The 72,089-nt window shown below is 34.0% G+C and overlaps 5 protein-coding genes across 8 annotated transcripts; 1 reads left to right on the top strand and 4 right to left on the bottom strand.

The window, feature by feature from the left end:
* Window positions 1–1,129: 1,129 nt before the first annotated feature.
* Window positions 1,130–6,002, bottom strand: LOC120190158. The gene is made up of 11 exons (XM_039193284.1): window positions 5,854–6,002; window positions 5,241–5,700; window positions 4,529–5,150; window positions 4,283–4,442; window positions 3,767–4,168; window positions 3,304–3,655; window positions 3,144–3,252; window positions 2,966–3,078; window positions 2,093–2,839; window positions 1,623–1,993; window positions 1,130–1,394 (listed from the first exon to the last, which is right to left on the bottom strand). Exons 1-11 carry the CDS (start codon window positions 6,000–6,002, stop codon window positions 1,130–1,132), a joined length of 3,750 nt encoding a protein of 1,249 aa, XP_039049215.1.
* A 26,601-nt stretch (window positions 6,003–32,603) lies between these two features.
* LOC120190023 (UDP-arabinopyranose mutase 1-like) lies at window positions 32,604–34,423 on the top strand. The gene is made up of 4 exons (XM_039193149.1): window positions 32,604–33,032; window positions 33,449–33,699; window positions 33,778–33,946; window positions 34,053–34,423. The coding sequence occupies exons 1-4, from the start codon at window positions 32,691–32,693 to the stop codon at window positions 34,383–34,385; spliced, it is 1,095 nt and encodes a 364-aa protein (XP_039049080.1). The 5' UTR covers window positions 32,604–32,690; the 3' UTR covers window positions 34,386–34,423.
* A 183-nt stretch (window positions 34,424–34,606) lies between these two features.
* Window positions 34,607–45,965, bottom strand: LOC120190022 (probable tRNA (guanine(26)-N(2))-dimethyltransferase 2). The gene is made up of 14 exons (XM_039193148.1): window positions 45,961–45,965; window positions 40,865–40,875; window positions 38,889–39,021; window positions 38,167–38,466; window positions 37,977–38,064; window positions 37,697–37,818; window positions 37,300–37,439; window positions 37,143–37,215; window positions 36,813–36,901; window positions 36,619–36,724; window positions 35,971–36,183; window positions 35,486–35,680; window positions 35,247–35,324; window positions 34,607–35,088 (listed from the first exon to the last, which is right to left on the bottom strand). The coding sequence occupies exons 3-14, from the start codon at window positions 38,982–38,984 to the stop codon at window positions 34,840–34,842; spliced, it is 1,749 nt and encodes a 582-aa protein (XP_039049079.1). The 5' UTR covers window positions 38,985–39,021; window positions 40,865–40,875; window positions 45,961–45,965; the 3' UTR covers window positions 34,607–34,839.
* LOC120190024 (E3 ubiquitin-protein ligase At3g02290-like) lies at window positions 41,157–47,644 on the bottom strand. 2 transcript variants are annotated; one of them, XM_039193151.1, is made up of 5 exons: window positions 47,414–47,640; window positions 46,256–46,623; window positions 44,909–45,329; window positions 42,476–42,585; window positions 41,157–41,241 (listed from the first exon to the last, which is right to left on the bottom strand). In XM_039193151.1, the coding sequence occupies exons 2-5, from the start codon at window positions 46,373–46,375 to the stop codon at window positions 41,215–41,217; spliced, it is 678 nt and encodes a 225-aa protein (XP_039049082.1). In that variant the 5' UTR covers window positions 46,376–46,623; window positions 47,414–47,640; the 3' UTR covers window positions 41,157–41,214. The 2 variants fall into 2 exon arrangements, with proteins under 2 accessions (XP_039049082.1, XP_039049083.1); XM_039193152.1 differs by lacking the exon at window positions 42,476–42,585 and having other exon boundaries at window positions 47,414–47,644.
* Window positions 47,645–60,215: 12,571 nt separating this feature from the next.
* LOC120190045 (transcription factor BIM2-like) lies at window positions 60,216–62,941 on the bottom strand. 3 transcript variants are annotated; one of them, XM_039193171.1, is made up of 7 exons: window positions 62,771–62,941; window positions 62,597–62,702; window positions 62,039–62,108; window positions 61,817–61,912; window positions 61,065–61,486; window positions 60,750–60,879; window positions 60,216–60,582 (listed from the first exon to the last, which is right to left on the bottom strand). In XM_039193171.1, exons 1-7 carry the CDS (start codon window positions 62,838–62,840, stop codon window positions 60,472–60,474), a joined length of 1,005 nt encoding a protein of 334 aa, XP_039049102.1. In that variant the 5' UTR covers window positions 62,841–62,941; the 3' UTR covers window positions 60,216–60,471. The 3 variants fall into 3 exon arrangements, with proteins under 3 accessions (XP_039049102.1, XP_039049103.1, XP_039049104.1); XM_039193172.1 differs by having other exon boundaries at window positions 61,065–61,483; XM_039193173.1 differs by having other exon boundaries at window positions 62,786–62,934.
* Between the last annotated feature and the right edge of the window lie 9,148 nt (window positions 62,942–72,089).

Genomic DNA, 72,089 nt, shown 5'->3' with positions numbered 1-72,089 from the left:
GGATTTTCATAAATTAGATTTATAGGATTTATAGGGTAGCATATCTTTTGATTTTTAATGCCAAACTGTAAATAAATTTCATTTTCACAAAATGCTCTTTAACTATTTTCTTATACCAGTAGCAAATTTCATTCAGATTCATTTATATTTAATATAAATTATATTTAAAAGTATTTTTATTATTTAATTGAATAATTATTTTAATATATTATAAAATATTTTAATTCTTAACCTTTTATTTTAAGATAATTTTTTTATAAAATTATTAATTAACAAATAATAAATGTTTGAAAATAGACTGAAAATTTGACATGATACATTTACATAAAAAATATAACATAATAGAATATAACGTCAATAATAAATTAATATTACATTCAATCACAATATAACATATTTCATATTTTAATTAGCTTATTTAAACACATTTCTAAAAAATATACCAAAAAGGGTTCTTCATCTCAACATGCATGGATGGAAAATTCACCTGTAGACCACTAGACCAAATCATTTGTTTTATTTTGTTTATGAAAGAAATTTTATCTAATGTATAATGTTATTCGAAATTAATCAAAAAATTTCTTCCATTAACAAAAATTTCATCTCAATATTATCTCACATGATATATTTAATAATATTTTTAATAATATAATATGATATTATTATTATAATAATATACTCAATTATATTATAATAATATATATGATACTATTATATTTTTATTTTAATAATATATAATAAATTATTAGTAAAATTTATATTATTTATTAATTTCTTAAAAATAATATTATTGAATTACTAATAGTGAATAATATTACATATGTATCTAATATTAATATAGTAGTCTAATAATATTTTAATAAAAACCCTTAAAATATATTTATTAATCATTTTAAAAATATAATATAATATTTTTATTTTAATAGGTATTTAAAATAATTTATAACATTTTTTTGGATAATTCCATTTCATTACCCAAGAAAGCAGGAGACCTGCTACAAATTACAGCATACATAAAGCAATAGATCGCATGATAAACAGTAATTAACGCAACATGAAAACAGGAAATGAACTAGCTAAGAAATGCAGAACTAAGCTTAACAAATAGGAAACCAGAAAAGAAGCACATCTAAGAGATGCCCCAGCTTGCACAAAGAGTAGCGTTCCTTGAATCGGCTCTGTTAATAGGCTTGCCAGCCAACTGGATGCGAACTCTCTCCTTAATATCCTGCAAAACCGCTTCCACTGACCTAAAGCTGCTCCCAAATAATCTGTTGTTTCTTTCCTTCCATGTATAGTAAATGTTACTGGTCCAAGCGAGCTTAAGAACTTTCACAATGAGCGGTTTTCCCTTAAGAAAATGGATCGCCCAAGCGAGTTCACCATCCCAATTACTAACCACACGAAACAACCCACACAAAGTAAGAATAGACCCCCACAAACTCTTAGCAAAGCTACATTAAAAAAATAAGTGCTCCCTAGATTCTACCTCACGACCACACAACAAACAATTAATATCATCAATACTAAGACCGAGCTTTTGAAGTCTAATTCGAGTAAGGAGTCTATTTAAAATGACCATCCAAACAATAATTCTCTGCTTGGGAATACGCCCCGAAAACCATACAAGATGCTGCCAACGAACATTTGCTTCCTTAATACGCATGTTATCCCAGATACGTCTCGCACTAAGGTCAAGAGTTGGATCAGCCAGAAGATGAATAATAGATGGCCTAGCTTTCAAGAGGCGTTTGAAGCTCCAGCTAACATTATTGGGGATATCCAACTGCCAGAAATCACTGTCTCTAATCACATAAGCACGCAGCCAAGCCACCCAAAGAGAACCTTCATTTGCCAACAATTTCCTGACTAGTAGCACAATACATGCCTTGTTCCAACCGCCTATGTCTTGCACACCCAAGCCCCCCTCGGACTTCAACAAACAGACTTTCCTCCAATAAACACGGGCACCCCTCGCATACGAGTCAGACCCCTTCCAAAAGAACCTAGAACATAGCTGCTCGATAGTTCTAATAATCTCTTTTGGAAGAATTAATTATCGACACCAAAAATTAGCCATACTGAATAAAACAGCACAGATCAGTTGCAATCTACCAGCAAAGCTGAGGTGTTTGTTGGCCCAAAGATTCAGTTTAGCTTTGATCTTATCAATGAGACTTCGACAGTCCTTCACAGTTAATTTTCTTGACACCAGTGGCACACCCAAGTATCTCACCGGGAGACTACCCAATTTAAAGCCAGTAATATTCCTGATGGAAACACATTGCTGGGCAGAAATTCCAACAGGAAATAGTTCACACTTACTAGCATTAAGCCTCAGGCCCGACATAGTGTAAAAAACGTCCAGGACAGCTTGTACCCCAATAATAGAGTCCATGGATCCTTTGTAAAAGACAAGTAAATCGTCCGCAAAGCAAAGGTGGGTAAGCCCAATTTTTTTGCACTTAGGATGGTAGTTAAAGACACCCTTAGCAGCGGCCAAATTCAGAAGTTTGGATAAGACATTCATTGCCAGTACAAAGATGTATGGTGAAAGGGGGTCCCCCTGCCGAACACCCCGAGCACCCTTAAAGTATCCAACAAGGCAGCCATTAAGAACAATGGAGTAGCTAGGATTCGTGATAAAGTTCCAAATCCAACCAATGAATTTCTCTGGCAAGCCCAAAGCATGCAAGATAGTCCCCACAAACTCCCAGTCTAAAGAGTCAAAAGCCTTTTGCAAGTCGATCTTAAGAGCACATCTAGGCGAGATATTTTTTCTAAAATAGCCCCTAACAAGCTCTTGAGCTAAAAGCGTATTATCTATAATACTTCTCCCCTTCACAAAAGTATATTGATTCATTGTGATCATACTAGGGAAAACTACAGATAATCGGTTCACCAAAATTCTAGTAGCGGTTTTATATATAACCGAGCAGCAAGAAATGGGCCTATAATCTTTTACCTTATTCGGGTTGGGGACTTTAGGGACTAAAACCACAGCAGTAGCATTAAAAGATGGGAGCATAAAGGAGTTATCGAAGCAGTACCTGATAGCTGCCAATAAGTCATTCCCAACTATAGGCCAAGCAACCTTAAAGAAGTAAGAATTAAAGCCATCTAGACCAGGGGACTTGTTGTACCCTTGCCCCCTTTAATCTCAGCATCGGACACATCTTTGATCAATATATCGGCAGAATCCCTTGGTAATGTATAATCAAGAAGGCTCCTAATGACGTTAATATTGTAGCTCTGGACATCAAGGTCAACAACCCCTAATTGATCCTTAAAGAATTAAATTACTTCATTTGACATGCCTTCGAATGAGTCCAATTTAACCCCATCCTGGTTATACAGAGCATGAATGGTAGTGCAAGTTCTTTTGTTAGCCACTACTGAGTGAAAGAAATGGGTGCCTTGGTCACCATCTCTGATCCAAACAACTTTAGTCTTCTGTTTATTGAATAGTAGCTCCACCTGTTCAAGGGAATGAAACTCCCTTCCTGCCTCCAATTCGTCTTTAATAAAACTTCCAGCAGGAGCAGCACATAAGTTTGAAAGTTGAATATTTTGAAGCTCATCTCTCTTCCTTTGAACTTGCCCAGAAATAACGCGAAAATGAGACATGTTGAGTTCCTTAAGGGAGCGTTTTAATCTTTTCAACTTCAAGAATAATGCATGAGCAAGGTTTTCAGTGGTCGGGGACTACCATGAATTTTTTACAATAGACATAAAGTCAGGATGTGTTGTCCAGAAGTTAAAAAACTTGAATGGCTTTGGCTTATCAATGGGAGCATCCTTCTGAAACCAGACTAGAGCTGGGCAGTGATCTGAGTCGCCAGGGGCATGAAATTTCACCATCGAAGAAGGAAAAGCCACAAACCAACTAGGATTAATAAGCACACGGTCTAACTTACGAGCCAGGTAAGTATCCTGTTGTTTGTTTGACCAGGTGAATAAAGGGTCAGTATACTGGTGGTCAAAGATTCCCAATTCCTCAACACATCTCTGGAAATCAGAAATATCAGAAACAGTAGCAGAGTTTACTGCATTCGAGCTTTCCTCCATGTTTAAGATGACATTGAAGTCATCACCGATCAACCAAGCATCACTTCCCACTACACTAGCCGTAGTGCTTAGCTGATTCCAGAGCTGTCTACGGGAAAAACTATCATTTGAGCCATACACCGCAGATAAAAAGAAAACCTTATCACCGAAAGTACTCTTAGTGTTGATACTTTGGTCAAAGATAGAACTAATGGAACAACTCAAGTGATTTTACCAGAGCACCCAAATTCGGCCATTATCAGAATAACTATAATTGCAGAAGAATCCCCAATCAACAAACTTCTTAGAAAGAATACCTCCAGAGTTACTTTCCTTTACTCTAGTTTCAAGAAGGCATAATATGTTAATTTGGCACTTAACAGCCCATTTCAACACTGCACTTTGTTTTAGGGGACTGTTAAAACCCCTAATATTCCAAAAGCAGACTAACATGACAAAATGGTGGAGGAAGAAGCACTACCTCTATCCTCAGTATGTTTTACCTTATCAGCATGTTCTTTCTTCTTTGACTTCAACTCTTGGATGATTGCTGATACACCCAAAGCAGTACCCTTATGCTTCTTGCCAAAGTTACCAGAAGGCACATTCATCAAATTTTCAGGGTCTATGGAATTAAGAACATCAAATTTATTCTTAGAACCACCCCCTACGAATTTTCCATCCTTAGCTGGCCTATCTCTGCCCCTCTTTATAGGAGGAATATGAACATGCTCACCTTTAGATAGTTTAGAACCCAAATCAGCTACATCATCACTCCCAACAATAGCCACATCCGAACTCTTGGAATGAACTCCATTAGCCACCGTGACAGTAACCGAGTTTGTGCCAATTACATTAGACAAATTACTATCAGCAGCAACAACTAGATTATCTGCACTATCAGTAGGCACAGCTGACTTTAAGACAATACCAGAATTCTCAGAACTAGCAGTATGAACAACCGAGTTGTTACCAGCAATAATAGCCTGGCTATCACTATTAGTAGGCCCAACTGGCTTCAAAGAGGTCCCAGAACTAACCACACTAGCCACCGTGTGAACAACCGGGTTACTTCCAGCAATACCCGATTGGCAATCCACATTCTAGTTATGTTCCATATCGGGACCAGACACACCAATAGAATTCTCAGCACATAAAGTACTTGGAACCCCTCCAATATTATCAAAACTAACCACCTTAGCTGTTGGCACAGAAGTTTTGGCTCTCCAGACCCGATCTACTTTCTTACCTTGGGGACAAAACTTCACAGCGTGCCCAAATCGGTCACAATCTATACAAGAACTGGGTAACCAAGGTACAAAAACCCCGATTCTAGCCAATGACTCATCGTAAAGAACCATATCAATAAAATCAGGGATCTGAGTTCTAGCAGAAATCTCTATACAGACACGAGCGTACTCAAGACGCTCCCGACTGGCAGTTATCGAATCCATATAAAGAGGTCTATCGATCGCACTCGCGATATAGCTGAGCCTTTTCTTCGAAAATAATTCCAAAGGCACATTATATAGTTGAATCCAAACATGCATATAGGTCAAATCAAAATGCAGTTCTTTCAGATTGGGTTCCCATCTCCAAAGGAAAACCAACTTATGTTGAACATTCCATGGACCGTTATATAAAACCCAGTCCCTAGCGGAAGAATTAACAAATGAAAAAACGAATAAATTCGAACTAGCTAGGCTTACCTTCACCGGCGAGTCCTTGCCCCACATCAGATTAACAACTTTCTAAAGAAAAGTAAAATTAGGAGCCTGCCCAACAAATTGACCAACTAAGGAGAACCTCCATTCCAAAATACCTTCCTCAAACACAACACGAGGCGGCTTAACCATACAAGAACCCTCAACCACCGAAGGAGGAAAGAAATCTAACTCTTGATCAATCCCAGCCGCGAAAAGCTTTCTCCAGTCGACACTACCCTCACCAGCCATAAGCGAATAAAACCCCTCAAGAAAGTCCAGAGAAAACAAGAAAATGAGCAAGAAACGTAGAAAAAACAGCTTCGTCTTCACCCGCTGTTAGCCCAGCTAACATGCACCGAGAGAAAACAATGTACTTCTTCACACTATAACATTTTTATTTTAATAGAATATATTAGTATTAATATTTTTATTTATAAAATTATAGAAATAATATTTTAACAATAATATTGACATAAATAATATTAAATAAATTATTCTAATATTTTTAAAATAACAATATTAAGTTTTTATAATAAATAATATTATTTATTATATTTCATAATTGTAATAAATAATTTCTAGAAAAATTATCAACTAGTGAAAAATGGTTTACACAACATCTACCAAACACCATAAAACATTTTCTGAAAAATATTTTCCAAAAAATGTAATTCATTTTGTAGAAAATATTTTTCAAAATATATTTTCACCATAAGAAAACTCAGAAAAGAAAATTAATAAGGGTGGTGGGATCAGGGCCAGGCTTGTAAAGACAAATGTGAGTTGAATTCAATGCATAAAAATGGTAACGAGTTTAGGGACTGGGTCATGATATTTGAAACTTAAAATTACAGACTATATGTGGGTTTCAATTTGATTTTGTGGTGGCTGCTTATGTTTTTTTATAAGGCCGGGCCCTTCGCCTTGAGCAATTGGGGTGTAGAAACAAATCTTAGATTTAACCGTGTTGGAGGGAGGATTTGGTTTTTGCTTGACATCATGGGTTGTTAAATTTATCTTGTGGTGGTGGGAAGATTTAGAAATTGATGTCTTTAAGAGATTGAAGGAAGCTTAGATCTCGATTAAGGGGAATCAAGAGTTCAAATATCGGATTACGCGCAAACTTCAACTCAGATAACAGTTAAATGAAACCCTAACAGGTACTTTAACTCATCAGTGTGAATATCATTAGTGATGGTTATAAAATTTATTTTGAACAATTCTTATTTAAAAGAGGAAGAAGAGAATTTTACTCCAAATAGATATTTAACAGTAACTTAAAAGAGAAAAAATGTTCACTAAAACCTTTTAATCACTTATCTTTAAGATCGTTGACATGACTATAAAATTATTTTATGTTATTTGATTGCTTGATAATTCTTTTAAAAGATAGGGTATTATATAGTCACTATAATTTGGGGGGGGGGTTAATGATAGTAATGACAAGGGAGACTTATGACGATAATTATAGACTTATAGTACGAGGTCTGTTAACTTTATACCTAAGGTGATTTGACCAAACTGACACATATTTAACGATTATTTATCTTTTTAGCACCGTTTAAAATATATATTTCCTGAAGTGGCACCCTTTCGGCTGAGCTGGCGAAAGGCGCGTCCCCGGGGATGCGCTTTACCCGTGTTTTCGCTGAGTTGGATGCCACGTGTAGAAGGCGCATCCCCGGGGACGCGCCTTCACTGACTCGACTGCCACGTGTGGAAAGCGCATCCCCGGGGACGTGCCTTCCATTAAATGCCATAAATGCCCCCATCCGTTTTCCCTAACTACCCCTCCTCCTCCCCTATATAAACCCCATCAACCCTCCCTTATTCTTCACACCAAAATCATATTCTCCTCTCTTATATAACTCAAATTCTCCAACTATTTGAGTTTTAAATTTGTTATTAGTGGTAAGAAATTTATTTTTATGTTAGTATTTTTTAAAATAGTTATTATATTTTATATTAATATATTTATGTAAATATTATTTTTTTATTAAAATAATATTTATATAATTATTATTTATTTAGAATTATTAATTTTTTGTGTGCTAATTATATTGTTTTGTCTATAGTTATAATGGAAAACGAAATGCTGTTGCGATTGGATATTGATCATATCTCCAGACATTTTAGCGATATGGTAATATTTTTTATAATTAATGTTAATATTTAAATTTATTTTTATTTTAAAGTTATTATGAATTTATATTAATTTTTATTTTTTATAATGTATATTATTTAGGATACTGATCTTATTTTAGAGACTTTTATTAAAAATCCACGTATACCGACACCGGAACGTATTTTGCCATATTTGGCTTCTGTCGGGTTCGGGTATATTGCAACAATTATTGGCGGTTGCAAACTCGAACCTGTCCTAATTTCTGTACTGATTGAGAGGTGGAGGCCCGAGACACACACACTTTTCACCTTCCATGTGGAGAGGCAACAATTACATTGGAGGATGTCTCTATGTATCTGGGGCTTCCCGTCGACGGAAATATGATGTGTGGTATGGCGGATGGTGATTGGCAGTCAATGTGCATTGATTATCTTGGAGCTGCTCCGCCAGAGTTTAATGGAGGTAGAATAGTTTTATCTTGGTTGAAAGCTAATTTTGAGGTTTTAAATGAAAATGCTTCAGAGGATCAAGCAAAGGCATGTGCTCGGGCATATATTCTACGAATAATTGGAGGAATATTGATGTCCGACAAATCTCGCAACCAGGTGCATTGTATGTGGTTACGGCATCTGATCGATTTTGATGAAGTTGGAAGATATAGTTGGGGCGCTACAGTTTTGGTATTTCTCTTTAGAGAAATGTGTCGGGCGAAGAATTATAAGAAAACTGTTATCGGTGGATGTCTCCTGCTTCTACAATCATGGGCGTGGTTCCACATGCCTTTCTTATGCCCAATCGTGAATGAACCATACGTATTCCCCTTATTGTTGAGGTAATTTTTGAACTAAATTTTGATTTAAATATTTTCAATTAAATAGGGTGATATTTAGTTTATATTATATTTCATAGGTGGTCGATGAAAAGAAAGGACCATAAAAGTATACCTACTGGGTTAGAGGAAATTCGTTTACTTATTGATACGAAAGCTGGGTTTGAGGTATGTTTTTAAATTTGTTTAATTATTAATATTTTAATTTAAAATGCTAGATATAATTAGAATATTTTATTTATTTGAATTGTATATTTATATTTCAGTTTCAGTGGATACCTTATGCGAGCGATGAAGTGAAAGCTTGCATCCCACCCCACCTTAGTGGGTCATTAGAGGTATGGATATCAGTTATACCTCTTATATGTTATGCTATTATTGAGTGGCATCTAGTTGATCGCGTGCTCCGTCAGTATGGTTGTACACAATATATTCCTGGAGCACCTAGGAATTTAGACGACGTGCATAACATAGATAGACGAGGAAAGAAAGATGTTAACTGGGTGGTGAGACACAGAGATTGGATTACGCTTTGGGAGAACCGATATACACTATTGGCCCCTCGACAATATTACGCTGAAACTGGTCATATGGTTACGGATAACTATATGGACTGGTTTAATGAAAATGGGAAGCCGTTTCTACTTTCGGCGGAAGCACGAGGGGTTAACATTCCTAGGCGCCGAGAAAGACGTCAACCGTCTCAATATCATCGTCCCCCGACGCGTGGACGGAGAGAAGGCGCTACCGGTTCTGCATCAGTCCCACCACAACATCCTTATCCGTCGATGCCGTAGGGGTACATGCCAAGCCCACCAGTTCATATGCCATCTTCGCAGGGTTACATTCCGAGCCTACAGGGTTACATTCCGAGCCCGCAGGGTTACATTCCTAGCCCGCCAGGTTACATGCCTAGCTCGTAGGGTTTTATACCATATGGAGGTGCATATACGACTATGTTTAATGATCCAGCAAATGGTTCATATGCATCTTATTTGGGTGGTGGTGCTTCTCCGCAGACACCTCAATCTCCATTTGGATCACAGACGTCGATGCCAATGTTTCCACAGTTTTCACAGTTCCCAGGGAGCGGTGGGATTGTTACTAGTACTCCTCCAGGGTCGTTATTTTATACATGCCCTTCAGCCCCTTCAGCGTCATCTACACCAAATGAAGAAAATGCTGATGATGATGATAGTGAAGATGAGGAGACTGAAGAACAAGTTCCACGAAGAAATCCTCCACGAAATAGACAACCACCGCCATGTGGAACTTATTCGAGAAGACGACATCGGTGAACCAGTTGTATTTTAATGTTATTTAAATAGTTATATTTCAGAATTTTATGTAATTTGGTTATGTTATTTAAATGTTTCATGGTTGTTACATACATATTTTTAATGTTATTTTTTATTCACATTTAATATTAAATGTTTGATAAATGTTTTTAAAATACAAATTATATTATTCAAAATTTAAAATAAAAATAAAAATAATATTATTCGAAATTTAAAATTAAAATATAATTATAGTATTTGAAACTTAACATTAAATTTCAACTTAATATTCCAATTGTATTCGAAATTAAAAGTTATATTCCAATTATAGTTCACAATACTTAAATTGAAATTAAATTTATCCATACATATGATTTTATCATTAACATATATATTAAAACGTATACATTAAAATCAACTTATCACTTCACATTTATTCGTAAAAACATCTCGATGCTCATTCCATACAATTTCAATGTCACAATCAACTTATCACTTCACATTTATTCAATTTATCCATAACATTTTATCTAATTTATTCAAACTTCACATAACGTTTTAATTTAAGTTATGAACTTAAATTAATCTATATGTATAATTTATTCTTAACTTGCTAAACTTTCAAAAGAAGTTAAATTTTGGTTATAATTTACCTGATTTCACAATCCATCTAGTGTCCCCGAGGGACATGAGTGACATAATAGGGCAATGATAACATATTCTCTGACAAAATAATGGAAGGCGTGCCCCCGGGAACGCGCCTTCAAGTCCCCTGAGAAATAATAGGTACTGATATGAATAGTGTCCCCGAGGGACATGAGTGACATAATAGGGCAATGATAACATATTCTCTGACAAAATAATGGAAGGCGCGCCCCCGGGAACGCGCCTTTAAGTCACCTGAGAAATAATAGGTACTGATATGAATAGTGTCCCCGAGGGACATGAGTGACATAATAGGGCAATGATAACATATTCTCTGACAAAATAATGGAAGGATCGCCCCCGGGAACGCGCCTTCAAGTCCCCTGAGAAATAATATGTACTGATATGAATAGTGTCCCCGAGGGATATAAGTGACATAATAGGGCAATGATAACATATTCTCTGACAAAATAATGGAAGGCGCCCCCCCCCCGGGAATGCACCTTCAAGTCCCTTGAGAAATAATAGGTACTGATATGAATAGTGTCCCTGTAACACCCCCAACCCGTATCCGACCCGGATCCGAGTCCGAAGTGCCACATGGACTTTTCAAAAACCTTTACTTGTATAAAATAGTGAGTAATTTAAAACTTATTATTACATATAACTTATTCAAAACCTTTATCGAACTATTCAGAGCTTACACAATATATTATCTTGAATACATGCCAACTAGAACTTTATGTATTCAAATACATATTATTTATATTTCTTCTGATCTGACTTTTGGTAAGAAGAACTGACCTGTCTTGCTCCACGTTGCTCTTTACTCTTCTCACTTCTGTAACCTACGTGTGAAACAATCACACGCTAAGTCGTTGACTTAGTGAGGCATATAAACATATAATACAACTATAATTCATATCAAATGCATGAGCAATTAGTATTACAATCATATCATATAAAAGCACATATATATAATTTCTGCAACATGTACACACATGCACATATATCATTATCAACATGTTTAACATTTCTCATTCACTATCATTAATCTTTATAATTTAACACTCTTATATAAACATTTGTCTTTACCATATCATGCATTAACCAAGCAATACACCATTATGTAAATCCTGTAATCTATTCCATATAACAAGTCACATATACATATCACATCTAGTATATTTGTTTAATCTCTTTATTAACCCATGTACACTATTGAGAACTTAAGGTATGTGAGTACATTGAGGTTGTGCACACATATACTGTCACCACAGCTCGATCAATGTCCCGCAGGACCATCCAGAGGTCATAAAGATCCTTGGTAACTATCTAGAGGTAATAAAGATCCTCGGTAACTGTCCATAGGTCCCAAAGAACCTAGGTAAACTATCCATATGTTCCTTAGAACATAGGTATACTGTCCATATGTCTCGAAAGACATAGGTAGTTCTTTGACTCTTGGCATGCCAACTATACCTACAGTTCTCATAACTCATAACATGGGCATTATCATTATGAATACATTTCTCATCACTTGTTCTTTCTCTTCTGTCACATACCACATTTATGTGTAAACATATATCTCATATCGTATCACATATTAACATAAACATGTAATCCACTTTCACATATCACTTAACATATTTTCTAATATGATCACATAACTCATATTATCTATCTCATTTCATATTCTCATGTATCTACTTAATTCAGTTTCACATAGCTTGTCACATAGGCATGTATTCTCATATATTATAATTTCATATAGTTCAATATCACATATCACATATACATGTAATCATGTACTCATACACACATAAGCATCATATCATTCACAAATCAAATAACATTTTAGGAGTCACTTCTTACCATAGTAACTCCATCACTAGCTCATCACAAGCCAATGTTTATTCGATAACATAAGTACAATTAAATTGCACTCACCTGGCCTCACTAGTCAATATCGATCTGTTATCTTTCCTTGATCGATCTTACTTGATAAGTTCTGGAACTTGTTTAGGCTCTGTATCTACATAATAATTCATTGATACTAATCAGTATACTAATTAATATATTCTAAACTATCATTTCTTGGGCTAAAAGAAGAGTCATTTTTATCTTTTAATGAAGGTATGCATCGATGCACTACACCATGCATTGATGCATAAATCCTATTCGATGTTTGTATTTAATGGGGATGCATCGATGCACTCCTTATGCATCGATGCATAAATCCTATTCGATGTTTTCTTTTTAAATTAATGCATCGATGCACTGCATGTGCATCGATGCACCTTAAACAATTTATGGGATTTATCATCGATGCATCGGTGCACAATGAATGTGCATCGATGCACATTGCCCAGAACTGACATTTTAGCATGTAAATCATCAACTCTTCCCTTAATTCTTCTATTTTAAGCCTCTCTTATGACATTAAACTCAACTACCATTACTTGAACCAACTTATATCCATGTAAATCATCTTTAACCTCAAAATCCTATCTTCCTTATGAGATTCAAGAATCATACCAAATTTTCTATATGTTCTAAATCCAATTCTATCACTCCAAATCTCTTAATTTAACCATTGACAAGTCAAATTTAACTTCCAATTTAAGAAATGAACTCTACTTCAAGATTTCACTTTTCTACTTCTTTTCTTTAATTCTTCATATACTCCTCATCTTAATGTTTTAAGATAATCTAAGCTTTCCTTAAGCTTAGTTATTATCTAAGGATCAATAAGAAACCTTAAATTCATCAAGAATTTGATCCACAAGAAAACTCACCTTTAGCTTGGCTCTCCCACGTATGAAGAAGAAGAATGGAGAAGAGAACTCTGGATGTTTCTCATTTCCCACGTTTATATCACCTTTAAAAGAAAGATAAAAAATCTTTCTGGTCAAATGACCATTTAACCCTTAACTTCTTTTAATAATTACTAAATAACCTTCATCATATATATTCAATAATCATTGAACTATTTCATTCTTATACTTTAGTCACCAAATTCTAAAACTTTACAATTTGGTCACTAACTCGGTATTGCGGATGTTACAAATCTCCCCTCCTTTTTAAGAAAATTCGTCCTCAAATTTTCACTGGACATCTTGATAGAAACATATCTTCTAAAGTTCTCATGTTGCTTCATTTAATTAATCTTTCTTGTCATCATCAGAAACTTACTTTTCAATCCTTTAGCTTTTCAATTACCTTTTTCCTTTATATATATATATATATATATATATATATATATATATATATATATATATATATATATATATATATATATTCATATAATGTCACTTATCATTTAAACAACAACTAGTAACTTCAATCCATTTTCATCAATCAACAACCTAAATCCATCTCTAACCATATTCGTTTTCCATTATCATTTAACCAAAACACGACCTTAAATCTTCTTTAAATATGATTCAACATACCCTTTTAAAGAATCTATTCACATAACCTTACACACTTTTCTTACTTCTATATCAAAATTATCATCTACATTCCATATAACCTTTATCGTATTTGATCCTTTAACTCAATCCCTTTTCATTTCTTTATTCCATTCTTCCTTTATTTATTCCTTATACACAAATCATATCTTTCCTTTCATGTTAACATACTCTTGTCTTATCACCTATATTCATCTATGTGTAACAATCTTCATTGCATCCTCATAACTTTGATATCCCTATTTCTTATACCGAACTTTATTCTTTATCATCTCTTGTATTTGTATTTTCTGTTTTAAAGCCACTTTTTAAAACATACCAATGCTTATCTCTTTGCCTACATCATATCTGTATGATCAAGATACATAACCACATCCAGATTCATATCATATTTGATTAACTCCACTTTATCTTTCCTCCAATCTTATAACTCTAGCACCTTTACCCTGACAGCTAGATAATAACTTTTATTCAATCTAGGGCACAAGCCCTATTATACCAATCATATACATCCTTTCCAATCTAAATTATCTCAAAATTCGCTTACTCAACTTATCAATTTCACCTTTATTCTCATACATCCTGAAATTTTTTTTGCTCAAACTCAACATTCTGACTTCCTGTGTCCTATAATCTGATCATCGATATACACATTCTCAAACTCTTCTTATCAATCCTCAGCTTTACTCAAATATACAAATTCTTACTTCCTTTTCCTTTACTATACCACATTACTATGATCCAAATATGCAACTATATCCAGATCCATTTCAGATTTGGTTATCATATCCTGAAAATATCTTATAATCTTATAATTCCAGTACATTTTTATCACATACTCTGGTTAGCCAACGCTAACTCTTTCCATCTTAACTGCAAACCCTTATCATAAACATACTCTTGTTTATGCTCAATACTATCACTTCGTCAAACTCATAAGCTCTGACTTTATACATCTTATACACTTGTCACTGATGCACTTATCCTTGAGTTCTTCTATAAGTACTCACCACGTCATTAGATCTTTTTAACATTCTTATGGTGACACTTGTTCACCATATTCTATCTTATCCACATACTAACAAAACTAATCCATATCGCTTTTCCGATTCAAAATAATAAAGATCTTCTTTCACTATTCTAATATGATTTCAACTTTATGAAATCAACCTTTAATCTTATAAAACACTTTCTGAGGTTTCTGCTCTTCATCCTGCCTGGCCAGGGCAAGTGAATTGCTATCACCATCAGATTTGTCAGCTATCGATTCACTTCGACAATTTCTATAATCAATTTCTACTATATTATACAAATCTTGTTCTATTGGCAAGACAACATACTCCTTACCCTATCAGATCAGAAATTTTCACTCTGTGTTGGCATGTACACATTTTATGACACTTTGAACTTTAGTTTATGCCGAGAATCGGCTAAACCGTAGCTCTGATACCATTAAATGTAACACCCCCAACCCGTATCCGACCCGGATCCGAGTCCGAAGTGCCACATGGACTTTTCAAAAACCTTTACTTGTATAAAATAGTGAGTAATTTAAAACTTATTATTACATATAACTTATTCAAAACCTTTATCGAACTATTCAGAGCTTACACAATATATTATCTTGAATACATGCCAACTAGAACTTTATGTATTCAAATACATATTATTTATCTTTCTTCTGATCTAACTTTTGGTAAGAAGAACTGACTTGTCTTGCTCCACGTTGCTCTTTACTTTTCTCACTTCTGTAACCTACATGTGAAACAATCACACGCTAAGTCGTTGACTTAGTGAGGCATATAAAACATATAATACAACTATAATTCATATCAAATGCATGAGCAATTAGTATTACAATCATATCATATAAAAGCACATATATATAATTTCTACAACATGTACACACATGCACATATATCATTATCAACACGTTTAACATTTCTCATTCACTATCATTAATCTTTATAATTTAACACTCTTATATAAACATTTGTCTTTACCATATCATGCATTAACCAAGCAATACACCATTATGTAAATCCTGTAATCTATTTCATATAACAAGTCACATATACATATCACATTTAGTATATTTGTTTAATCTCTTTATTAACCCATGTACACTATTGAGAACTTAAGGTATGTGAGTACATTAAGGTTGTGCACACATATGCTATCACCACAGCTCGATCAATGTCCCGCATGACCTATCCAGAGGTCATAAAGATCCTCGGTAACTATCCAGAGGTAATAAAGATCCTCGGTAACTGTCCATAGGTCCCAAAGAACCTAGGTAAACTATCCATATGTTCCTTAGAACATAGGTATACTGTCCATATGTCTCGAAAGACATAGGTAGTTCTTTGACTCTTGGCATGCCAACTATACCTACAGTTCTCATAACTCATAACATGGGCATTATCATTATGAATACATTTCTCATCACTTGTTCTTTCTCTTCTGTCACATACCACATGTATGTGTAAACATATATCTCATATCGTATCACATATTCACATAAACATGTAATCCACTTTCACATATCACTTAACATATTTTCTAATATGATCACATAACTCATATTATCTATCTCATGTCATATTCTCATGTATCTACTTAATTCAGTTTCACATAGCTTGTCACATAGGCATGTATTCTCATATATTATAATTTCATATAGTTCAATATCACATATCACATATACATGTAATCATGTACTCATACACACATAAGCATCATATCATTCACAAATCAAATAACATTTTAGGAGTCACTTCTTACCATAGTAACTCCATCACTGGCTCATCACAAGCCAATGTTTATTCGATAACATAAGTACAATTAAATTGCACTCACCTGGCCTCAATAGTCAATATCGATATGTTATCTTTCCTTGATTGATCTTACTTGATAAGTTCCAAAACTTGTTTAGGCTCTGTATCTACATAATAATTCATTGATACTAATCAGTATATTGATTAATATATTCTAAACTATCATTTCTTGGGCTAAAAGAAGAGTCATTTTTATCTTTTAATGAAGGTATGCATCGATGCACTACACCATGCATCGATGCATAAATCCTATTCGATGTTTGTATTTAATGGGGATGCATCGATGCACTCCTTATGCATGATGCATAAATCCTATTCGATGTTTTCTTTTTAAATTAATGCATCGATGCACTGCATGTGCATCGATGCACCTTAAACAATTTCTGGGATTTATCATCGATGCATCGGTGCACAATGAATGTGCATCGATGCACATTGCCCAGAACTGACATTTTAGCACGTAAATCATCAACTCTTCCCTTAATTCTTCTATTTTAAGCCCCTCTTATGACATTAAACTCAACTACCATTACTTGAACCAACTTATATCCATGTAAATCATCTTTAACCTCAAAATCTTATCTTCCTTATGAGATTCAAGAATCATACCAAATTTTCTATATGCTCTAAATCCAATTCTATCACTCCAAATCTCTTAATTTAACCATTGACAAGTCAAATTTAACTTCCAATTTAAGAAATGAACTCTACTTCAAGATTTCACTTTTCTACTTCCTTTCTTTAATTCTTTATATACTCCCCATCTTATGGTTTTAAGATAATCTAAGCTTTCCTTAAGCTTAGTTATTATCTAAGGATCAATAAGCAACCTTAAATTTATCAAGAATTTGATCCACAAGAAAACTCACCTTTAGCTTGGCTCTCCCACGTATGAAGAAGAAGAAAGAAGAAGAGAACTCTGGATGTTTCTCATTTCCCACATTTATATCACCTTTAAAAGAAAGATAAAAAATATTTCTGGTCAAATGACCATTTAACCCTTAACTTCTTTTAATAATTACTAAATAACCTTCATCATATATATTCAATAATCATTGAACTATTTCATTCTTATACTTTAGTCACTAAATTCTGAAACTTTACAATTTGGTCACTAACCCGGTATTGCGGATGTTACAGTCCCCGAGGGACATGAGTGACATAATAGTGCAATGATAACATATTTTCTGACAAAATAATGTAAGGCGCGCCCCCGGGAACGCGCCTTCAAGTCCCCTGAGAAATAATAGGTACTGATATGAATAGTATCCCCGAGGGACATGAGTGACATAATAGGGCAATGATAACATAGTCTCTGACAAAATAATGGAAGGCGCGCCCCCGAGAACACGCCTTCAAGTCCCCTGAGAAATAATAGGTACTGATAGGAATAGTGTCCCTGAGGGACATGAGTGACATAATAGGGCAATGATAACATATTCTCTGACAAAATAATGGAAGGCGCGCCCCCGGGAACGCGCCTTCAAGTCCCCTGAGAAATAATAGGAACTGATATGAATAGTGTCCCCGAGGGACATGAGTGATATAATAGGGCAATGATAACATATTCTCTGAAAAAATAATGGAAGGCGCGACCCCGGGAACGCGCCTTCATGTGAATAGTACTCGATTATAGACACTATTATATGCAACGTATTATAAACTTTCAAAACAAACTTCAGTTCACAAGCTTTCAAATTCTCAAATTCCCAAACTCTAAATTCTCAAATTCTCTGAAAATGAGTCGTCTTTTTGCTGTTGTTTTGTATGATGGAGAAATTAAGGAAGCTGAAGAGGGGGTTATTTTTGAGTCAGATCATTATATCCCCTTAACCTTGAAGAGAAACATCACAATTGAGGAGTTAATCACAAAAATTTTGTTAAGGATTCGTGTAGCAGGCCAGAGAAGACTATCTTCACTTCAGTACAGATTTCCTACTGAACTTTTTCCGCTCACGTATACATCATTTCAGCTTTCAAACGATGATGATGTTTCTATGATGGTTGATGCTCATATGGGGAGTTCACAATCTCTTATTGAAATGTATGCCACTTTTATTGAGGTTCGTGCAACTCGTGGTCTCTCATATTCCTCTCACTTTGGCATTGCATATCAAGTTGATCAAGTTGATAGCCCGACACAACTGATCTGTAATGATCTCACATCATTAATGGCGGATCCAACGCCAGATACCATGCCATTAAGTTCAATTGGAAGGCATTCATCTGCAACTGCTTATGATCTCAACCCACGTGGCTTCACCAATAATCCATAAGGCAACATCTATTCTACTTCAAGGGGCAGACATTCATCTGCCAATGTTTTCGACTTACATATGGAAATGCCAACGAGACGGCAGTCTATTCATATCCCACATGATACAATGGCCTCAAGTTCAAGGGGAGGACACGCAAGCGGGAACTTATTTGACCTCAACATTGGATTATCAGAGGAACCCTCATCTCCACCAGAAGAACCTCTTCGGGAGCCAAGTGCAGATGGTGCTGAAACGGGATTATTCGTTGAACCTGACTCACCACAGTTTAACGTATATTCTGATGATGACGTTCTGATAAATACAACACCAGCCGAACTTCCTGCACATATGTATGAGGCTGATTATGATGCAATGTAGCCTGAATTTCCAGATCTTCCTGATGTTGGCAACTATGGACTTCAATCATTAGTCAATGACGGTAATTTACATATTGGAATGGAGTTCACATCGAATGAGGAAGCAATGATGGCAATAAAGAGTTACAATATTCGTAACTCAGTTAAGTCCCGAGTTGATCAATCTAACACGGAGAAATATGTTTGCTACTGCGTCCAACGTGACAACGGATGTCAATGGATGGTCTGTGTATCAAAGAGGAAGAGGAAGAACAACTTATGGGAACTAACCAGATACAACGGTCCTCATACATGTTGTGCATAGGTATAAACCAGGATCCCAACTTGGACTCCAACATTATTTGCCAAGCAATCATGCCCATTGTGAAGCAAAGCTCTCATATAGCTGTTGCAGTGTTGATTTCTGCTATACAGTCACAATATGGGTACATTGTCTCATATAAAAAAGCGTGGTTGGCAAAACAGAATGCCATTTGCAAACTTCATGGCGAATGGGATTCCTCTTACAACGAGCTGCCCAGTTGGTTTCATGTTGTGCAAAGACTTAATCCCGAGACAATTGTTGAGTTCGAAACTCAACATCATTACGTGAATGATCGAATGGTTCGCGATCGCTGCCAATTTTACCGTGTCTTTTGGACTTACCCTCAGTGTATTAATGCAGTCAAGTACTGTAAACCAGTTGTCCAAATTGATGGTACTTTCTTGTATGGGAATACAAGCAAGTTTATTATTGGCTGTGGTCCAAGATGGAAACCGCAATATTCTTCCTGTTGCGTTTGCCCTCGTTCAAGGAGAAGACACTGAGTCTTGGGCTTTTTTCCTTAAAAATTTGCGTTTACATGTTGTCACCAGGGAACGAGTATGCATTATTTCAGACCGAGGAGCCAGGATAAAAGTAGCAATGGACTCTTTGGGTACAATGTATAGACCTCCACATGTTCAACATCGTTATTGTGTCCGTCATATTGCTGCAAACTATTACAGAAAATACAAGAAGAACGATGAACGTCAGTTAGTTGTGCGGATGGGTATGTTACTTTTTCCCAATTTTTCTATCAATTTCTTATTACTTATTTATACTTCATATTAACTATTACATATTCCTAATGGCTTAGGTTACGAACTCTTACCTCAAAGGTTTGAGTCGATGCTACAAGAGCTGTTTGGCAAAAATAAGAAGGGGTGCGAGTACATTATGGACATCAGCAAAGAAATGTGGACAAATGCATATGATGGGGGGTATCGCTATGGTCATATGACAACAATTCGGGAGAAGTCAACAGAACAAAAACGATGTGGCATTGTAGAAACATCGGGCACAATAGAAAAAAATGTCCAGCTCTGTTATCATCATATAACCGTTAACTCTTATGTAATTAATATTGTATTTAAATGAATGTTTTTTTCTAATAATTTAATGTTATTGCATTTATATAATTTGTCAATGTATGTACACCTAAATAATTTTTTTTAACTTTTAAATACATAAATATTTTTAATATATTTATTTAATATAATAATTAATATTATTAGTTATAATTTTTTAAAATATAATAATAATTCCACCTTCTAAGTAGAGAAAATATTAAATTAAACAAATTAAAAGTTATTAAAAATTATGTATACGATGACACATTTCATGTTCTGATTGGAGGATTAAATTTATTAAATTAAATTTTCAATAAGATTAATTTCATAAAATATGTAAGTCTTGAAGATTAAATATGTAATTATACTAATTTATTAACTTATGCATCAATATTTTCGTTAAATATTGATAAGAGATGACTAGATTGATAACATTTAAATAATTAACTGATAAAATTAATAGATCGATAATCAAAATCAAAAATAATAATATAACCATATGTGTTATATTATAATTTCATACATTTTTCCTATAACTACAATAAAATCAAAACTGGTTTTCATATATTGTTCTATCATATTAATGTAGATAATTCACTCCACCTTTAACACACATTAACAAAATACATTTGATAATTCTTACATTATAATCGAAACACTTTACATAATATATTACTAATTTATAATAATAAAAAAAAATATTTATTATTAAATAAAATACGTGGCAGTCGAGCTGACGAAAGGCGCGTCCCCGGGGATGCGCCTTCCACACGTGGCATCCAACTCAGCGAAAACACGGGTAAAGCACGTCCCCGGGGACGCGCCTTTCGCCAGCTCAGCCGAAAGGGTGTCACTTCGGGAAATATATATTAAACGGTGCTAAAAAGGTAAATATTCGTTAAATATGTGTCCGTTTGGACAAATCGTCTATGCCTAATACTTTAGTTGTTTATGGTTGGGGGAAGATCCTCTGAAGATTGTAGAGACTATTAATCGAAAGAAATCTTAATCAATATCTTATTATTAATAAGCTCTTATCTTTACTTATTTAATTATATATATATAATTTTATTCTAATAATTGTTCGAGTATTGCATTGCATTAATAGTTTAGTTCATTATTATGTGAAATCATTAGTCTATCTCCTTTTTAATAAGTTCTCTATAAATTTGATTCTTAAATTTAATTTTATTATAACTATTATTTAAGAGTGATATTGTATGTTTATTGGCATCAAAGAAATAGAGTAACAAAAAGTGAAAAATGAACAGAAGAATGTTAATAATCTTGTTTTCCTTTTTAACGCCAAATATTTTTTTTTTAAAACGAGACAACCTATTATTTTGAAGGTATTAAGTTTGAACATAGTGAGAGTACTTCAACATTCTTCATGCGTAACCCATTCCTAAACTCGACTTTAATCTCGGTGTTAGACACATACCATTATTCAATGGCAAATTTAGAAAAGTTTTATAGTCAAGGCCAATATAAACATAATAAAAAAATCTAAAATAATTCATATGTATTTTTAATTTAAAAATGCAATACAATATATATATATATATATATATATATATGGATTAAATATAGAAAAAATATATTAATTGAACCAATATAATTTTCTTAACATAATTTATGCATATATTTTTTTTATTTAGGGTAAACTTGGTCATCCATCTATTACTTAATTCATGTTTTCGTCAATTAACTATTGTTTTTTAAAATCATACATAAAATTGCGTTTTGGTTTTGTTTTGATCATCTACCGTTCAAAAATTAACAATTATATTAACATAACATCTTTTTAATTATTTTCACTACTGATGTGACATTATCTTATGATAAAACGTCAACATCACCGCTAATTTTTTAAATATGAGTGACAAAATATAACCAAAACGTAACATTAAGTGTGATTTAAAATAAATAATAGTTTAATGACTAAAACATAAACTAAATAATAAGTGGGTGATTAAATGAATAATTTATCCTTTTTGTGCATGGGGTGGGCCATGGCCTAGATATGCCCCTGACACTATTTATAGATATTTGATGGTACCTAGTACAAAATAATTGGTGTAGACTCTAATCCCGTGACAAACTTTTTAAATACTCAACATATTTGAACCACATAAATATAACTCCAACAAGTATCATGATAAAACAAAAGATATATATTTTGGTACCAAAGTGAAATTTATGTTTATTTCTTTAAGATGCCCACAAATTGTTTGATTATTTCCTTAATTATTATTTAAGTAATTCCGGTGGTGGTGGTGGTGGGGGGCTAGCATTGTTATTTTCATCCTTCCCTAATTTGTTTCAATAAACACAAGTTAACAACGCTAGGATTTTTTTGTTCCTTTTTAGAAATTGTGAAGAATACGTTTTATAAGACCAAGTCATAGGATTTATGGGTATTTTCCAACTTTGTTTAAGGGGAAAGTGCCTAATTTTTGACAGATCCGTTGACTAGGGAACATTGCTTTACCGCTTAACTAAGCTTTCATTGAATGGGGATTTCTTTTGTACACCTACTTCACATGGGAGGTTTATGCCTACATGGGTGCGTGGAGTTTACAATCTACTCAACAAGCATGCATCCCAAGGACACACAATTTCCTTCACCATCTTTATTGCTACAATATTTTACTTAAACATACAAATAATATTACTTTTTCCAATTAAAATTATGGTCAAACAAAAAAATTAAGAAAACTTTGCTCAAACTCTACTTTCCACTAAACCTAACCCCCAACTTCTCTTCTCTTACTCCAAATCCAAAATTAATCTCTCATCTTTCGCTATATAAAACTAAGAGCTAAGTAGAATCCTAACTTATAGTTTTATTTTTTAACTTTTTTATTTGGGTAATAAAACTTACAAAAATAATCTTATTTATTTAAATCACACAATATAAATTCCTAAAGTGATCTTAATGATTAAAGAGAATTTATTTTCTCTTGATAGCTCAGATTTAAACAATGTAATTTGCAAGTGTACGTGAATTTGGATTTAAATCTTTTTTAAAAAATCATATAACACAAATGCTTGATGGAATGTTATTTTATAATTTGACATTAAATTTTAATTTAATAATCGAAGAAGAGTGGTGTTGAAACTGGACAAAGGAATATTTTAAACAAAACTAAAAGTTTAAATTTAAATATTATGAATATAATAAGTAGACTGAAAGAATTATTTAATAATTATTTTTATTAAATTTAAATTAATTAATTAATAAACTAAATAATAATAATTATTATATATTTTTTAGTTATTACTCTGGGTGACTAGAAAGAAGGTTGAAAAGATTTGTGGAAATCAAATTACCTAAGCAAACGGAACTTCCTTTTGGAAAAAGAAAAGGGGTCAACCTTTGTGATGGACCTAAGAAAGTGACACGACAGCATCACAAGTTCACAAATCAATTTTGTTCCTCCAAAGCAAAATCTTAAAATTACATTAACAAGCATGAATCAAATAATTTTAATAATTAAAGAGACAATTATTAATTTTAAAAATTTTATGTTCAAATATGATATTTATAAAAAATTTAAATATTTATTATTAAATAATTAATTTTTTAAATAAATATTATTTTACAATCATCTCATATAAATGAAAAAAAATACCACAGTTGACTGCGAGAATTAAGACAATAAACTATTCCAATTCAAACAATTCAACTGATAAGGTGTTTTTCAAGCCCCCCCCCCCCCCAAAGTATACGCCTCACTTTTACAGCCTTAAAAAATTAAAAGGTATTGTCCCCCTTGATATTTATTAAATAATGATTAAGTAGGTAAAATTACTACTATTGTAAAATAAATATATTAATATTGACTAATAAATAAATAAGTTAATCATAAAAGTTAAATTTATTGTGCCATGGTAAAACCGTCGTCTTAAAAAGAAATTTTATCATAATTAACATGATTTTAAAATGAAGTTTTATTAAGATTAACACAATATTCTTATAATTAAAAAAGAATGAGACATTTGGCCAATAAATAAAAGTTCAGCTTCATATCATCGAGGTGTTTGAACTTAAAATCTCCGGATAGTGTTCAATAAAAGGTATAAAGGAGCAATGGTGAATTTAAAAATATTTTTAAAAATGAATATATATATATATATATATATATTAATAATATAATATTTATATATATTAATAAAATAAATAATTATAAAAATTTTGAATTTTAAAATGGATAATACAAATGTATATCCACTACTGTGAAAGGAGGGTATAACAAGGAACATCTCGTAACTTTCTTCAAAGCAAAGACAAAACCTTGATAATGTGTTGTATTTCAACGAGTACAATTCTTCTATATCATCTACATGACGTTCTAATCCATCATTAAATACTATGTCAAATATACATAAAAATAGTACTTAACATTATGTTATTAAACATAATTGTATAAATAACTAATATGTAATTATGCGTTATATATCTAATCTTTGTTCGATCGATTTAATTATTATTAAATTATAGGATGAAGTATACAAATAATCCCCTAATTATAATGTATTGTTTTGTTAAGTCCATCGACGATTAAAAGTTATAAAATGATCCAGTAACTATAATGTATTGTTTTGTTGGGTCATCCGACTATAAAAAGTTATAAAATGGTTACTCGACTATTTATATGTTCTAAATTATCATTTTTCGTTAAAAGTTTGATAGTTTTATGAGTTAAGCGGTAACATGTTGACTAAGATATGATAAAATTTGATCTTAGAACTGTTTGAGATATATTTCATGTATCAACTCTATGTTTACATTATACTATCGAGCTAGTACTCGAAACATTATATCGTCGAGCCAGTGATTGAAAGCAATGGAAGTGCCAACAAATATCATTAAAATATGATTTTATCATATCTCAATCAGTAGGTTAATGTTTAACTCAGACGATTAACAATTTTTAACAGAAAATGACAAGTTTGAAACATATGAATAATGAGATGATCATTTTGTAACTTTTAATAGTTGGAGAACTCAACAAAATAATATCCTATAATCGGGGGACTATTATGTAACTTTTAATAATCTTGAGTCAACTATATAAAATCCTATAATCGGAGACTCAACAAAACAACGTCCTATAGTCGGAGAGCAAATTATACACACACACACATATATATTTATTTATTTAATCAAGTAGGGGTCAACCTAAAGAAGGATAATCTCATGTTCTCAAAAGTTTTAGTCTAATAACAATTTAGGTAATTGTGAGTTTAAATATTAGACAAATTAGACATTGTCTTTTGAATTTTGAGTTTAAATACCTAATAAGCCATTGTATTTTTCTTAAAAAGTTTAATATTTCGGCCTTTGCCAATATTTAATCTGGACTCCATCCTGGTAGGAAATGAAAAGATATTCACTGAAAAAATAATGAATCAATCTCAACTGTCTATTTTCACTCATATAATAGTCTTAAATATGTATAAATTAAAAAAAATACATTTTTATAAGTGAATCATAAGCCCATATATATATATATATATATATTACAAAGCCTGCCAAGTGAGACCTAATGGTTAAATGCCAGCATTAGTGAGTTTTCCAAATAACTGGCCTTCTTCTAGCTTAATTTTAATAATCCAATTAATTAATTAATTAATTAATTTTAGTTTGTAGCACATGGGTATTCATATCTTAAATTCTTTTATTTCTAAGTTTCCTCCTTCATGTGGACATGCATTCCATTAACATACTACTCTCACTCCACTTGTAAAAGAAAAAAAAAGTCAAGTTTTTCTTTGTCATATTGGAAATATCTTGATTGTGTTTTCCGTATTAAAATAATATATTCATACATGAAAATTAATCTATATCAATACAATACTATATATAATGATATAATATATTTTTATCTATTTTTATTGTATGTTGACATATGTTAGGTATGCCTCATAAATATACCGGTAAAGGGACAGAGTTATTTTTGAAAATATGTATTAGAGTTTATTTATTATAAAAGGAGATGTAACCAAAACCTATAAGATATTGAATAAAAATTCTAGCGCCGCCTAGGGCACCGAGGACGTAAGCACATTGCTGAACCTCGTTAAAATTCTTGTGCTCTTTCCGTTTTCTTTACCCGATTATTCAACAATTGGTATCAGATGTCAGGAGCCAAATTCGAAGTTGTGAAGGATCTGTTGGCGCAGCAAGAGATCTTGAAGGCTTTGCGACTTACAAAGTCGGCGTTGATGGAGGAGGAAGATTGGGAAGAATTGCAACAGCAACTAGCAGGAACCATATTATTATGTTTGGTGGATGAGGTCATGTATCACGTCAGGCATCTGTCATCTCCATATGAAATTTGGAAGAAGTTGGAAAGTCAGTTTATGTCCAAATCCTTAACGACTAAATTGTATCTAAAGTAGCAGTTGTATGGGCTGAAGATGCATGATGATCATAATTTGGTACAACACGTGAATGTCTTCAATCAAATCGTTTCTAATTTGGCTCGGCTTGATGTGAAAATTGAGGATGAAGACAAAGCGATGATTTTGTTGTGTTCGTTGCCTCCCTCTTACGAACACATGGTGACTACTCTTACATATGGGAAAGAGATTATCAAAGTTGAGGAGATTACTGTAGCTTTGTTGGCTCACAACCAGCAGAAGCAGAATACAGGGGAATGCTCTCAAGCTGATAGCTTATATGTCAAGGGTAACCGAGACGTAGACGGAAGCCAGAGAAGGTAGGGTATGGGAAGCTAAATTTCAGATCCAAATCTAGGGATAAGAATATAATTTACTGTTACAAGTGCAAGGAGGCGGGACATATGAAGCGAGACTGTCCGAAGTTGTAAAAACAGACTGATGAGAAGCGTGATGACTCATATAAGTCTGTGAATGTGGCCGAGGATGACAATTCTGATTGTAGTGAGGGTGATATGCTCTCTATTTTAACGACTCAATTGACGGATGCTTGGATTCTTGATTCTGGATATTCTTATCACATCACGCCAAATAGGGAATGGTTTTCGACATACATGTCGGTTAATTCTAGTTCTGTTTATTTGGGTGATGATCGATGTTGCAATATTGTTGGTATTGGTGATGTCAAATTCAAATGTATGATGGTTCTGTTCGGACGTTGTGTGGTGTTCGATATATCCGAGATTTGAAGAAGAATTTGATTTCTTTGGGCACTTTGCACAAGAATGGTTTTATCCCGAAGGCTAATGATGATAGGGAAACCATTCGGATTGTTAAAGGAGCTTTGACTGTGATGAAAGGAAAGATGATTGCATGGAATATTTACAGATTGTTAGGGAGTATCGTTGTAGGTGGAGTTCATTCTGTTGAGTCCTGTGATGATACTACCAAATTATGGCATATGTGTCTTACTTATCTTAGTGAACGTGGTATGGCTGAATTACATAAAAGAAATCTGTTGCATGGTGTTAAAAGTTGTAAGCTCGATTTTTGCAAGTATTGTGTTCTTGGTAAACAGACTAAAGTTCGTTTCAAGACTGGGAAGCAAACAACTGAAGGGATTCTTTATTATGTGCATTCTGATGTATGGGGGTCTTCCACGACATCATCTTTGGGTGGATCTAGGTATTATATTACTTTTATTGATGATTTTTCACATAAAGTTTGGGTGTATTTTTTGAAACAGAAGTTTGACGTTTTTGAGAAGTTCAAGCTGAGGTAGAAAACCAAACAGGACGAAAAAAAAGCGTTTGCGGTCTGAGAATGGTACGAAGTACACAGATTCACAGTTTCTAAACTTCTGTAAGAAGAATGTGATTAAGAGATATTTTACAGTGCGAAAGACACCACAACAGAATGGTGTTGTAGAATGGATGAATAGGTCATTGAATGAAAGAGCCAGATGTTTGTGGTTGAATGCGGAGCTTCCCAAATACTTCTGGGCTGAGACTGTTAACATGACGTGTTATCTTATCAATAGATCGCCAAAGGCATCATTGGCTGGGAAAGTTGCAGAAGAGGTATGGACTGATCATGATGTTACTTTTGATCACTTACGGATTTTTGGTTATCCTATTTATGTGCATGTACCTGCTGATGAGAGATCTAAACTTGATGCAAAATCGAAGGAGTGCATTTTTCTGGGTTACAAGACATGTGTCAAAGGATTCAAGTTCTGGGATCCAATTGCGAAGAAAATTGTGATCAGTAGAGATGTTGTTTTTTTATTAAAAACCCATGTTGTAGCAGAAGAAAGACACGACAGTGGTGGATTTCGAGCAGTTTCGAGTTGAGAAAACAGAAGCTTCTCAACCGACTTCTGGTAGTTCTGCTACGGATGATTTGCAGGATTATAGTCTCGCCAGAGACAGGGTGAGACGGATGAATATAAAGCCTCCGAACATATTGGGTTTTGAAGACTTTGTCTATTTTGCATTTACTGTTAGCAGTGATGATCTAGTTACTTTTCATGATGCTGTTACTAGTCAGGAAAACGACAAGTGGATGTTTTCCATGGTTGAAGAGATGGAGCCTTTGAATCACAATCGTACATGGGAGTTAGTTCGCCTTCCTGAGGGTAAGAAGCCTATTGGTTGCAAATGGGTGTATAAGAAGAAACCAACAATAACAGAAAAAGAGGGGGAGAAGTTCAAGGCTCGTTTGGTAGCAAAGGGTTTTTCACAGCAGAAAGGAGTTGATTATGATGAAATTTTTTCTCCTGTGGTCAGGCACACTTCAATCCGAGCAATACTTGCATTGGTGGCTAGTTGGGATTTGCATTTAGAGCGGATGGATGTGAAAATTGCTTTTTTTCATGGTGATTTAGAGGAGCAGATCTACATGCAGAAGCCTGAAGGTTTCACTCAACTTGGAAATGAGCATTTAGTTTGCAGATTGAAGAAATTTTTGTATGGGTTGAAACAGTCTCCGAGACAATGGTACAAACGGTTTGACTCCTATATGATCAAGATTGACTACAAGCGATGTGAGTATGATTGTTGTGTCTATGTTAATAGCCTTGATGATGGTTCTTTTATTTTTCTGTTACTGTTTGTTGATGATATGTTAATTGTTGCGAAGAACATGGAAGATGTTATCGGTTTGAAAACTTTATTGAGTCAGGAATTTGATATAAAAGATTTAGGTGCTGCAAAGAAAATTCTTGGAATGGAAATTTGTAGGGACAAAGACTCAAGGAAACTGTGGCTATCTCAACGGGGTTATGTTGAGAAAATACTAGAAAGGTTTGCGATGAGCAGCGCAAAACCAGTGAGCACTCTCCATTGGCGAATCACTTTAAGTTCTCATCAGAACAGTACCCTAAGACAGATAAGGAAGCTGAAGATATGGCAAAGGTTATGTATTCTAATGTTGTTGGTTGCTTGATGTATGCAATGGTATGTACTCGTCCTGATTTAGCTCATGTAGTTAGTCAAGTTTGTAAGTACATGTCTAAACCTAGTAAGCAATATTGGAAAGCAGTCAAATGGATCTTTAAGTACTTAAAGGGTATTGTGGGACATGTAATTGTTTTTGGTAGTTAGCGGGTTAATCCTTTGGTTGTAGGATATGTGGATTTAGACTATGTGGGTGATTTGGATAATAGAAGATCTACGATAGGGTATGTCTTTACTCTTGGTGGAGAGCCTATTTGTTGGAAGTCTACTGTTCAATATGTTGTGGCATTATCTACAACTGAAGTTGAATACATGGAAGCGGTTAAGCTGCAAAAGAAGCTTTATGGCTTACTGGTTTAGTGAATGAGTTGGGTGTTCAGCAAGGTGGAGTTCAGTTACTTTGTAACAATCAAAGTACTATTCACTTGGCTAAGAATCAAGTATATCGTGCTAGAACTAAGCATATTGATGTAAGGTTTCACAAGATCAGAGAGTTGGTTGCATATAGAGAGATTTTGTTTCAGAAGGTACATACTGATGAGAATGTCGCTAATATGTTCACCAAGCCAGTTACGACAGACAAGTTCATGCATTGCTTGGACTTATTGAATGTTTCGAGTTGTTAAAGAAGTAAGGTAACCCAACCCACGTTGAATGTTTCCTAAGGGGCAGTATATTTGCTAATGTGGAGATGTGTTAGGTATGGCTCATAAATATACCGGTAAAGGGACAGGGTTATTTTTGTAAATATGTACCAGTGTTTTTTTATTATAAAATGAGATGTAACCAAAACCTATGAGATATTGAATAAAAATTCTAGCATCGCCTAGGGCACCGAGGACGTAAGCAAATTGTTGAACCCCGTTAAAATTCTTGTGTTCTTTCCGTTTTCTTTACCCGATTATTCAACAACATGCATACATGTATTATACATTTAGGGATGATCACGAGTTAGATTAGGTTAAACTTTTGACCCATTCGAACCTGAATCGAAAATCAAACTCTTTCATCTGACTCGATCTAATTTGGGGTTTAGGAGAATCCTATTCAATCTGAAATCCGACCTAAATTTTTAAGTTGAAATTCACAGCCGATCTGACTCGACCTAAATATACATATATAAATTTATTTTTATAGTTAAAATAAGAATATAATTGAAAAAATAAAATAGAAGTATTATTGTGTTTATTTCTAGATATATATGAGATAATTACAATATTATACCTTATAAAAAGATTTTACCTTAAATTCGAATCTAACCTAACCTTACCCTTAAAATTTTCTTGATCTAATCGAATCGAGCCAACTTAGAACTATTTGGATCTGGATGAAATGTCTATTTATGTGTGTATGTATATATATATATATATTTCCCTCTTTTATTTTCTAGTTACTAGAAATGTAACGTGCTACTTTTAATCCATTTCAAATTTGTATTTATATAAAATTAAAACGAGAAGCATTTGATAATGTAAAAAGTAGAAGAAAATGATGAAGTAAACATCATGTTTTGTATCAATTTAAAAAGAAATGAAAAAGGTTTGTTAAAACTCATTTCCTTCGAAAACAAAGGTAGGCTCTTCTGCGTGTCGTCTAAATAAATTTCAGTTTTCCTTTCTTTAAATTATAACCGACACAATATGATTTATGAATACTTAAGAAAGGTGTGACCTTTGGAGATTCAAGTTTTAAATTTTATTTTAATTTATTTTTTAAAATATTTTAGAAATAACATAATAGAATTTTAAAAATAAAGATGAATATATGATTTTATGTTAATAGGTATGAATCTAAGAATTTATATTAAAAATTTAGAGATATAAAATTATAAAAATTTTAGGATATGAAATTAGATTATTAATAAAAATAAAAAAACAGTTAAATTATATACAAATTTAAATTTCTAAAAAGTATGACCATATTTTTTTTTAATATTTTTTAATTAATATAAAATGATTATAAAATATTATTTATTCGATAGACTTTTAATCTTTGGACAATTAATCCTCAAACATCTTTATAAAAGATATGCTCAAACATGAAATTTCTAAGAATAACAATTATTTCTCGATTCATATGATTTTCTAATACTTTCTATTCCTGAATATTACTTAAAAAGAAAATTAAAATAATGATATAAAGCCTGACATTAAGTAAAATAAAGTATCAGTATGTTCAGTGTCTCACCGTGTAATTAATTTTCTACCTCTAATCGTGCCGCCTAACTCGTTTCTAACATGACTTCTCAATCTCCATTCTCATCTATATATATTCGCATAGTAGCTCTCCCTCTCAAATCAAATCAGTAATCATCTAACGATTTACCTGCGAAAAGGTTAAACTCGCTTCCTCTCTCGGTTTTTCCTTCTCTGCAGTGAAAATGGCAGAGCCTGCAACAGCATCACAAGCAGCAGCACCAGCAGTGGCTCTGCTGAAAGATGAGCTCGACATCGTTATACCAACCATAAGGAACTTGGACTTTCTTGAGATGTGGAGGCCTTTCTTCCAGCCTTACCATCTCATCATCGTCCAAGATGGTGATCCTTCCAAGATCATCAAGGTCCCCGAGGGCTTTGACTACGAGCTTTACAACAGGAACGACATCAATAGGATCCTCGGTCCTAAGGCTTCCTGCATTTCCTTCAAGGACTCTGCTTGCCGTTGCTTTGGTTACATGGTCTCCAAGAAGAACTATATTTTCACCATTGACGATGACTGCTTTGTAAGTTCCCTTTTTCAGGGGTTTCCTTGTTTTAGCTAAATTTTGGATCTCTACATTGATTTAAATTCCTTTGGCGTTTTAGTATGTGGGTTTCTATTATTTTGGTCAAAAGTTCAATGCTTTTATTGTTTTGATGGGAGATTTGGATGCTTAACGTATTTGTTGAATCTGCTCTGTGCCCTTCATTATGGTGTCTACAAGGTTCCCTTCACACGGAGTGCACTTTTGGCAGCTTTGCACGCACCTGATCATGAAAATATACCTTACAATTATTAAGTGATTGGTTGCATTGCGATGTACAGCTATGAGATTCTAAAATTTTGGATGTTTGTGCTGTTATATATTCCTGCTACATGAAGAACAGCAATCTACAAGTCAAGATCTGAGCTTTGGGTCTTTTTTTATATTGCTATTAGGTAGCTAAGGACCCATCTGGCAAAGCGATCAATGCACTCGAGCAGCACATTAAGAACCTGTTATCCCCGTCCACTCCCATCTTCTTCAACACCCTGTACGACCCGTATCGAGAGGGTGCGGACTTTGTCCGTGGATACCCGTTCAGTCTCCGTGAGGGTGTTCCCACCGCTGTTTCTCACGGCCTTTGGCTAAACATCCCGGATTACGACGCACCAACCCAACTTGTGAAGCCTCTTGAGAGGAACACTAGGTATTGAATATGATCCCAACTTGCAATGTGTTTCCTGGTATCATTGGTGATTAATTACTAATGCTCATGGTAAATCAGGTACGTGGATGCGGTCCTGACAATTCCAAAGGGGACCTTGTTCCCCATGTGTGGAATGAATTTGGCTTTCGACCGTCAACTGATTGGCCCTTCCATGTACTTTGGACTCATGGGTGACGGGCAGCCGATTGGACGCTACGACGATATGTGGGCTGGCTGGTGCACCAAGGTACATCTAGTTATGTATTTGTATCACATTTGCATCCTGTTTAGGCATGAGATAGAAATGTCCATTGCTTCACTGTCACCGACTCATCGGATTGACGATTTTGTAGGTAATATGTGACCATTTGGGATTGGGAGTGAAAACGGGTCTGCCCTACATCTATCACAGCAAAGCAAGCAACCCATTTGTGAACCTTAGGAAGGAGTACAAGGGGATATACTGGCAGGAAGAGATCATCCCTTTCTTCCAACAGGCTGTCCTTCCAAAGGACTGCACCACTGTTCAAAAGTGCTACATTGAATTGGCAAAGCAGGTGAAGGAAAAGCTTAGCAAAGTTGATCCTTATTTTGACAAGCTGGCTGATGCCATGGTCACATGGATTGAAGCCTGGGATGAGCTCAACCCAACCGGAGCTGCTGTGCCAAATGGCAAAGCAAAGTAGTAGAAAAAAAGACACCCCTTTTCCTACATGTAAAATGAATTAACAATATCATTACCTATTGCATTTTAATTATTTAGATTTCTTCTTCATCACTGGATTTTGGTGGGATGTTATGTGATGTAATTTTCTTAACATTATGTTATGAAATTACTATAAATAAAATGTATTAGCATTGCTTCCATTCTATAATAAAACTCATTCCTTTTGAATATGCTAGCAGATCCCGAAAGAAACAATGGGTTTTCATTTTAAATAAAAAAACCATATGATAATTCTTAAAATCAATCAGCACTAAACAATTTGACAAATCATATTACGATCAAATGAATGTTGAAAAATGCAACGTGCTTAAATTTCTAAATAGTTTCCATATAGAAATCTGATTCTGCAAAGCTGATTATGGTCCAACCGTGGCTTCCAACTCAAAAGACCATCAGAGGCGGTAAATCAGAGCTTATGCTACGCCATTTGCGGCACCAACCTTTGTCTTTTCTATCTTTTGTCGTTTTGCATCACGCTCGCCATCTTGATGGTTTAGACATCCGTTTACGGCATCTTCACCCAAAAGAGATACATGTTTGGTGGTGATTTGGCGACCTGCTCTAAGCTTTGGCCCCCAGTGTCTTTCAGGATTCGGAAGGAAGCGGGCAACCTTCTTTGCTTGTGCCTTGCTCAGAGACGCAACAGCTCGTGCAAAATTCGCCTGCACAAAATTAGTCCTTAGATCTCAACTTGTATATGAACATGTTGATGTTGGACAATGCTTCGGTTCACAAGTGGAAACACAAAACAATGGCATAGAGGCCTGGGGTTGCAGGGGGATCATGATGCAACTACAAAGAGAAGTGCAGAAAAAATTACTTGAAGAACCGGTTCTTTGGTAAGTATCACACTTCCAGGCTGATCAGCAGATTGAGCTTTCACTGGATGACTTTTAACCTATAGAGAGGGCAACAAGAAAAATGCTTATGAAACCATTTTATCACACTTCTCTTGGTCAGTTAATCCATGGGGTGTTGAGGTTAAATTTTCAATAACTAGCATGCAGGCGAAAACACAAAATAAAGTAAATGGAGGAGCAACTCAAATGTAGCCCTTACCCAGCAGCGCATTATGTCCCAAATGACATCCATGGGAGCATCAGATTTTATCCCCAGTGGATTCAAATGAGTTCCAGAAATACGATAACCTGCATTGATCACAGCAGAGCGGAAAATAACTGCAGAAGGGGAAGTGCATTTTAGCGTAGAACAGAGGTTGTGCAGACTCAAAAAGAGAGGAACATCATGCAATTCCTGCGAAGCATATCCCAAATTTTGTAATGAACATACATAAAAATCTCTAACGTACAGCTCTTTTCTTTAATAGGTCAGTTTAGTCGTATATATTCAACGTAATTCCAACATCTGATACTTGCAAACAACTTACATAACATCCTTACACCTAATGACATGTTTCTTTGCAATATCATACCTTACACACCACATTAGAAATATTTTGGGTCAAGTCCAATCATATTGAGCCTTTATTTCATAAAGTACACCCAGAATAAAGTAATCAGGATAGGAGAACAAAAAACAGATACCTCAGAAATTGTAGTCAATACAGCAGAGATGCGATCATACGCTGGATAACGTTCCTTTATGGACTTTACATCTGCTAGTATGGCGGCTACCCACTCTTGATCATGGATGGAAGCAGACCATATAGGCCCACCCATGTTAAATTTCTTCCCACAATCACTACACTCTAGAGGGACAACAGGTGCAAAACCTGGGAGATACCTCACACTGGTATTCTGGAAATAGAAAGCGGATGTAGATCAATGTGTTGAACAAGTCAACATTAAGCATACAGGGATGAGGAAAAATAACCATAAGGGAGTATTTATAAAGAAAACCTGCTGCTAAAGCTACATTCGGAAGCCATTCTTAACAATAATAATAATATAAAAAGGTGGTAAATAATTGCAAGACTCAAAGGCAAACACAAAATAGTGAGCAGTACGGCTATCAGTTAAGTAGGTTAAATTTTTCCCCAAATCCATAAAACCTGCAAGTTGCATGAATGAGTCACAAATAGCAACATTAAGCAATTGAATGCTAAGGCCTCAGAGTGTACTTTTGTGTTCCTAAATTAGTAATCCACTATGTATATGCACAAATGGTGTAAGCCATGTACATGCTAATAACAAATAAAAGGCACCATTTGCATGAGAACTCAGAAAACACACCTTAGAAACAGTTCTCCCAATAGGCTGTAGATGAAAAGAATCACAACCAGTACACTGATAGACATATGAGAGCTTAAGGGGAGTATTCTTCATCGCACTTGCTGAACTGCATTGACATAGTTGCTCTTCTATCGTCATTTTGTTATAGTGCCATTTTACTTCAATAAACTAAATTAAAACAATAGGCCACCTACCTGTACACACGAACGAAAACACGGACATAAAAATCCATCTGGACAGATAGCACGGGAACAATATAACGTTTGTAGCGGTTCGCGTGACTCTGTTTTCAAGAAAAAAGAAAGACCAATTATGCCACTTAAGAAGATTGTTATTGGATTGAATTCTAAAATAAAAGATTTGGGCAAGAAAGTATATTAATTAAGCAAATACATCTGTAAGCCAATGTATTAAAACTTGCAATATACAATTACAGTTTCTTATTTCAAGACATTTGTGTAATATATAGTATGTTTTGTTGTAAATGAAAGAAAGAACATGCTTTCTGAAGAACATAAAACTACCTCAATGCATGCTAGGAGGATCCTCAAAGCCATTTCGTGGCAGTATTTCCCTCTCAATGGGTATGATCCATATCTGTTTCCACAAGCAATTATAAGATGATATCACAGATTCAAATCCAAAGTTCAATTAAGGTAAGGTAAGTCAGTTCAATCTCACTTTGAATAGCAAACCTCCCCATTACCCCCACAGAGGACTGCCATATCAGTAGCAGTACACATCAGCAAGCCCCCATCAATAACCGATTGAACTGCAGAGTCCAGGAACACAGAGGGTGAACCATAAGGATCAAGATCAACCTGAAACACAAATATAGCATAAGGAGCATAAGCAACCCCATGGACATTACCACCAACATACAATAAAAGTTCCCAATTAATTATGAAATTTGGATAACAAATAACACAAAATATTCCCATGGATGGAAATTTTCTACGAAGTTTGATTTACGCATTAAATACTAACTAGCATATGCTTATCTTTGCAGAAGTTGAGCATACACAATTATCAAAATGTCTTTAAACATTGTTAATTGAAAGACTAAAAGAGCATATACCACATCAAATTCTTTTGGGTGGGTAAGCATGTAGACACGAGCATCAGCAAGATGTGACTCCACTTTCGAACATGCTACAGAACCATTGAACTTTATATTTCGCTGGCAAGCTTCAACTGCCCCTGCAATTAGAAACACGGTATTGGTATATATAAGAAGCAAGTATTTGTATGTAGGGAAAAAGAAGCATGAATATAGAAGAAACCAGAAAGGCAATAACAACAAGTAATCCCTTGAACCAGAATTGATTCTTCATCTAACATTAATACATCTACAGTACCTTTATCATTGTCTAGAGCAATAACTTGACCGATCCCATCTACTTCCCGAGCATATCTCAGAGCCCTTAACCCAGATGCAGATAAGGCCTATAACATCACCGGAAAAAGACCTCAGAAGATGACATGACTAACAATGGGGGAAAGGAATTAAAATTTTAATATCTGAAAAACAGGAGATTGTAAAAATACCTCTAGAACTTTTGGTGGTTTGAGCTCCCTACGAACTTTTCCCCCTGTCTTATCTGGTTCTTCTGATGTACTGCATGGTTCTTCTTGAGATTTCTCTTCAGGCACATCATTTCCTTCATTCGATATTTCAGTATTCAAGCCAGATTCATCTGCTTTATCTTCAACATGAGATATAGAACCATTCTTCTCAGACACCTTTGCCACTGATTTGTTTCTTTTAGACAATAATGTCTCGTATTCCTGTTTTCGCCTTGATATAAATGTCCTCAGGACGGCAATGGACATGTCTCTGTTGTTAACCTGATGATTATAATAAATATTTAGGATCCTCTACTAGTAACAAACAATGAGACAAACAACTAAGACTATAATTATACTACAGCAATGACGGTTCCTTTCTTTTCCCACTGTTTCTCAGTAGCCAATCACTAACAACAAAGCCAACAACCAAAAATCTTTCCGATAATAAATCATAAAAATAAAGAACTTCTGAAAGAAACCAAAAGCTTACAATTAACTAAAAGAAAAACATAAAAATAAAATAAAAAGCTAACCACAATAGTTATCAACTCCAAACACATTTTTACCTCCCGTCAATTAGATTCACTTAAAACACCCAAAATCACAAGAAAGAGAACGTTTTCAATAAGCCAAAAGTCACCCATCAAAATTACGACAATGAATTCAATCAAAACCAAATATAAAAGAAACAAACTTGGAACCTGGGTTTTGTTGTAAAAGACTTCATTTTTAGCATGCATAAGTATCTGAGCTTCTCCTTCCTTGATGATGGTGTAATCATTGAGATCTGTAGACATAGCGTCTTCAATTTCATGCACTAACAAATCAGGGCTCCTTTTTCTGAAGAATTTCTTTTTTGTTTGCTCTGTTTTTATAACTTTTGGTGGGTTTTGAAATTTGTTCTGATGTTCAAGAGTTTGTGATACGGTAGCAGCAATTTCATGAAAACAATGAATCCAGTTTATATAGGAGTTGAAACCCTATTTTTATTTTATTTTATTTTTTTAAAAAAATCTGCTGGTTTTTCACCCCTTAAACCCTAGCTTCTTGGTGCACGTTAGACTTCCTTGCTAGCTCATTGCTAACAAGAGCCATATATCTTTTTCAAAAAATTAAAATAAAATTGTATTTTATACTATAAACGGTTGATTTTTTATTGATAATTTTAATCTGATGTTTATGTTATTTAAAATATGTGAAATTATTATTATTATTATTTAGTGAGTAATCAGAAAAAAATCGCACTATAGATCAAATATTTTAAAAAAATAAATAAAAGATATTTATCACCATTAATACACTAAAATATTTATTAAATCATTTTTCACTACCACCAAATAAAAATTACTTAACATCTTTAGAATTTAGAAGTGCCCACTTAAAAAAAACTACCCACTTTTACCACTAAAACAAAACTATCCCACTAAAATAAAACTACCCATTATTATTCACTTTCCTTTAAAACAACCTAATTTATTTATTTTTAATATGTGATAATTATAAGATAATATATTTAAAATATTTTTAATTAAAATTTATAAAGATAATAATCATTTTTTTTAAATTATTGAAATCATTTAATTCATATTTATCCACTTAATTCTTTTATCTTTTAAAACACAAAATTTACCCAAGTAATGTCCGTGGTTCTAGTAATTTATAGTGTATCTTTTGCCAAATAAAAAACACACTTTGTGTTTGATTAGACGGGATATTAAATTAATATATTACTTTTTTTTTAATAATTTAGAGTAATTATAATGTATTATTTGTTTAAAGATAATTTTTAATTTTTTGATATTGAACGCTCGTACCCTATTATTTCTGGTGCTCAAATTCGGGATCTCAATGAATAACAACAATTCCTTAACCACCGAGATCACTTAGATTTGTGCAATTAGTACTAAAACGTCAAGATTAAAATTTTAAAATTAGAATTAAATGTTATAGAATTTGTGTATATAAAATAATTAAAAAGATATTAACATTTTTGGAATATATTCAAAATATTATAAATGTAATAGCATATTAAATATCAAATGTTATATATCCCATTAAATATCTTCAATGACAATTACCAACAATTAGTTGGTATAGTGAAATAAAGTATTAAATTCTTCATGTAAGATTAATAGCTCGTATCTTAATATTATAAATAAAAATAAATTAATTAAAATGATCATCTCAAGATGAAGAAATGTTATAGATAGAAAAGACAATGACACCTTAACTTTTTATGGTATAGTTACTTTTTAATTTTACGATAGTTTTAAAATCATTACAATCAAACAAACTCTTGTCTCACTCGAGGTTTTTTTTTAATATGATTTATTTTAAAACAATATCAATTTTAAAATTAATAAAACTGAACTTTGACTCTAAATATATCTGATTATTTATTTTGTAAGACCTTTAAGTTTTAAAATTAATAAAATTAAATCCTTAATCTCTTAATTTTTATGATTTAACTAATTTTTTTAGACCCTATTTATTTTAAAATTAAACAACTTACTCCCTTGTAGTTCAATCCTAACTCTATCCCTGAAGTTGGTCTATGCAATGTCAACATCTATATTTATCAATTAATAGATTGAAAACTAATGGTAATACAGAAAAAAGAATATCTTCAATGACATTTTAAGTATTTTTATATAACATTTGTAACCGAAAAATCTACTTTCTTATTCCCTGCATTTACTTATAGCTGCCAACATTAATCACCAAGGATTGAAAAGCAATAATGCATGGAGTATAAATAATAGCTTCCTCAAATCCACACTTGTTCCCATTGATTATATAACTTTAGTGTTATTTCCAACAACATGCGTAAAGATTAACCCCCCCTCCCTTTTCTCCTTCTCAGAGGTTCATAAACAGAAACTTGGTCTTTATGCACAACATTTTTCTATTTACACCCATGCTTTATCCCCCGCAATATTCACAAAGGGGGTCACATATCTTTCTTTTTCCTTTTTTCCTTCTGTCTTCTGCTGGTTTTCATCCACAACAAAACCTTTCGAACAAAGATTAAGTCGTTTCATCGAACACCATAACCTGGAAAAGCAACCGAAAGACGTCGAGTTAAGAGAAGCATGCAGAGATGGAACACAAAACTGATTGGGAAGCAGCAGGAAAATATTATCAAGCTAGACACCAATTTTGATGTATGGCTTAACATGCATGCATGTGACCTTAATTCAAAGTTGGATAATCCATGAATATCTCTCATATACTTATATAATCAACATCCAGCTAATAACAAACGATATCTCCCATTCAGTTTTTGATCCGACAGGAACATTTCTACTGCTAGCTAATATACATCATAGAATATAACCTAAACCATGAAGGTCACCAAGCAAACATCACTTTTTTAGCCTAAGATGCATCATACATGTCAAAAGAGTCGGTTTATAGCAGAAAAAGGAAGATATCAAGATTTGCAAGAGAAAAAATCAAGACAGGAAGCCATCCACGGATAACTACAACCAATGATAACATAATTGTTTGACATGGAAATTACGAATTGTCATTTGGATAAGCAAGCACTCTACTGCTGGTGGTTCAGAGAAGATGAAAGGTCATTTATTCTATGTAATATATAATATAAAATAGCTTTTATATAATAATATATAACTTGTTTTTAAGATAGTTAAAGCCAATTATAAACCGACTTAACCAATGAACCTAGATCAGTTCCCCTTTTTGCGATTAATCAGATCGATGCCGAACTGATTAAACCGACAAAATGCTCTCCCCTAAAAGGAAGACATTTTGAGGATAAATTAGATTACCACTTGACAATTAAAAAGAAAGGAAACGGGAAAGAAAAAGCTTCACCACCATTGGAACAAGAGAGGAACGCCACTTTCTGTAGTTCTCTTACATTTAATTAGCTTTTCTTTCCATACTTTTTCTAACAGCCAGAGAGCAAGTACTTAATATAAGAAAAAGAGGAAATGATATTCTTATTAAAAACCTAACCATGTCACATCCATTCAAAGAGAACTCAACAAAAAGCTACCTACATATACTAAAATAAAAACCATTAACGTGTACAAGTAGAAATAAAGCAACAAAAAACACATGCAGTTTTACCACATCAACAGAGAAAAAAAATGGCAACCAAAAAAGCCTCTAAACCTTGAGCATCCTAGTAAATTGTAACTCTAGAAAGACAAGGAATAGCTAATCAAGCTGAATAAAATGCAAGCAAAACACGGTTTATTGTTTGTTTATAACCATGAAGATTGATTATTTATGGCTAAACACTGCAAAAAGAAGTTACCTTTCCACAGACAGGACAGTTTTCACTTCTCTCCATCCATTCATAAATGCAACCAAGATGGAAATGGTGGGAACATTTTGTTATTATCTTGGGATTCTCTGGAGTATATTCTGCACCATAAGTGATATAGATAAGTTTAAAAGGAAGATAATGTATCTATTAAAAGCCCAATCTAACATAATTAGTAATAACATCAATTTTTTTATGGAAGTACTTGCTTTTAAGATAAATGATGTAGCAAAAACTATTCATAATGATTAGAATAAGCACCCCCGCCTATACAAGAAAAAAATCATTTAAGCCCTACTTTTCATTAGAGCCAATTACGCCCTCCGTATAATATTTTTTTGTCAAATAGAGAAGCAAGTTTTTGATGGATGAGTGGTTTGAGGTTTAACAAGTTAATGGGTTAGGGTTGCAATTGAAGTCATTTTTGATTTCCATTAGAAAAACTAAAATGGGATTCATGGGTTTATGGAGGTTTTATTAAGATGAATATGGATTTTAATATGAAGGTAGGATGTTAATTTGGGTTTATTGGGGTTGAGCGCCAAAATCTTTAACCCTTATAGGTAGCATTGTATCTGAGGCATGAAACTCCAAATTGATAAGGTAAAAGGACTTGATGGATGTGTAAGGTACACATATGCTACTGAATAGGTTTCTCTTTATTCTGCGATTGAATAGGCAACAAAGACTACTTAGGCAAATAATAGTACTCCAACCCACTAAATGGAAGGCAAAGCACTAGTACGAAGGATCCAACCCCATCTGGAATCGGATGAAACTATAAAGATGCTAATTCAAAATAGTCCGGTACAAATAAGAAAGATGAAAACAACCACTAAGATGCTAACAAAAAAGCAAATACCAATGAAGACCAGACCCGAAATTTCAAACAAGAAAACATAGTAGCCTAGCCGGGGAGAGATACTCTCCAGCTCCACTCCTTGTTATATATATAGTTGAAAATAAAGTGGAAAATTATGCTTCAAAAAAATCAGGCCCCGAAAACGATCACTTTGAAGGGTCCTTTTCTTGACCCATTCAAGCCATGAAAGTGACCTTTTGGATTATAAGACGACCTATGAGACACCTTTCCTGGGTTGATCAAAGAGCTGCTAACAAAAGGGCGAGGGCAGGATTAACAATAAACAAGCTGCTTTGACATATTGAGCGCAGGATGTGCTTCTATCCCCTTACTGAATTCTCTGTCTGTAATATTAAGTCTTGCAAGATAATAAATGTTATAGTTGTAAGAAATTCCACCTCCTTTTTCTCTCATCCCCGAGCTCTTTGAGAGTAATGAAATAGGCTTAGGCTCAATGATTCTTGAAAGTGAATATCGTTCACAATGGCCGCCCTGAGAGTTGAACCTTTCAACAGATAATTTCACATGCTAGCTCCACTGGATAGTAGAGGAAAACTCAACCTCCTCCTATAGATGTTTGATTTTACAGACAAACTAATGGAAGAGGCGAATGGATTCAATTTCTTGCATAAGAAAAACGCTACCTTGAGTGAAGTAAAGTGCAATATATATATACATATAAAGCTTAAGATATATAGTAAACTCTAAAGTGGAGTCTAGTTTATCTACAAAAAATGCAATTTCTTTTGGCCAATATGCATAATTTCCTTATGATCAATGTTTGTTGTTGAATGCTCAAATATTAGGAAGAATAGAGCTTGATATTATAGTTTTCTTGCTAGTAAAGGTATATCAAATGGAAAAATTGAAAATGAAAGGCAGGCTATTTTATGCATATCTCCTTACAAAAAGCATGCACTGCCTAGGTGCACATGTCAGGCCTGAAAGGGTCTGAGGCGCCTTTTTGAATAATTCTAAGGCAAAATGTGCAGGCACACCTAGACGCACGCCTTGACAACACTGATTTCTTGTCTGTTATATTTTCTTTTTAATACTTTTGTTGTTTGCTAGTGTAAAGGGAGGACCATGATTTTTTAGCAATGAAGGAGTGATAAGAAGAGATGATGAAATGGTAGGGATTGGAAATCTAGAATTGATGGTGAAATGTTGGCACTGTTGGAACCAAGAGAAACAAATAGGGTCATTTTGGTATTAAAAAAAACTAGATTGAGCGCTAAATTGACTCTAACGAAAGATAAGAGGCTTAAATGACACCTATACAAGTGGACTACTTATTTTATCATTAAAACTACAGATTAGTTGCAAGTTCCCCTACTAAATCAAGGTTGCTCAATCATCAAGTCAGTAGTATCTGGGTCTAATTAACGGCAAAAGTATTCAAGTTAGAGAGGCAAGATAAAGCAGAAATTTAGCAATTAAATGCATCCCTACTTATGAAGTTCTAGCAAATCTTAGACTATTGAGCAAGTTCTAACAAAGTTTCACTGCATAAAATAGTTGCTATAAAAAAACACCACTCAAATTTGAGAAAAAAGATTTACCTTCAAGACAAGTTGGACAGACATCCTCCTCTTCTTCGGACGATGAATAGATGTACCCAATTCCAACTGGTGCTTTTTCTGATGAGAGTTTCTGTGAGGATTTAGAATGCTGCTCTTTTGAGCCTTGTTCAAAGGCATTCCATTTTCCCTCTGTACTCAAAGATCCTGAATCTGCATCATTTTGAGCTCTTAAAGGCTCTGATTCTTCATGTGAATGACTTGAACCCTTCTCATGTCTTGAAACAAGACCACGTTGCAAGCGGAAATATCTAGTGTCAGCATCATAAGGCAAGGGCCTTGGAGGAGATTGGTACATGTCAGAAAGTGAGTTGTCTAGAGACGCAGAAGAGATAACAGATCCTGTCCCTTGAATAGATGAAGGGATAGAAGGCAATTCCCCTCTTCGGAACAATGTGGAATACTACAATTACAGAGACAAAGAAAACCAAAAAAAGAAGGATCAAAAGGCTGGAACCCATTAATCAAATGGAAGATAATTTATTTTATCATGTTGAGACATGTAACATCAAACCTCCTTCAAGTTAACGTCCATGTCCCTACTGTTAATGGAACACTTTGTTCATAATGTAAACAATCAAGTGATAATTTCATAAATTAACTTAGTAATTAAAGGTCCACAACTACGTAATTAGATACCTTTTCACCTAAAAGCCAATATATATAAATGCTGATGGAATTTCCTATATTGAAAAGTCCGATGTGGACACTATAGAAGTTTCACTTGCTCCAAAACAAATTAAGAGGATCTTTTAAAACAAAAATGTTTTTAGACAGAGACGTGTGAGTTGCCTTAATCTATCTTATTGCACAAACACATAAGTAATTTATCACAGCTCAAAACACATAATATGTTATAACGGAATTTTAACCGACTTAGTAAATTGATCAGCAGATAAAAAGTAGTGTGTATAATATATATATATAAAGAGCCCACTGCTACTTGTATATCATTCCTTCAACAGTTTCATTCACCAAATCTCATTCCTCCATAATACTCTGCCAAAGCTTCCACAAATAATTACGCATGGGACTGAGTAGAAAGGTTCACAAAGGACCTTGCTTGCAATCATAATAGAAATGATCCTCAACAAACAAAATGACTGAAATTAGCTAATCCCACCCACACATGCCATAGAATAAGAAGTTAAAATGTCCAATGACAGGCCTAATTTTTGACAACCTAAAACTAAAAGTGCCACAAAACAAGAGATAGAAATACTTAACAAAGCCACCATTTTAATAAACTCAAGTGACACATTGAAAGAGAGTGAAGAAATTGTACTGGAGTCAGAACCAATGGTTAATAATGAGAATCATAAAACATACCACATGTAAGAAGTTCTGAACAAAGCAACTGAGGCAGACACAATTTCTATATATGTTACTGTTCGGATTCATATAGTCCTCAAAATCCTCAGGGCGCAAGCAGCAACAAACAGAACCCATAATGTTAAATTTTAATCTTTTCCCTTCAGTTAAAACTCTCCACACAACCTCGTCATTAAAGCTCAACTGTACTGATTATATATATGCCTCAACAAAAAAAAAAAACTTCCAAAGCTAGGAAAGGGCAATGAGAGAGGAAGCTAAGCTCGAAGAAGCCCGACCACCTCCACGAACCAGTACCTCTCTCTCGTCTGTTTACAAAATGTTGAATGCCCTTATATAATTTACCTCAAAAGGTACTTCTTCAGCTGTAAAATAAAAAGAGAAGGAAAATTTTAAGTCAGTTTTGAGGAAAATAAAAATCAGATTGGAGCCAACAAAACAATCATCATAGCAAGCTAGGATGCTACAAATAAAAAACCAATGAGCTGGCCTTTAGAGGGGATGGGGAAATAGAAATATTCCTAAAAAAAATTGCTTGTCCAATTTTACTTTTAATGTTCTGTTGATAATTAGCAAAAAGGTTCTTTCCTTTGATAGTGAGAAATGAAAATACCAATAAAAGCAATCAAGCATCAATATTCGGAATACCATATTGCAGATAAAATTTAATTCTCCTTCGAATTCAACCGCGAAAAATGAAATAAAGAACAAAACGAGTCAAATATTAAAGTTTTCATCAAAATAAAATCCATGAACAACCAAGAGATCAACGCAGAAAACTAGCACGAATCAACCCATGCTAACAAACCAATAAACACAATCAAGCATCAATATTCGGAATCAAAGATTGTACCTAAAATTTAATCCTCCTTTAAATTCGAAAAAGAAAAGAATAGAACAAACGATTCATGTTTTCGTCAAAATCAACACCAAAAAGTCCATTAAAGAAAACAAGAGATCAACCCAGGAACAAACATGAATCAACCAAATAAAGAAACCCATTTTAGATTATTCAAAAAAAGAAACAATCTTAAAACACATAATTAGTTGCATGGACTGAAGAAATGATAAATACCCAAATTAGATAATCCCAAAAAGAAACAATTAAAGCATCTGAAACTGATAAAAAGAGTGAGAGAGAGAGAGAGAAAAAACCTTGACAGAAATTGAGCAGAAAGAAGTTAAAACCCAGAGAGCATCTGTTGTTGCTTTTTAGAGAAAAACAAAAGGAAAAATAGGAGAGGGGTAGGGAAGCTAAGGGAACTCTGAATTCTGGGAAGCTTGAAGCTCAAAAAATAAAAATAAAAAAAATGGGTCCCAGTTTCGTGTTTGGATGTTTTGTTTGGCGAGAAAAGCTATGAAAGCGCGGAAATAAAGCAATGGAGCCTTTCTTTTCTTTCCCTTTTGTCTGCTTATCAATTACTTTGTTTTATATCAGTTTATTCAATAAAATAATACTTTGTGTTATAAAAATAATCTCTCTCTTTTCTGAATTCCAATACATTATTAAATTTTGTTATATTTTCTGAATAAGTCGTAAAATAGCAACTTCTTTTTAAGTAATAATAATGTTTTAAATAAACATGTTTTTTAATTGTATTTATCTTATCATTTTCAGGGTTGGTAAAATTTAATTAAAACGTAAGACTATTTTGTTAAAAAAAACATTATACTTGATTAATTTATATTGGGTTTCATCTTTTATTAACTTTTATTATAACATTTTTTATGAAAAAAATTATTTGAAATTAAATTTAAGAGAGTGTTTGTGTTCTAATGTTTTTCTCATTACAATAAAATCGTTTATTAACTTTGTATATATCTTCTTTTATAAATACTCTTATATGATTACAATATAATATATATTTAAAATATATTTTTAGTCTTTGATAATATATATAAACACTATACAGTAAGAATAAAGCGTACATACATGATTTTAATTTAGCATGGGAAATTGTGGACTTTTTAGTCCGGTGATGAATGTGTGAACATAGAATGGGAAATGGTGGACTAACTACTAAGTACAAGAATCTTTCAATGCAATTTGGATTTCTTTTTATCAATATACTGTTATGATTAATTATAATATTGATTTTTTAATTAAAAAATCAATAAAAGAAAGGAGAGAAGGTAGTAGGATATGGAATCTTGCAAGTTGCAAATGGTTATGCATTGCAATTATGTACGGTATATTGGATGTATATATATATATATATACACGGGAGTATCTAATTACATATTATAAAGGTGTAAGTGTATCATAACTCTATATATATATATATATATATATATATATATATATTGGTTTAATACAGGTGAATGAGCCTCTTAGAAGCCGTTTTATCAGCTCTAATCAGCTCCTCAGCTTCCTTAGGGTAAATGTGCAGAAAAACAATATCTTCTTGCTGGTTCCTAATTTGCTTGGCAATGATATCTGCGACGCGGTTGGCCTCCCTCAGTATGTTCTGAATCTTTACTTCCCAATTTCTTTTGAGCAGAATGTCTATGTGTTGAAGGATTGTTAGTTGTCTGTGTTCGGTAGATCTATTGTTTATCAGGTTTACTGTTTCCTTGTCATCCGATTCCAAGATTATTTTTTTTCTCCTTTCATCCACGCCATTTTTAAACCTTCATGAATTCCCCAGAGTTCTGCTACCAATAAGGTACATTGACCAATTTTCCTGCCAAATCCCCAGAGCCAGTTACCCTTATAATCTCTAGCTACTGCTCCACACGCTGCATCTCCATTATTCTGGTTTCTTGTTCTATCAGTGTTTATTTTACAGTAGCTAATCTCTGGTTTTTGCCATCGGTATTGGGTATTCCTTCTGGTTTGATTAATCTCAGGCTTTAGGGTTTTCGAAATTTCAACCTCCTATGTAAGTCTATATGCTTGTTGGATGATTGATTCTCTCTCAACCATTTCAGAATCGAAAACTACCTGATTTCTTCTCTTCTAAATGAACCAAATAATAGAATTGAAGAAAGTAAGCCAATTTTTTGTTATTGCATTAGGGGATTGGCTCGCTTCAAGATTTTCGATAACCCATTCCTCATACTCTTGCTTAGGAATCTGTCTATTTTCCTATGATCGATCAATTCTACCCAAATAGTTAAGGCTTTAGGACAAAATCTCAGAGTGTGGTTGATGTCTTCGGTTTCGTATCCACACATACGTCAGCTCATCCATCTTCATGTGTCTTCGTTTTCTTTCCGAGTTTGTCAGGATTTTGTTTCCTCCAATCAGCCATAAGAAAGTTTTAATCATGGGTATGTTTTTGTGTTTAGCAATACTGCTCCAAAGTTTTCCATCCATAATGTTGTTTATATTTACTATCCATTTGTATGTAAAGTTCACCGAGAATACCCTTTTTTTGAGATGATCCAACCAGGAGAGTCAGTCAGGAACTCATCTACTGGAGGCGGTGTAGCTTTCAGCATATTGAGGACTTGATTCAGGAGAAATTTTGTTATTTTATTCCAGTTCCAGGTACTGTTTTGGTTGATCATATCCTTCACTTTTTATTTGTCATTTTCAACTTCCCTTGATTGATTGCATAAACTAGATAGGGGCTCTTTACTGTCTAACCACTTATCATGCCAGAATTCTACCTATTTTCCATTGCAGATATTCCAGCATATGTTATGTTTAAAACTAGGCCATAATGAGCATATCTGATTCCATAGTTGTGATCCACCTTTTTTTGTAACTCCTCATGTAGGACTTCCTTCATTTTGTACTTACTTCTCATCACCTGCACCCACAGAAGATCAGGTATATTAATGAGTTTATAAGCAAGTTTAAAAATAAAAGCCTTATTTTGGCTCCTTAAATTCTTTAGTCCTTGTCCTCATCCTTTTACATGTTTGCAGAGTGTGTCCCAGTTCACAAGATGTAATCCTTTTTGTTTATTCGTATTTCCCCAGATGAAATTCCTAGTAAGTCTTTCCAGCTCATTGCACACTCCTTTGGGAATTAAGATTGATTGCATAGTGTATGCATGAATTAAAGAAAGAATCGATTTGGCAACCATATTTTTTCCTGCCAGAGAAAGTGCCTTAGCTTTCCATCTTGTGAGTCTGTCTTTAACTCTTTGGATAATACTGTTGTAGGTGTGTGTTTATTGATTCGATTGTGCAGTATAGGAACTCCCAGATATATTCCAAGATTTTCCACTTCCTTGATATTTAGATTGTTTGTAATGGAGTTTCTGGTTTGTGCAAACATTGTTGGAGTAATAAATGTTGGATTTTTGTAGGTTAACTTTTTGCCCTGAGCTTCAACAGAATCTGTTTAGAGTAGTCTGAATAACTTCAATTTGAGAATTATCAGCCTCCGCGAAAATAATTAAATCATCTGCAAAGAAAAGGTGAGAAATATTAGAACCATTTTTAGAAAGTTTAATAGGTTTCCAGCTTCCTTTTTCCACAGCTAAAGTAATTTCTTATGTTAATATTTCCATGCAGATAACAAAGAGGTAAGGTGACAAAGGGTATCCCTGTCTTATCCCTCTAAAAGGCTTGAAAGACTCGATAAGTTCTCCGTTACAATTAATCTGAATAGTCTTAGAGCTTATGCAGTTCATTATAGCTCTCATAATCCTGTTAGGCAGTCCCAATTTCTCCATAGTATTCTTAATAAATTCCAGTCCAGTCTATCATAAGCTTTTTCTAAATCAATTTTAATGGCGATTCATCATTTCCTTCCTTTCTTCTTCTTCATAGAATGAATTACCTCTTGAGCAAGAATGATATTATCAGTAATCACCCTTCCCAGAATGAAACTCGTTTGACTATTGGAGATAACAATAGGCAGAATAGGTTTAAGGCGGTTAGTAATAACTTTCATAATAATTTTGTAGATAACCTGAAAACGGCTAATGGGTCTGAACTGAGTAATTCTTTCATGATTATCTACCTTAGGAATTAAAACCAGACTTGTTCTATTAATCTCTTCATTAATCTGACCCCCATTAAGGCATTTTTTGACTAAGTGACAAACTTTCTCCCCAACCGTGTCCCATTTATTTTGGTAGAAGGTAGCATGAAAGCCATCTAATCCGGGAGCTTTGAGAGGGCTCATGACAAATAAAGCCTTTTTAATCTCGTTGTTGTCAACCGATTTATCCAACCAATCCCAATGATCTTTTTTCAGCTCAGGGAAAAGTCTTTGATCATCCAAATTTTGATTGCTCGAAAGATCCCTAGTGAACAGTTTCTCATAGAATTCCTTAACATGCTTTTTAATAATTTCTTGATCATCACACCAACCATCCGAGTTTATTTTAAGAGTCATAATTTGTTTTATCTTATCTTTCGCGATTGCACAAGAGTGGAAGTATTTCGTGTTCTTGTTACCATGAGCAATCCATTTACATCTCGCCCTTTGAGCCAAGAGAAGTTCCTCATATCTCAATATAATATCAAGCTTAATATTTAGCTCGGACTCAATGTTAGACAGACTGGTAGAGTTGTATTTGCGTAGAGCCTTATCAATACCTTTCAAGCGCGAGATAATTCTTTTCTTCTTTTGATTAATGCTTCCAAAGGTTTCTCCGTTCCAAAATCTTAAGCTAAACTTGATATGATTGATTCTCTTTAATAAGTCATTGTGTTTTACCCATTCTATTTTCAACAAATTTTCAAAATCCGGGTGCTCCATCCAGGCAGCCAAGAATTTAAAAGGTTTATTTTTGATGTCATTGGAAAGTTGATCAGTGTGAAAGAGGAGATGACAGTGATCTAAACCAATACGGTCAAGATGTTGCACTCTAGTATAAGGGAATAACTCAAGCCATTTCATGTTCATCAAGCAGCGGTCGAGTCTTTGCCAAAGGTTACCTCTTCGCTAAGTAAATTCATCTCCGTGATAATTAATATCCATTAATTCATTGTTAAAGATGAAGTCTTGAAAGAGTTTACTCACAGCTCTATATCGGTTGCTACCGCCAATTCTTTCTTCAGCTCTTAGGATGCAATTAAAGTCACCTCCTAAGATCCAATGAGCATTATTGTGAGGGTTAAGCTTCGACAAAAGCTCCCAAAGCTTACTTCTAATATTAGGGTTAGGGCCAGCATACAATGCAGTAAAGTATTCCCAATAATTACTATTAATGAATCTGAAACCAGCATGAATATACTGATTAGAAACATTTAGAATCTTTACTTCCACCGAATTATCCCATAAAACCCAAATGCCACCACTGTGTCCTTGAGCTTCGATTCTAAAAGAACTGTTATAACCCATATTGTTGATGATTTTATCTGATTTACTCCCGCTAATGTGGGTTTCCATAAGAGTGATGATTTTAGGCTTGTAGATATTCACACAATCTTTGAAATGTCTTCTAATTGAGTGTTTGACAACTCCTTTGGTGTTCCAAAAAAGGATTTTCATCAATCTTGAGAAAGCAAAGTGATACTATCAGCTTGTTCATTTCCCCTCTGATCAATTTCTTGTAACTGATTATAATTAGTTTGTTTCACAAGTTGGGTCTGATTGGTATTGGGACTATTATTATCAGGTGGGGCTAAATTTTCTACATTCATGTTATTCTCTTGGATCCATTCAGATAGTAAAGGAGCATTAGGAGTGACAGGGTTTCTGGATTTTCTTACTTCAGAACTTTATTTGTAATCCGATAAATAGGACTAGGTTTCTTTTTGAAGTTCCATCTAGACGTTTGGCTACAGTTATAGTCCTTTTTCTTGAATTGATATAGCTGTGTGGTTTCCAATTCCCAAATTTGACCTGTGTTCCTTGATATGGGCATTTTCCTTAGCAGTAATTTGAATTCCTCCAATATTATGTTCCCTGGTATGTTCATGACCCATTTCCATTTCTTTTTCCATAATAGGAACCTCAATTAAATTGTTGTGGTTTCTTCCAGCGCTAGTGGATACCTTTCTATTCTGATTTTGTTTTGTACTTTCTTCTTCCTGTGCTGCAGTGTCTTTGTTACTCACTGTTATTCTGTCCTTTATTTTATTTCTTCGCTGGTTCATAGATGTGTTCGGTTCTGTGGTCTCTTTATGCAAATTCCCTTCCTTGTTCATATATTGGTGATTTTTGTTGTTATCTTTGGGCTCTTCCTCTAACATTTCTTCTTGAATCAGCTTAAATCTGGACCCATGGTTTGTTGTTTTTTCCACTTCTTTGTTCTTGTTTTGGATTCTTTGATTTTAACTATATCTTCCTCTTGGTTGCACAACCATCCACGGACCGAAATAGTTTTCTTTGTTTTTATCACTCGTTGACTGTGCTCCAATGTCTTGATTAGTTCTTGTAGTTTCCATCTGATTATCCTGCTGATTGGTCTAACAGGTTTCTTTAGCATGACCATATGTGCCACAATTAAAGCATATTTGTTGTAGTCCTTCATACTCAATCTTATGGAAGAAATCATCAATTCCCACACATGGAATAAGAGGTTTGTTTAGGTCAATAACCAAATCAACTCTGGCAAATTTTCCTCTCTCTCCAACTTTTGTATTATAATCAATCTTGTTGACTCTTCCAATGGTGTTTGCAATTGTTCTAATCAACATTGTATTATAATACCTGTATGGTAACCCAGGTAGGCGCAACCACGCAATGACTTGTGAATGGTGCTTTTCGGATGTGGAAAAATTTCTTGACCATGGTTGAACAGTTAGGTAACTTCCATAGATCATCCAAGGACCATCAGTAAGTACTCTTGTATGATCCTCCAGGTTTTTTTAACTTCACTAGAAAGTAATCATTATCAAGATCGATCAAGTTGAAATTTCATATCGGATTCCATAATGCATATATTCTGTTAATCAGAGCCTTATACCCAATCTTCTTCCCCATCAATCGAGTAATAATAACCTGTTTCATATTATTTTCTATCAGGTCATGGATTCTTTTAGAGAAGCTTATCCTTGGAAATTCTCCAGAGTTGTTCATAGTGATATCCCCTTCTTGAAAGATTATTTCTTCTTCAGGCATCTTGACGGGAGGATTTTTATTGAAATTTGTTCCATTGACCACCATAGCAGCATACGAAACTTTTCCCAGATTCTTAGGATTATCTTTGTTTGCTTCATTAACATCTTGAAATCCTTCTTCAGTTTGCATATTATCTGGTGGCTGATTTGATTCATTTTCCTCCATTGTTGTTTCTCTATTCTTTACTTTCTTTGTAGATCTTTGTTCTTCTTGGACGTTTTCGCTAATCATTCTTGGAGAAAACTTTCACCGAGAATATCTCTCTCGCTCCTAACCTTATATATATATATATATATATTAATTGCATTTGTGTATATAAAGACAATAAATATTCTTAAATGTGTTAAAAATTTAAATAATTAAATAATAATTTAATTTTTAAAATTATTCTTATTATTATCTTGATATCTAATATTTTGTTAGTTCATTAATATGAGTAGAGACGAATATATAATTTTATGTTAAGGGTAAATCTCTAAAAACCTCTAAAATTTAAAGAAGAGACGAAAATACATTTTTAAGAGGACGATTAACCTACTTATCTCTTTCTATCTATCCCTAAATACGAGCATGAATACACATGTAATATCATGGACGTGATGGATTGAACTTTCCACAAGTTCTAATAATGAGATTGAATCATGGTGCAAGAGTTTGACTTCAGGCTTAGAAGATCATTTGAATTATATTATAGCATAATGATAAAATTAGCCCCCAACATTTATAGAAATGATCATTTTGTCTCATATCTTTTTTATTAGCATTTTAACTCTCAATATTTTAATATTTTTGTGCAAATATTATATCAGCAACATGTGTTAATCATTAGTCAACTAACAATTTTCAGTCAATAGAGACTATTTTAACTAAAAAAAGTGAGATATTAAAAGCTAAAATATTTCTAAAAAAAATAAAATAATCATTTGTGCAAATATTACTACTATTTTTTTCATTATGCCTTATATTATCTATTAATTATATAGTTTGATCCATAGGTGGAACCTCGTGGGGAGTAGTGGGGTCGTGGCCCCCTCCGTAAAAACATTAAAAATAACATATTATGCATATTAAATTTAGCTCCCTAAAATATATATTTAATAAATTATTAAATTTAATTACTAAAAAATTATGTATATTATATTAAAATTTGAAAATCACTTAAATATTATTTATCAAAAAATTAATATCCATTTTTATACTTTTGAATGAATGAAAATTTATTTTTGTTTGTTATTTTTATTTTAAAATGTAATTTTTTTTTTGTATTTTTCCTTATTTGCTTGTTTTTGTTCATCTTCTTTCTTTGAGCCATTCATCTTCTTTAAGTTGAGGATTTTAACCAAATTATCAAGTATTTTATATAAGTTGAAGATTATTTTTTTAAAATAATTTTTAATTTGATTTATATTTATGGTTTTATTTGAAATATCTATATTTTTATGTAGGTTCATAAATTTTCATCTCTAAAAATAAAAGTTTAGACACACACACGCACATATATATATATATATGAAAATATTTTAAAATTCCTCTAAATATCTTGATTATATAAATATAAATTTTAAAATCTATTGATTAAATTTATATACTATGTGAATCTATTATAAAATTAAATAGATATATTTTTATAGTTATATGTCATATGTCATGTGAAATCATGGGCAAACAAAAAAAACTAGATGAATTTTATTTCTTTGAATTTTTATGTAAGCATATAGATTTTACGGATTTATAAGATTTTCTTTTATTAATATTATATTTTGAAATATAATTTACATTGATAAAATACTAAAATTTTGTAATTAATATAGCCTAATCTATTTAGGTTAGGCTTACAACTTCAAATGGTCCAAATATCGATGAAACTGATCACATATCATATTTCTTAATAAATAATTCAATGAACATTCATCGAACACATTAAAATTATAGTCCATATTTGATCAAGCCTTATTTAGTGGTCAATTTATTTTAATCTTATTATTTTTATATATTTTAATTAGTTAGTGATTCACTTTGTAAATCATAGCCTAAGATCATATCCAAATCTTTTGGTTGAATTCTTTTTCCCACACTTATAGAACTTTCAACATTTTTTCCTTAGAAATAAAGTAATTAGAAGAATAAAAACATAAATTACTATTTTGTCCCTTACTAGTTGATTATAAAGAATAATTTAGGAAGGGTCTTCTTTGAGTCAAATAATAAGATCGTCTTCTTGAAAGATTGTTAGGAATTATCTTCGTTCTTCAACCTTTAATTCGTCAATAATCAATCTTGGAGGAGAGATTAGAACTATTTAAAGGTGTTTATTGAATCTCTTAATTCAAGGGACTCTTAAGGTGTTTATCTTTTGCGCCGTATCTTCGTTCTGTATTCACTTTCTTTTTCATTATTTTCAATTTTATTTTATGATTCTTGATATTAATATGATTTATTTCAATTATTTTTAAATTCTCATCGAACCATCTTTCTTTTTTTAAAAATAATATCATAGCACCACAAGGTGATATATAGGATTGTATAAAACCTCGGTCTAACAATTCTTGAAGTTAGACCTTCGATTTTTTTAACTCAACTAGGGTGGTTCAATATGGAGTAATTAAAATTGATGTAATCCTGTATTATAATTCAACTCTAAATTCTACCTTTCAATCAGGTGGTAATGATAATTCCTTAAAAAAAACAGATCTAGATACTCCCTTACTATTGGAATAGTTAGTAGCTTATGATTAAATTTATAAGAATCGATTACATAAGTTGAAAAAGTCTCGCTTCCGTTTCGGATCATATTATCTACTTGTATGGTTGTAGGGCAATTTATACTCTTTCTAGTCATCAAAACTGAATATTTTGCTAAACCACATAAAATCAACCTCTTACGTTGACAATCAATGTAATCCCTAGACCCAACTTATACGTTACGGTCATATCTAATGAATTACAGTAAAAGTTTTCAAAACATTCTTCGATAATTTAAATTCATATTATAAATACATTTTAAAAAACATAGTTATTAGCGATAAAATCTAAACGAGTAAATATAAGTACAAAAGTGACTGAGTAAAATAAAATATGTCATAATATGTACCGCAGTAAATCTAACATCATTAGCAAAGGCAGTATAAGTCGTAAAACAATTATTTCAAAATATAGGCACGTGTCACCGAAAATGAAGGCAATTCGAAAGATAAAAACATTACAACAAAATGTTATGTGCAAAATGCGTCGATCCTCCAAGTGTCAGGTTCGGGGTGTCTATCCAAAAGTATCTGAAAAGAGAAAAAGTTTGGAAAGTGAGCTAGGGAGCTCCGTGTGTTCCAATAGTGCAAGTAAAACGTAATGGATAAAATAATCAGGAAGTAGTTAACTAAAGTATTATAAAAGTTATAGTGAAGCTTGAATTTTATAACTCATAATTACCCTCCTCCCCTACACCAAAATGTAGTTCCCCATAACAGCATCCATAAGAATTTACCCTATACCCATTAGGTATAAGAGCCAACCTAAGAGGGCATATTGGGGCCTGAGAGTCTACTCAATAAAGTTCTTGGAACCTCGAAGCCTACCCAATGGTCACCTTAGGTCCGTATGGAATTACCAGCTTGATCAGAGTTGAACCTTCATACTCTAATATCCTACCCAAAACAGTATCTCAATAAAACAGTTCACATGGTAAGCAGTAAATTTCATGATCCATAAATCGACATAATCATATTTTACAGTCAAAACAAATAACCAGATAACATATATCAAACAACCATAGTTCATAATCAGTCAACCAGTAAATCAGTAGATCATAATATTGAGTTGTTAAAAGATTCAGTAAATCAGTAACTTCGATAAATCACATTTCAAAACAGATAAAACAATCATATAACACATAGGGAATATACCTAGCAAAAAGGGATCAATCAGTGAGTTTACTGAGCATCTACCTCGCCACGCTTTGCAACAGTGCTCGAACCTAATTCATAATGTAACAGAGTTAATATCATAATAATATTTTAATTCAAGTACTCTTAGGGTTTATGGATTATACGAGTAATCGTTGGCTCGCAAAGTCAAATGGATCGAGAGGAGCTGGATCGAGCTGTCAAACGGTCAGGTTAACGGTCAGTCAAAGTCAACGGGTTGACTCAATTTGAATTGACTCGATCGAGTTGACTCAATTCGAGTCAATTTGAATCGGTTCGGTCTGTCTAGATCGAATTTAAAGCTTTCTGGGCCGGCCGAGAAGGCTCACGCACACTGCGGTGCGTGCAGCGACGACAGGGGCCGTTGAGGCAGTCTGATTACTCCAAACACATTCATAAATCCAAACAACACGAATTAAATCCAATCCAAGCCACAATTACGATTAAAATGACAAAAAGTGACCAATGACTTACCCACGGTGGGCGAACGGAGTAGTGACGGAGAGGCGACGATCCTTACCGGGTTTTGATCGGACTCACCTATGGAGAGCGTCGGTGAGGGCATTGAGGTGAGACGAACCACCGAATTGGCCGGAAAGCAGCAAAAATCACGACGGCTATTTAGGTTTTTCCGTCGAGTCTCGCGATAAAAATCACGGCGAACGACGTCGATTTTCGAAGCGAGGAGGCTCGGGTTTTGGTTGTCGGTCGATGACGAGTCGGATGAGGGTGGTGATGAGCTCAATGATAGTCAAACGGTGATGGATTTGGTGGAAGTGGGGAGCAGCGGGTTGAAGTTAGGGGGTTTGAATTCTAAAATGGGGAGATGAGTTTTTTTGGGTGTTATAACCTGAATCTGATAACTTTAAGAGATATTTTAATTAAATATATCATAAACAATTACCTCTTTAGATGTTTGGAGAATAGTTGGTCATGCATTGGGTTAGGAGTTCAAAACCCTTTAGACACACATTTTTCATTTTTATTTTCGTCACTGACCATAAAAATGGGAAAACTCAGGATTGGGTCCTTAAACTTCCTAGATTATCGAAACTAACCCAAAATTTTCAAAAAATATTCATTCTGGTCCATTAATTAAATTAAATAAATCAAATATATTTTAAATTAGAATTTGAGGGTGTGACAATCAACTTATTTTCAATGTTCACCCAACTAATCGAGACCCACAATCAAATCAAATTCTTAAAAAAAATAGTTCCATCAAATTGACTAGGAATTCAATCCATTGAATATTCAATGAACATCTCATGATTCATCCTATTATTGAATTGACGTTAAAACATAATTTATCAATATGTTACTAATTATCATGTGATAGTTACAAAAGTAAAAGTAATTAATATTTATTAACATAAAAATATGTTAAAATAAAATTAATTAACAGAATTTGCTAAAACCACATAATAAGTCATATTTGACAGCGTTAATACCAAGTACAATAGTGGTAAACGGTTTCATGGCATGAATATTACGCTGAACATTTTCAACTAGAGGTAGCGAATTGATATCACATTAATAATTTTTAATACAGAGATACAACATTAATAAATTCACTAAATTTTAGGACCATTTATGATATTATCCCTATTTTTATCTACATTCCATTACAATATACCTCACCTTTTTAATATTAAATAACTTGCTTCAACTCGAAATAACCTCATATCATGCAAATATTATGACAACATACACCTAAATAAGACCCCAAATCTAACGGCTGAGCCTCTGATCATGACAATCTTTTGATTCACCATGCACCTAGAAACATCATAAATCCTGAACAAATCAAACCGATTAATTTAAATCCGATTATTCGGTTCTTCAAATTAGATCGGTTTTAGATCCAAATCATGGGAATCTACTTACCGGCTCAAGCAAACAATATTTGTCTGAACTCAAAACAAACCAGCAAGACGATTTTAGAGACATTGTTCCCAAACACTTGGTAATGAACAAACAAAGGTCATTATGAAGGGGCACAAGACAAGAAATGTTGCCAAAAACTTCAACATGTGGGAAATGGAAGATACTACAATGATATTATAGTAACAGTGGCAAAGCAGCTTCTCATATATGCATGGAAGCCTATGTCCCAAACAAGTTTTAAGTAAAGACTATATAACAATTATCACCCTATGAGAATTGATGCGACTTGGCAAACCAAGCTGTATAAACATTTACATTTGGTCTTTAAGAGCTAATAATATGAGAACCATGGCATGGCAAAAATGAGCACCCAAATTGACTGAAAAAGGAACCGAATGAAGAAAATGGGAAAAAAATAGATCATGAATCATACACTAGCTTTTCCCAGTTCTATGCCTCTTATGAGCCTGATCAGACTCCTCTGAGCAGCTCCGAACTCCAGTTTGTATCATCACTTGATTGCTTATGTATTGGATTTCTTTCTCCTAGATGAAGGGTGAAAAAGAAAAAGACAGGTTAGAATATGAAGCAAATAGTTTTACTGACTCATGTCCAAACCGTCACTAAACTGGGAGGGGAATAATTGAAGACGAGGAAACACAAAAACAACTTGACTAATACTTAATCTGGCCAAAAAGGATTATAAATAAACCTTAGAACTGGATGGCATAAAAGTCACTCCGCTAACTACTCGTTTACCAACATCAATTTTCACAGAGATGCTCGCTTGAGACATATCCACTCCTGAAGACTGTAGAGCCAGTGTCAGAGAATTCAATATCCTGTTGACAACAAAAACTGATCTCTTTTAATAGCATGTATAAAACCTATCATGGAAGGGCATGTCATAAATTATATCAGTAAACAGATGACACCATTAACCAAAATCTGAGAAATAAATCATGAAAATGTCCTCCCTGTACATTATGTCAGGCAAAATCATAAGATATACATAGCAGTTGCTCACCCTTGAGAATAAGCACTTGACAAGCCTACTGATTCATCTCTGATAGTCAATTCTTCTTGTTCAATTGCTGAATTGTTCGGAATAACACTCTCAGCCAGACAGTCTCTACTCTGCCATGACTGAAACTGGGGTTGATGTACCATGTTCACGGAATCAGAAGCAGACTCATGAAAAGCAATGCTACCTCTTCCATGAGTAGCAATTGCATCTGACCGTGTCTGCATGTTAACCTTAGAAGTAGCAGATGCAGGGGGATGATCAAGTGCTTTAAAAACTGCAGCATCACCCAAGTTGGACTCAATTGAGTTTTGCATATTCACAACCATTGATGGAATGATGCCATCATTCTCACAACTAGATCCATTCTTCATAGTTTGAGAATGGTCAATAAAATTCTCTGCAATCCCATGATGATTTTTCTGTTAAAAAAATAAAATAAACTCAGTTAGCTTCCTCTTGAATTACAGAAAGTAATGTGAACAAAATAATAACCGCCTATTGCTCAAAACATAAGATGCATTCATCTCTATTGTCAATTGAAAACTACTAGTTAGCTATGCATGGCAATAATAATCTCCAAAACAAATCCAAAATATGCACTGGAACTTCAACACCCATGCTTTAGCATTTTAAATCTTCGATAGGTAAGCCTCTCAAACATTAATCTAAAACAATAACATAACTAGATGTTCGTGCAAACAACATTGACATGGGTGTACAAAGGCCCAAATATGAAGCATATACAAGATTACCCATGTAATTATTTTTGTTGGCTCCTGGCTCCACCCTGGGTATGATCCCTCGTACATTTGCAACTTTTCCTGTAAAAACTGAATGTACTCTATGACCTACACATAAAGTAGGTCGTATTCAAAATCCATCAAGGAACTATAAATGATTAGATTTATGCATGTACAAACATATCTAATGTATGTGTATATCAAATTAATGGAAAAACGCCATTGAGTGGTGACCTCTAACAGAAAAGATGCCTTGTCTCTCTTTTGATCATTTTGTGGTATAATCTCTCTCAAAGTCTGGAACCTGACAACACAAAAATAATCAAAGAATGCTTCAAATATCTTTAAAGAATTGAAACCGATTACTGCCATAATATATCATCAAAATATAACATAATTGAATTCAAAGAAGCTTTGAGAATCCATTTTCAGATACACCAAGCTGCCCCCAAGAAAAAGGCTTATTGTACAAACTTTAGTTAACAAAAGAACCACGAGAAGGCTTCACGTATGTTAAAGCAATCTAACATAAAACAAAATGGCATAATTATAAGCAAACCATATGAGACAATACCACTCAACACAATTGTTTAATATTTCGTGAACTATCATTACAACCAAAGCCCTCTAATTTAAATACTTCTAAAAAATTCTCGCATTTATAACCAATACATCTGAATATTTTCAATTCTGGAAATTCAATTAGTACTTAAATACAAAAGTAAACCCCAATGGAAAAACAAATAAACAAGAATCAATATTTTAAAAAAAAAGGAAACTTAAAGTTTATACCTTTCATTAATCTTACTTCTTCTACGCTGCTCCGTCTCAGAATGCTTAGACCGATTAGTGCTCGTCTTTTGCTCACTTCCTTTCTCTTCCACTTTCACTGTTTCCCCTATAAAGAAGAGCATTTTTAATTAAAACACAATAATAATTACTGAAACTCTTATAAAAGGAAAACACCTCTATCTTCGAAACCATCGTCGTCTTCCTCGTCTTGATGAAGCTGCGCCGTTGCCACGGATTTCACCATTTCGTTTCTTGGTTTAATAAATATAAAAAATTATAAAAATTCTAACGGAGGGTTGGAAATAGAGGTCCGAAAGAGTAGTTCGAACGAGAGTATGGAGAGTCAGTTTTTGCAGAGAAAGAGGGAGAATTTTTGCACTAAAAATGGGAAGGAAAAATAAGAATATTGTTAAAATTTGGAATTTGTGGCTTTATTGATTGATACATTTTCATTTAGACATTATTGGTTCCATTTCTTTTTTAAAATTTATACAAATTAGTTAATACTGGCGTTCAGTAGTGGTGGCTGCTAATGTACGCGTTCATGGTGACGTATAAGGACACTTTATTTTTCATTTATAGGTAGAGGCGGCAAACAAGTTATTCGGATCGGGTTTGAGTTGGATCGGGTTTGAGTCAGATAATTTTAAATTTAGATTAAATTCAGTTTAATTTTGTTCAGACCGGATTGGATCTGATTTGGATCTAGTTTAGGTATACGGTGAATCGGATCATATCGGGTATCAGGTTGGGTCAGTTTTTGGATCGGGTGATTATTGGATCAGTTGTTTTTCGATTTAATATCGGGTCGATTGATTTTTGGATTGGGTCAATATCGGGTCGATCAATATCAAGTCAGTTGATTTTTGGGTCTGGTTAATACCTAATTGGTTAGATTTCGGGTCAGATCAATATTGGATCAGTTTATTTTCAGTTTAAGTCAACCTTTATATTAGGTTAATTTGGATTGAATTAGTTATGATCTAATCAAAATCAAGCATATATAGAAAATTGATATATACTTGTAAAAAAATGTCTTCTTATTTGTTAATTTTATCATATATATTTAATTTTAATTCTCAATCGTTCAATATTTTGAATTAAACCACCATATGATAAATCGATAATTTGACACAAATATGATCCTATAATACATGCTATAATTTGTTATCAAAATTGTATATTGACCTCGAATTAAAAGTTTATAATGAGAACTATTTGATAAAGAAATAATTTTTTATTAATTTTTTTATTTCCAATTATAAATTTAATATTTTTATTAAATTTTAAAAAATAATATATAACTCTATTTGTTAAGTTTTAATCGTAACATAAGTAAATTTTATATTATTTTTTATTATAAATATAATATTATTTCTTTTGTTTTAGTTATTTTCTATTACTTTTTATTATAAATTTAATATTTCTATAACAAGTAAGATAAATAAACTTTATTTATTAATGTTTTTAATCTTACAATTAAATTTTTTTTTATATTCCTCTTAAATTTTCTATTATTTTATTATAAATATAATATTTTTAATAAATTATTAATTTTATTTAAATTAATTTATTATTGAAAATAACTTTTATCAATTAATAACTTTTATCAATTTCAATATGTCCGGGTTACTTTCGGGCCAGGTTAAATTCGGTTCGGATTGTTTTCAGATCGTGTTAAAATTTGGTGTTGGTTTCTTTCGATTCGGGTTAATTTCGATTCAGTTTGCTTTTGATTCTGGTTTATTTCGATTTCGGTTCGGGTTAATTTCAGTTCTAGTTTATTTTAGTTTCACTAAATTTTGGATTAGGTATAATTCGGGTCAGGTATCGAATCATTTAAATATCATGTTCAAGTTAATATTAATTATTGGGTCGAGTAAATCGATTCATGTCAAGTTTATCCATTCTATTTAGAGAAAATCGCCTCAGTGACCAAAAATGCCTTATAATATACGATTTTAACCAACTTTTTTTGGATTTGCCAAAATGACCAACAAAATCGCAACGCGAAATAAAAATCGCAACGCGATCCCCAGAATCGCAAATCAGTTTCCAAAATCGCAACGTGATTCTTGAAAATCGCAATGCGATAGTACAAATTCGCATTGCGATTTTCCAGAATCGCAACGCGAATATGAAAATCGCAACGCGAACACATAAATCGCAACGCGAATATGAAAATCGCAACGCGAACACATAAATCGCAACGCATATCCGTAAACCGCAATGCGTATCCGTATATCGCAACGCGTATCCGTAAATCGCAACGATAATCCGTAAATCGCAACGAGAATCTGTAAATCGCAACGATAATCCGTAAATCGCAACGAGAATCTTTAAATCACAACACTGAAATTTTGGGTATATAACTACGCAACAGCAGCAAATCATAAACTAAATCCCTAAATCGCAACTCATTCCATCTCCATCTATCACTCTCTCCGGCGATATCCGTTCCTATATCCAACGACATCCTTCCCAATCCGGCAACAGGTTTTAGTTTCGCAGCTCGTCTGTTTAGTAAATTAATTTACAACCATGAAATCATCTAATGTTGATCATGTTTGGATAGATTTGTGTTTTGGAGGGTCATGGGATAATGTTCATGGTGTTTTACAATATATGCCTTTACCCATGAATCTTCAACTAAAATTGTCTTTACAAAAGTTAACTTATGAAACTCTAATGCTACGTGTTTCAAATAAATTGAATTTAGAGCCCCTAAGTGGATTTAGGCTATCTTATCAGAGAAATGGTAAAGTTTATTTGTTAACCGACAATGAAGATGTTGAACGATTCATTGCTTACATTAGTGTTTCACAAGATGATGTTATATTGTATGTTGTTGAACCTAGAAGTAGTATTGTTGGGTCAGTAGCGGGTAGTAATCAACTAAGTTTTTCTCAAAACCCACAACCTTTCTCTAATCCAAATCCCAATCAACTTTCAGCACCAAATCAAGCAAAGATCGTTTCGAAACAAGGTGTATGATTGACAAAAACTGTACGTGGCGTATGATTGCAAAGAGAATAAAAGATTGCGAAATGTTTCAAGTTAGGACTTTTATTGATAAACATACATGTTCAAGAACCCAAGTTTTTCCTCACCATAGACAGGCAAACAAAAAGGTGTTGGGTGGTTTTCTGGCTGAGTTAATGTTTTTGAATGGCAGGGTATATCGGGGACATGAAATTATGACTGACATGAATGCTCGGTTCAAGATTAGTATATCATATTCTCAAGCTTGGAGAGCCAAATGTTATGCCTTGGAATTGTTGAGGGGGTCGCCAGAAGCATCGTTTGCCCAACTGCCGGCTTATTGTCACAATTTAAAGCTAAAAAATCCTGGGTCGGTAACTCATATCAAAACAGATAGAGATGGACACTTTGAGTTGCTGTTTATCGCCATTGGTGCTACGGTTAGTAAATCAATATAATTTTGTTGACTCATTTTTGTTAGTTACATGCATTTCACATTTAAATGATTGTATTTCTTGTGTATATTATTTTGTAGATTCGTTCGTTTATTACTTGCATGCGCCCAGTTATTATAGTTGACGGAGCACATTTGAAAGGTCGATACCTTGGAGTAAACTTATTAGCAGTAGCCATGGATGCTAACAATGGGATATTGCCAATAGCTTACGGGGTTGGCAAATCTGAAACCTCTGATTCATGGACATGGTTTATGGGGCATCTTAGGGATTGCATAGGTCCTATTAGCAATCTGACAATCATATCCGATAGGGCAAACTCAATTGACAACGCTGTTAGAAGGTGTTTCCCAGATGCTTTTCATGGACTTTGTGGTGTTCATTTGTATAGAAATCTAAAATCAAGGTCTGCTGGTATAAAAAAGCACAAATGGACATACTGGAATGCTGTAAAAGCTTATCGGGAAGTGGATTTCAATAAGCATATAAATTGTTTAAGACGTGTTTTGCCTCAGTGTGCTCAAACACTAGAAGATGTCGGGTTTGAAAGATGGTTATCCGTGTGGCCATGTTATAAAAGTTGCTCTTCATTTAAACCAAGATGATTCAAGCGCATACGCTATGGATTGCTACACTACAGAAGTTTATCGACAGACTTATGCCGAGATTGTCTACCCTATTCCACATCCTTCTGAGTGGGACATACCAGATGACTTACAAACAGTTTTGCCACCAGCCATGGACAGAAGGCTACCTGGCCGACCAAAAAGTCACGATCGTATACCGTCTATGGGTGAAGAGAAGAAGAGATCGACATGTATTCGGTGCAAGGAAAGTGGTCATACAAGGTTGACATGTGGATCACCAGTGCCATCAAAATCATCTTTTCCTCTACCAAAATATGGATCCTCATCAAAATCCAAAGCTCATATGGTGTCAAGCAAAAGGCAATCATCTTTAAAATCTCAATCACAATTGGCTTCACCTTTTAGGACTGTTAACTTAGGTGATTTTTAAATGCAAACGTTGTATTATGTGGATTTTATGTGTGAACTTTTAACATTTTCAGTTGAATTAATGACTCAGGCCAACCATTTTGACTTAACCAACTCTTGTTATTCAGTTGTTATCACTTATTAGGCATGCATTTGACTATCGCAATACGGAAATTACAATCGCAACGAGAGAATCGCAATGCGAAATGAAAATCCCAACATGAAAATCGCAATGCGGAAATGAAAATCGCAACGAGAGAATCGCAATGCGGAAATGAAAATCGCAATGCGAAATGAAAATCGCAACGAGAGAATCGCAATGCGGAAATGAAAATCGCAATGCGAAATGAAAATCGCATTGCGATTCTCTCGTTGCGATTTTCATTTCCGCATTGCGATTTTCATTTCGCATTGCGATTCTCTCGTTGCGATTTTCATTTCGCATTGCGATTTTCATTTCGCATTGCGATAGTCATTTTTGCCTTCAACATAATGCAAATTGAAATCAACAAAATCAACCATTACATTTCAATCAATTAAACAAGCACAAATAAGAATTATGTTCGCATCAATTACACAAATCAACTTTTACAAATCATCTTTTACAAATCAATTAAACAATCAAAAAATAAGCAATAATTCTTATTTCCAATCATCTACTATTGAATCAACTTTTACAAATCAATTAAACAATCAAAAATCAATCAATTAAACTATTGAATCAACTTTTGCAGCCATACATCATTTTCACGCAGTTCACTTCTGAGATTAACCTGCAGAAACCAAACATTTGCTCAAACAACACTTTCTACACATCTAAAACCTACAAACAACAAATTATTGAATTCTAGGTACTTAACCAAACATTTTCAAACCAAAAGTCTATAAACTTACCAATTGTTTATGGACATTTTTATAACGCGGATGCAGGTAGGCAGTGTCTCGTATATATCGATTTAGCCATATAATGCCGAAACCACAAGCCTACTGCAGCTCTATCTCTATCGGTGGGAGGTAGATACTTGGTGCTTCCCGTCGTCAAACGCTCCAACGCCAAGCATACGAGAGGACCACAATCTCCTCTGGCTCCTTCTGTTTGTTGTGGCGCGGTCTCGTCTCTAATAACTGTAATATTGAGCTTCTTTGGCTTCTTGTTTCCAGAACGAGTCCAATAATTGATCGCATCCAAGAATTTAGCCAAATGAGAGCTCCATCCCTTAATAATATCTCTTAAATCAGCCAATGATATGTAATTTATCATGCTGTCATACACTATTGTCTTAAGGGATGGGAGCTGAAGCTCGACGAGAATCCAATGTTTACGTTCCAAAATAGGGATAAACACCTGCAATCATAAGTAATAATTCATTCATCTGCGCACTTATTTCATAAAACCTTTAAACTCAATCTAAAATAAATACTAACCTTATCGACCTCCCACCATGCATGATAAAGTTTAGCTTGTCCATTGCCCAAATCAAATGATTCATCTCGTGCATTCTTCAAGTGAACGGCGTTAAAAGACGTCGGCATAATTGTATATCGTATATTTTTATTTTTCTTAAGTTTTCTTATTATTAGAAGACGTGTCACCTACGCATCGATATGCTGTTTTACAAAAAAAGACATATATTAGTGACTTACATAAATTTAAAAAAAAAATTAATCAAATTGAAATATAAGAAAAATATAAGACTTACCCCCCCATCGAAATAGCCATTGTCTTCGACCCCTAATAATACGCCCCACCAAGACCGATCAAGCAACAAATAGATATCATCGGTGAGATTGCATATGTCAGTGAAACACCCCTGGCTCCGCTCATGTAGATAAAAATCAACTGCGGTCTTAGCCCAAAGGGTGTTATCCAGAATTGTGTCCGGTAGTTGTTTCCTCTCCACTTCAGATACCGGTATGGTACTGGCCGGTAACTCATACGAGAGCCAACTTGAATCCATCATGTCCGGCACGTCAGAGGGTTTCTCAAGAAGCCTACATATGACGCCATGTGAATCGGGCTCTTGAATGGTGGGAGGGACCTCTTCAATGATGACAGTGGCCTCTTGAACGGTGGGAGGGGACTCTCGAGGAATGATAGGGGGGGCCTCTTCAACGATAGGAGTGGACTCTTGAGGGATGACAGGCGAGTCGGGCTTCTTCTTGCGGTGTCTTCGCACTATTGGGGTGTACGGAGACTTAATAGCACGTGCACGCTGTCTGATGCGTGAACTCCGTCGTGCAAGCATAACCCGACGTAAAGCATCCACTCTATCGAGCCGCTAAATAATTAAATACAAAAATCAGTAAATAAACAGACATGATATTTAAACAGTGAAAACAAAGACAAATATGTTTCAAACTTGCATTGTATTCACCCAAGTCATTATTCTATCATAGTTCACAAAATGCATCAGATAACAAAGAAAAATATGTTTCAAACTAATACCCTGAAGTTAGTATTTATCTTTGTTTTGTCTATTGGTTGAAGTAATGCAATCCATTCAAGTTTCAATTTGCAGAAGAAGAAATAGTTTACTTTCGCAACACGAAACTTAAAATCGCAACGCGAAATGAGAATCGCAACGAGAAACCAAAATCGCAACGCGAAATGAAAATCGCAACGACAGAATCGCAATGCGAAATGAAAATCGCAATGAGAGAATCGCAACGCGAAATGAAAATCGCAATGCGATTTTGGTTTCGCGTTGCGATTTTGTCGTTGCGATTTTGGTTTCGCGTTGCGATTTTCATTTCGCGTTGTGATTCTCTCGTTGCGATTTTAAGTTTCGTGTTGCGAAAGTAAACTATTTCTTCTTCTGCAAATTGAAACTTGAATGGATTGCATTACTTCAACCAATAGACAAAACAAAGACAAATACTGACTTCAGGGTATTAGTTTAGCAAAATTGGCAGCAACCGAACAAATTTACTTTCAACCAAAAGACAAAACAAAGACAAATACTTTTTCACAGTGTTAAAGAATACACAGTTTAGCAGAATTGGCAGCAACCGAACAAATTTACTTTCAACCAAAAGACAAAACAAAGACAAATACTATTTCACAGTGTTAAAGAATACACAGTTTAGCAGAATTGGCAGCAACCGAATAAATTTACTAAGCAATCTAAGTGAAATGGCTAATCTAAGTGAAATTATGAGTAAATTTATAATTAAGTTAAATATGGAAAATCTTAAACTTACCTCGTTGCGTAGAGTATGAACCTCATTCTGCAACGATACTATCATCTCACGTAGAGCGGCAACCTCACCACGTAAAGTTGACACCTCCACACGCCATGCACCATCGTTATCGCGTAGAGTACCGATCTCCTCACGCAAGGCATTGACCTCATCACGTAACTCATCCCGTGGAGGTGGAGAACAAGGAGATAAATGTTGTGGCCTCTTTACCGGTCGCCTATCATGAGGTGATGGTGGAGAAGAGGCTCGATGATGTGACGGGATAGGTGATGGCTCTCGTTCTAGAGGTGTATAGTCGGGTCGATCGGGTGATGGCTCTGGGTGAGGTGATGGCTCTCGAATTGGAGGAAGTGGATGCTGCTCATCATTCGTGCCATCAAAAAAACTCTGACTAGCTTGCCACCAATCAGTGGCAAGCTCTTCCTCCGTGGGTGTCAGTCTTTGTAATGGAATGTTGGCCTCCTAACAATATAAAAACTCAAACAAAGTTAAACGTCTACTATTAATAACTTGTTTATATATTATATGAAAGTATTTGTGTTAACTTACATTATTTATTGTCGCATATGGTATTAAGTCTTCCCAATCCAATAGATTTTTCCTCTTCCAGGAAATAGCCCTGGGAATATCATTTGACGTTTTTATTGCATATGTACGCATGCTGGGGAAAGCCTCGAATATCCAAATCTACAAACAATATAATAACAAAATTAGTAATTGTTAAATAATTAATTATAATTTTAGAAACATTATATAGAAATTCTTACCTTAAAGGCCCAAACAAAGCCTGACAAAGTGTATTTCGACCCATCGCCACGCAAACTTTTGCGGTCATCAAAGGCAGTAGACAACTTAGTCCAGGTAGCTTTCCATATATACGAACCCCACGGAAACAGATTCCATGCATTCAGGTCCTCTACCAATATTATTAGCTCCCGAGGAATAGGTTGTCTGGCCTCTCTGCCTAAAAAGCCGGCATACACAAGTAGTAGAAGGCATACTCGGACAACATCGACGTCATCCATCCGAGTGAAACCAGCTTTCTTATTAAACAATTTCTTCAGGTCGTCACGTGTAGGTTCGGCTTCTCCATTGACTCATCCGGAAAAACCCGGGATAACCATGATGGGCGGGCGATATGACGAGTGTACCGGCCTACATCATCGTGTCCGAATCGTAGATCAGTGATTAAGCAGAACTCCTTCCGCCCAAAACAAGTATACGCTGGTGGAAAATGAAACCATATCTCTTCCTCACCACGTTGTATACTGTCGGGTAGATTTGATGTCATGGTCTGAAGCCACAAATGGGTCAAATTAGCATCTCCACCCGGATGCTGTACTCTCAGCCATGGCCTGAAGCAGGTTTCCTCAAACAATTGTCTTTGTGCATGTGAAAGCTTCGAAGCAATTGTAGTGGCTAGGCTAACTTTATTCCTTAATGTCAATGAAGCCGAAAAAAATTTCTACAAAAACAATAAACATACCAAGTTAGATATACCAAAAACTACACTGTGAAGATATACCAAAAACAATAAACATAAAAAGTAGTAGTTTATTCTTGAAACTAAAATTTGCAACACTGTTTTGTCTTTTGGTTGAAATGAAAATCGCAACGAGAGAATGACTGTCGCAATGAGAGAAATGAAAATCGCAACGAGAGAATCGCAACGCGAAATGAAAATCACAACGAGAGAATCGCAACGCGAAATGAAAATCGCAATACGATTTTGGTTTCGCGTTGCGATTCTCTCGTTGCGATTTTCATTTCGCGTTGCGATTCTCTCGTTGCGATTTTCATTTTTCTCGTTGCAGATAGTCATTTTCACGTTGCGATTTTCATTTCTCTCGTTGCGACTCT

The sequence above is a fragment of the Hibiscus syriacus genome, unplaced genomic scaffold (genome assembly GCF_006381635.1).
Source record: "Hibiscus syriacus cultivar Baekdansim isolate YM2019G1 unplaced genomic scaffold, ASM638163v2 tig00116962_pilon, whole genome shotgun sequence".
Classification (NCBI taxonomy): domain Eukaryota; kingdom Viridiplantae; phylum Streptophyta; class Magnoliopsida; order Malvales; family Malvaceae; genus Hibiscus; species Hibiscus syriacus.
Note: the sequence above shows the minus strand (reverse complement) of the source record. Positions and strands in the feature narration are given on the sequence as shown.

What these genes read in the sequence shown, in the direction of transcription:
- LOC120190045 (XM_039193171.1), bottom strand. Translation starts at nt 62,840, where the DNA reads ATGGTGAAATCCGTGGCAACGGCGCAGCTTCATCAAGACGAGGAAGAC. An exon ending in CAACAAAAATAATTACATGG is followed by an intron (nt 61,487 to 61,816) that starts GTAATCTTGTAT and finishes TTATTTTTTTAA; the next exon opens with CAGAAAAATCATCATGGGAT. An exon ending in TCAAGTGCTTATTCTCAAGG is followed by an intron (nt 60,880 to 61,064) that starts GTGAGCAACTGC and finishes TGTTGTCAACAG; the next exon opens with GATATTGAATTCTCTGACAC.
- LOC120190023 (XM_039193149.1), top strand. Translation starts at nt 32,691, where the DNA reads ATGGCAGAGCCTGCAACAGCATCACAAGCAGCAGCACCAGCAGTGGCT. An exon ending in CCATTGACGATGACTGCTTT is followed by an intron (nt 33,033 to 33,448) that starts GTAAGTTCCCTT and finishes TATTGCTATTAG; the next exon opens with GTAGCTAAGGACCCATCTGG. An exon ending in CCTCTTGAGAGGAACACTAG is followed by an intron (nt 33,700 to 33,777) that starts GTATTGAATATG and finishes ATGGTAAATCAG; the next exon opens with GTACGTGGATGCGGTCCTGA.
- LOC120190022 (XM_039193148.1), bottom strand. Translation starts at nt 38,984, where the DNA reads ATGTCTACAGATCTCAATGATTACACCATCATCAAGGAAGGAGAAGCT. An exon ending in TCTTTTACAACAAAACCCAG is followed by an intron (nt 38,467 to 38,888) that starts GTTCCAAGTTTG and finishes TATAATCATCAG; the next exon opens with GTTAACAACAGAGACATGTC. An exon ending in TCCTCCTAGCATGCATTGAG is followed by an intron (nt 36,902 to 37,142) that starts GTAGTTTTATGT and finishes TCTTGAAAACAG; the next exon opens with AGTCACGCGAACCGCTACAA.
- LOC120190158 (XM_039193284.1), bottom strand. Translation starts at nt 6,002, where the DNA reads ATGGCTGGTGAGGGTAGTGTCGACTGGAGAAAGCTTTTCGCGGCTGGG. An exon ending in GAAGGTATTTTGGAATGGAG is followed by an intron (nt 5,701 to 5,853) that starts GTTCTCCTTAGT and finishes TTCTTCCGCTAG; the next exon opens with GGACTGGGTTTTATATAACG. An exon ending in GATTGCAACTGATCTGTGCT is followed by an intron (nt 1,994 to 2,092) that starts GTTTTATTCAGT and finishes TTCTTTTGGAAG; the next exon opens with GGGTCTGACTCGTATGCGAG.
- LOC120190024 (XM_039193151.1), bottom strand. Translation starts at nt 46,375, where the DNA reads ATGGGTTCTGTTTGTTGCTGCTTGCGCCCTGAGGATTTTGAGGACTAT. An exon ending in TTCAGAACTTCTTACATGTG is followed by an intron (nt 45,330 to 46,255) that starts GTATGTTTTATG and finishes CTGTAATTGTAG; the next exon opens with TATTCCACATTGTTCCGAAG. An exon ending in ACTGTCCTGTCTGTGGAAAG is followed by an intron (nt 41,242 to 42,475) that starts GTAACTTCTTTT and finishes TTGCTTTTCCAG; the next exon opens with GTTATGGTGTTCGATGAAAC.